The following is a 72,089-nucleotide window of genomic DNA, read 5'->3' as shown; positions in this document are numbered from 1 at the left end:
AGGACAGGGCATGAGAAAGGGACTTGGTTTTGATTCCAGAGTGCTTCCCTTTCTGCTTGCTTCAAGGCTGCCAACGATACACCTGCAATACATACAATGGTGCTCACCTTCTCGACAGTTTGTTGCCACTCTAGCAATTCTGACCATCAGTCCCTCCCCCCTCCCATGTATGTCCGTAGACCAGCTCTCATAGGGGCTGGCATCCAGTGGACTGAGTCCTTGCTCCAACCGGGTCCAAACGGGCAGTGGGGAGGGAGAAGGGGAGAGAGAAAGAGAAAAGCTGAGAGGTGTTCAGGCAGGGAATTGGTGGTCAACAAGAGGTTGGGGTGGGAGCTGATTTGGTCATGAACTTGTGAGTTTGGAATTAGGTGTGTTGAACTAATATGACAGTAAGAACTTCCAGAGTCCTATTGTGAGTAATGCTGCAATCAATGTGGGAGTTCAGATTATCTCTTTTGCAATCTAATCTGAATTCTTTTAGGTATAGACCTGGAAGTGGCAATGCTGGATCATGGTGGTAGTTTTAATTTTTTGAGAGACCTCCAGACTGTTTTCCATACTGACTATACCATTTTGCATTCCCACCAACAGCATACAAGGGCTTTAATTTCTCTACATCTTCACCAACGCTCAACTTTCAGTGGGGCGGGGTGGGAGGTGATAGCCATTCTAACAGGTATGAAGCAGTATTGTGTTTTTGATTTCCATTTCCCTGATAATTAGTGCTAGTGAGTATCTTTTCATAGATCTGTTGGCCATTTGTATGTCCTTGGAAAAATGTCTGTTCACGTCCTTTGCCCAATTTTTGATTAGGTAAGTTGTTTTGTTTTTGTTTTTGTTTTTTTCTCTTGAGTTGTCATAGTTCCTTGTGTATTTTGAATATTACTCCCCTATCAGATAGACGGTTTGCAAATATTTTCTCCCATCCTAAAAATTGCCCTTTCAATCTGTTGCTGTTTGCTTTGCCGTATGGAAGCTTCTAGTCTGATGTAGTCCCGCGTGTTTATTTTGCTTTTGTCACTATGCCTTTGGTGTCGTATTTAAGAAATCAACCTAAATGTCTATCAGTGGATTAAGAGAGAAAGAAAATGTGGTAAATACACACAGTGAAATATGATTCAGCCTTTAAAAAAGGGAAATCTTGCCATATATGACAACACGGATGAGACCAGAAGATATCATGCTAAGTGAAGCAAGCCAGTCGCAGACAAATACTGCGTGATTGCACTTAGATGGGTGCCTAGCATGGCCAGACGCATAGAAGCAGAGAGTAGAATGGTGGTTGCTAGGGGATGATGAGTGCAGGGAGAAATGGGGAATGGCTACTCATGGGGTAAAATTTCTATTATGTAGAAATAACATCTAGAGATCTGATGTACGATATTGTGCCTATAGTTGACAACACTGTATTATGCACTTAAGAGTTTGTTAAGAGAGTAGATCTCATGTTAATTGTTCTTAGCACAAAAAATAAATTAAAAAGAAAAATGGAAACAAACACAAAGGAGTAGGAGGAAGGTTCTGGAGGTGATGGATATGTTTATTACCTGGTTATGGTTGATTTCACAGATATATATGTATGTCAGATTACCTGGGTTGTATACTTTAAATATGTGCCATTTCTTGTATCTCAAGTATACTTCAACAAAGCTAATTATGAAAAAAATGGCCTCCCAGAACCATTCCCTTGGTTCCAGTTTAAAATACTAAAACATAGGGGCGCCTGGGTGGCACGGCGGTTAAGCGTCTGCCTTCGGCTCAGGGCGTGATCCTGGCGTTGTGGGATCGAGTCCCACATCAGGCTCCTCCGTTATGAGCCTGCTTCTTCCTCTCCCACTCCCCCTGCTTGTGTTCCCTCTCTTGCTGGCTGTCTCTATAAATAAAAAATCTCTTAAAAAAAAAAATTATATAAAATACTAAAACACAAAGTTTACCTCTAAAATGATTTAGTGTTTTATATTACGTAATTTAAGTTCAAAATTCCATGGAATACATTAAATATAAATACTTATAATAAAGGGTCCTACTTTAACAAATTAAATTTAATTCTATTGGCTTGGAGGTCTTCAGTCCAAATCATTTTTAACTATACAGTCAAGATGTTACCTGAACAAATTCTCATGTTAAATAGCCTGTAGCATTTTTAAGTGATTATTGCACATTATTTTTTCAAATACTTTTATACACCTAGGGAAATAGACAAGCCATGGCACGTTCCTGGTCATGCTAGCAGTTCATATCCCTAGATTAGAGAGTGGTATTGCTTCTGTTATTTCAACAAATTGTAGAATATATTAAACATATTATCATAGTGACCCAGTTAATGCTGTCTTATGTTAGGGCCCAGAGAATGCTAGGTCACCAACTAAGGGTAAGGTAGAGTGGAAACTGAAGGAAGGTGGAGAATTAGATGAAATCCATTTGATATTGGCTGATAGAGTTCTTCTCAATCTCTCTCTCTCTCTCTCCCTCTCTCTCAGACACACACACACACACACACACACACACACACACACACAGAAGAATCTGCATCATTTGGGGTTTGGAAGACAGCCCTAGGTCTTGTCTGTCAGTGAGCACAGGGCGAGCTGCCCTGAGTGGTCCAGCAGAGGACACGCACATCCCGTGACACCAGATCTTTAAGCTTGGGGGTGGGAGTGGGGAGGGGGGTTGGTGTTATGCTTCCTGTCCACCTCTGCCAGGGCACCCAGATCAGCGGGAGGAAATTATCTTATTGTTTTGACACTGTTAATGAAGGAACAATTCACAGCTCTGCAGTCCGGAGATGGCTGTCAATCATCGTCATACACTCCCAGAACTTCAGTTCAGGATCAAGGTCACACACTGATAGATACAAAGGAGTGAACTGAAAACACACCTGCCTTGCTACCAGTAAGAAACAGCAACAAAAACTGAAAAGAAAAAAAACAAAGCAAAACAAACAAAAAACCCAAACGAACAAATAAATCACTCCAGCATCTATTCTCTTCTGAAAACATCTCCACAAATATGAATTTCCTATCTTTATGAAGTTTTATTTTCATTTCTCTTTTCCTCCCTCTCTCCTGAACCCCCTGACTCGATGGGCTTTTTCGTCATTTGGAGACTCATTTTTTTCCACATAAACAATTAGCAGCTTCACGGAGTTTAGCGAATTAAACCTTCGTATCCATCACAGAAGTTTTGCTCTCAGGTAGCTTGAGACCGAGTCTCCTCTGAAGTCATTCATGCAGCTGGCCCATTCCCCTCCTTCCCACCGTCTGTGCCTCAAGACCCTTATCTCATCGAAATACATCAGCACAAGTAATACCTAGTGATGAGAGAGCGTCTCCCCTCAACATATGGCGGCCCCCTCTTCATCATCCAGGGACGCTTGCTCATTCTGAGCACAGGTTCCTCTTCCTGTTTTCTGTGCGGACAAACTACGTGGTACTACAGCTCTCCTCCTAAGTAAACCACCTATCACCTCAGTAAAATTTCCAAGTGGTGTGAGGTGTCTCCCTGATGTTCCTCACTTGCAACTGGTGTCTACACTTCCTACGGCATGATCCAATACTCTCCTTTCATAGTGTGGCCTTTTCAGCAACGGTATTTGCTCATCCCTTCTTCGAGTTTGGCACTGGGGCCTGAACACGGCTACCCACACAGACCTACACGTTCATACTCAGCATCACAGGTGCAAACCCCAGTGTTAGGGGCCCCACAGGGGTTATGGACTCTTCTGGGTACAAACCCCAGGGGTGTCTTTACAGCTACTCTAGTAGAAACTCCTGGAAAAAATAGAGGATATATCAACAGAGAGAAAACACACAGAACATTATTTCAGAGAGCAAATACTCAATAAGGTAAGGAAAACACCAATGAAAAGTCAAAACAATCACATGCTCTTTCAATATTAAAGTAAACTATTTAGTGAGTGTGTTGACTTTAGAAGAGCAATTCTCCATAGAAACACTGACTCAGACTCAGGAAATGCCCTAGGTTTTTCATAACTTTATTTTTTTCAATGATACAAGCCTGCAGCTGCATCGTGAACTCCCCTGTCCTCTCCTGGGCAGCTGGCAACACTGGCCTCATGCGCCTCCCTCCTGCCCTGCTCCCGGCTTGCCCTGTTCTAGGGTCTTCACACTCTCCCAGGGCAAGTTATCACCCCTTGATGGGTCTCCTTCCTCGTTTATAAAATGGGAATATTACCCAGTGCTCATCACAACACGTGCCCTCCTTAATATCCATCACCCAGCACTGGGTGTTAGACACAACCAATGAATCATTGAACACTACATCAAAAACTAATGATATGCTATATGTTGAACATAGTAAAAAATAAAAAATAAAAAAATGGGAATACACCACCAAACTAAAGGGGTTCTGGTGAGAATTTAATAAGACAATATATTGAAAATATAATGGTAGGTGGGTAATCACAAAGCTAGTGACGGTTCTCCTGTCGCTTTCTTTTTTTTTTTAATTAATTTAATTTAATTTTTTTATTTTAACATTTTTTTAATTATATTATGTTAGTCACCATACAGTACATCCCTGGTTTTTGATGTAAAGTTCCATGATTCATTACTTGCGTATAACATCCAGTGCACCATGCAATACGTGCCCTCCTTAATACCCATCACCGGCCTATCCCAATCCCCCAGCCCCCTCTGAAGCCCTCAGTTTGTTTCTCAGAGTCCATAGTCTCTCATTCTTCACTCCCCTTCTGATTACCCCCCCTTTCTTTATCCCTTTCTTCCCCTACCGATCTTCCTAGTTCTTATGTTTCATAGATGAGAGAAATCCTGTCGCTTTCTTTGCCTTCTTTCTTATCTTCTTCTTCTCTGGCTCACTCTGTAAAACTTATCTTTCACTCCTTCAAGCCTCCCTCCACTTTCCTCCTGCCCTGAATCATTCTCTCCCTCCCTGCTTCTCTCCTTCCTTACAATGAGACACTACTAGCCATTTAAATTTGCATATGGCTGAAATATTTGCTGCCAAATTTGAATTTCTTGAGCCCAAATCTCAAGATCATCATCCCAGCTGCCTGAGTAGAAACCAAGAAGCTGTATGTTTAACAAGCCTCTCTGGAGATGTTGATATAATTGCTCAGCTATTTGCATTTTGAGGGGGGAAACACGGCCTAACATCTACACTATAAAGCATTACACAAAACAGCTTCCCTACTTTGGCTGTACATTGAAATCACTGGTGAGTGTTTAAAAATCCTCTTGTCTAGCAACACACCAGAGCAAATAAATTAGGATCTCTCAGTGAGGGATCCAGGGATAGGTAGTGCTGTAGGGAAAGCCAACATACAGCCAGGTTCCCAACTTTTTATAAGAATCTAATAGACTCGTGATGTGATGAGCACTGGGTATTATATGCAACTGATAAATTATTGAACACTACCTCTGAGACTAATGACATACTCTAAGTTGGCTAATTGAACTTAAATTAAAAAAAAGAAGCTAATAGACTTTAGTGATTCTCATACAAATTTAAAGAGACAAATTATGTAACACTCTCAATAAACAGTAGGGGGGTTTAACACACTCAAATATTATGAAATAAACTGTTGGTTTTTATAATAAACTTTTTATTTTAAGATGGTTTTAGACAAACAGAAAGAGGCAAAGATAGGGGCGCCTGGGTGGCACAGCGGTTAAGCATCTGCCTTCGGCTCAGGGCGTGATCCTGGCGTTGTGGGATCGAGCCCCACGTCAGGCTCCTCCGCTGGGAGCCTGCTTCTTCCTCTCCCACTCCCCCTGCTTGTGTTCCCTCTCTCGCTGGCTGTCTCTATCTCTGCCGAATAAATAAATAAAATCTTAAAAAAAAAAAAGAGGCAAAGATAGTACAGAGGGTTTCTGTATACCCCAACCTAGTTTTGAGTGGTGCTAACATCTTACATTAATTCATCATCACTAATGAACCAGCATTAATAGATTATTCTTAACTGAAGTTATTTCATGCAGATGTTCCAATTTTTTAAATTTTCCTTATTTTTTATCCAATGTCTTTTTGTCTCCCAGGATTCTATCTAGGATTCAATAGTTAGGTATCATGACTCCTTAGGTTTCTTTTGGCTCATGACAGTTTCTCAGACTTTCTTTGCTTTTGGATGACCTTGACAGTTTTGAGGAGTACTGGTCAGGTAGTTTGTAGAATATTCCTCAGTTTGGGCTTATCAGACATTTTCCTCATGGTTAGATAGGGGTTATGGGTTATTAGGACAAAGACCACAGAGGTAAAGTCATCCTTATCACATCTTATCAAGGGGATATAATATCAACATTATTTATGGCTGTTGATGTTGACTTTATTCAACTGATACAGTCTGTCAGATCTACCTTGTGAAATCACTCTCTTTCTAGACTATACTCTTTGGAAGTAAGTCACAATGGGAAACCCATGTCTAAGGAATGGGGAGTTATGCTCCATCTCAAAGAGAGCAGAAGATCAACATGATTTATTTGAAATTTTTCTACATGGGAGATTTTTTTCTCCCATTTACTTACTTATTCAATCATTTCTTTATAGTAATGTGTACTTGTGGATATGTATTTTATATTTTGGGTTATAATTCATTACTTCCTTATTTTGTTGCCCAAATTGTTCTATTGTTCTCGCTTTGGCTGTTAGGGGCTCTTTTGATTGGTTCCTATGCTCCTTTGACAATGAGTTTTTTGTGTTTTTTTTTTCTTTTGAGCACTTCCTTACTTTCTGGAACTACAAGACGCTCCCAGCCCTTTTCTAAGAGGCTAGATCTAACTCACTTTCTTCCTGTACTTTTAGATTGTTCATACAGCTTCCCAGAACAGAACTGATACACCACTGAAAAGATCCCTCAATAGACAAATATGTTTGATGCCAGGAAATGTCAGTGGAGAGAAAGAGGTGAAAAACTATAAAGAGCAAATGTAATAACTCGAAGATCATGGGACCAACAACCCCTGGGACTGGTTTTGTATTGCAGAAACCATTCAATATTTGATGTCTATCTTGATATCCCTGAGCTTTCAAAGGCTAGCATGTTTGACCAGTTCTACTAAGAATGCATTCACAATCACTTACAAAATACAATCATTTACCAAAAAAAAAAAAAAAAACCCAACAAAAAACCCTAAAAAAACCTATTAAAATTTTTTGAAAGGTACCCATTAGAAATTTTAAATGAAAAAATGACTTTGTTTTTTGGAGAATAATATTCCTTATATTTTAACAGCTGACTGAATCCAAAGAAGACATACAGATGGCCAACAGATACATGAAAAGATGGTCAACATCACTAGACGCCAGGGAAATGCAAATTAAAACCACAGTGAGATATCACTTACACCTGTCAGGATGGCTAACATCAAAAACCACAAAAAATAACAAGAAGGAAGGCTCCCGCACTGTTGGTCGAAATGCAAATTGATGCAGCCACTGTGCAAAACAGTGTGGAGGTTCCTCAAAAAAATTAGAATTACATATGATCCAGTAATTCCACCACTGGGTATTTACCCAAAGAAAATGAAAACACAAATTCAAAAAGATATACACCTGTATGTTTAGTGCAGCATTATTTACAATAGCCAAGATATGGGAGCAACCCTAGTGTCCACGGATAGAGGAATAGATAAAGAACATGTGATATACATAACGGAACGTTACTCAGCCACAAAAAAGAATAAAATCTTGCTATCTGGAACAACATGGATAGACCCAGAGGGTATAATGCTAAGTGAAATAAATCAGAGGAAGGCAAATATCATAAGATTTCAATCATATGTGAAATTTAAGAAATAAAACAAATGAAGAAACAAAGGAAAAAAGAGACAAACAAGAAAGCAGACTCTTAAATGCAGAGAACAAACTGGTGGTTGCCAGAGGCGAGGTGGGCACGGGGAGGGGTGAAATCGATAAAGGGAATTAAGAGTACACTCATCATGTTGAGCAGGGAGGAATGTAGAGAATTGTTGAATCACTATATTGTACACCTGAAGCTAATACAACACTGTTTGTTAACTACACTTGAATAAAAACAAAACAAAACAAATCAGTCAATAAAAGCACTGGGTGTTACATGCAACTGATGAATCATCGAACACTACATCTGAAACTAATGATGTGTTGGCTAACTGAATTTAAATAAAAACATAAAAATAAATAAAAACATAGACTTCATAGCCAAAACAAAGTCCAACAGCTTACTGAATATGAATGCCAGAGTTAAAATTTCCTACCAAATAAGAACAATGCCTGGAGGCTGTGACATTTTACATAACCGTTGTTGTCGGTAGACGTGTGTGCCATGTTCCAGTGTCTACTTACATTTCATCTTAATATACATATTTTCAAATTAACCATTAACTGATGGTGAGCTCAGATACTCAGTGTATTGAAGCCAAGCTCAATGTCCTTGAAGACAGAACACAGCCCCCGCGTTCTCATGGTCTCTCTGTATGAATTAAACACACTGCATAAAGCAAACTCCTGGAATGAAGAAATGTAAATATGAACTGGATGTAATGCATTTTAATATATCAATCACAGCCCATAATATGTATTCTGTAATCTATGAAACTATGATGTGCTTATGCAAATTTGTCATATATCCTATTGTTTTAAATGTTCAATATCGAACTCACGAATGTGTTTATAAACTCACTCTACTTCCTTTGTGCATATTATACAAGACTTCTATACTATGAGCACCAAGGTTATTAGCTTAATAATGTGATTAATGTGTAACAGTCAAGAACATTTTTATATTAATAAAGAAAATACCGCTTTTGATTTTTCTTGTTCCTGAATAAATGGACTCGTTTTCTTTTCTGTATTTTAACCTTGGGTAGTTAAAAAGTTGTGGTTTATCTTTTGGGGATCTTGTTGCCTGAAGACAGTATGAGGTAACGATTTTTGGTTTTAACTTGGTGTCGCCTTGTGTCCGCTGTTCTGCAGAGAGGTAAGGAGATGCCACATCTCCGTAGGCTGATGGGCACAGCTTCCTCTTTTCTTTGTTAAATTACCTAACTTGCTCTCATCTTTACCCCATCAGAGAAACTTCTGTCTTCCGTCCTTTGAGGCGGACTTATTCCCTTATTCCTAGCCTGGCGATACTTAATGTCCAGGAGCACAGTGTTATGGTTAGCTGGATGGAAAAGCATTTGGAAGGTCAGAACAAGTAGAGAAAGAGGCAAGAGACAGGGTTGGAGGAACAGTCACAGGGAGGGAGGGAGAAAGAGTGGGAACATTAGAGTTATCCGACATATATTCTTAATAATGAAGCAAAGAGGTCAATGCACTGGTGGATAATGAAGCTCAGATTTCCCAGTGAAAAACACCAAAAGTTTTTTTTACAAAAATCAATCTCTCAAGGCATACAAAATATAAACTACACCCTTAATAACAATCATTACAACTAGAAGTCAATGACAATACTCATTAATAAAACAAATCCTTTCTATTATTAGCATCACAGTGAATTCTCCTTTGCAAAACTGTTATCCAGGAACAGAGAAAAGATTTGCAAATTTTTAGTATTTCTCTTCATGTGTGCCTTTCTCCCCGATCACTCTCACTCTGAGAAACCAAAGGGCAAAGCATCTGCAAGATAAGAACATAATATGAGTCTTGTTTCCAAGAAGGGGGTGAAAAAAAAGAAACAGTGTGTCCTTAGAAGCCTGGGCCATGAGTCTGCAGATTAGATTAAATCTGCTGTGAACTGGGGAATGGTGCAGCTGCTGAGCAGAAGTGACAGTGGAAGTTGTAACAGCATTTACCTTCCAGTAAATTCTCCAACATGGCAGATGCTGACGAGGGACCCAAGTTGAACTGTGAAGAGACAGAATTTGCCATTTAACTGGACCATAAACAGTTATTAGAAAAATGACAACTCGGGGCGCCTGGGTAGCGCAGTCGTTAAAGCGTCTGCCTTCGGCTCAGGGCGTGATCCCGGCGTACCGGGATCGAGTCCCACATCGGGCTCCTCCGCTGTGAGCCTGCTTCTTCCTCTCCCACTCCCCCTGCTGTGTTCCCTCTCTCGCTGGCTGTCTCTCTGTCACATAAATAAATAAATAAAATCTTTAAAAAAAAAAAGAAAAATGACAACTGATAGAAATATTTGATGGAGAAATAGAAAATAATATATGGGAAATGATGACATATACCCATATGTACGGAAGAATAACATCCTCTAGGGTTCGTTTAAGTTTACACACGGTTGTCCACATGCACGTCTAGAATTATGCTGCGTCATCGGGTAGAAAACACATCATGATTGTATGATACTTCTCTACTGGACAGCTGAGGTAGGCATTTTTCCTTTCCTTTTTTCTCATTCATTCATTCATTCATTCACTCATTCATTCATTCACTCATTCATTCATAATTTCAGAAACATGGGTGACAGCACCATCCAAATATGAACTAGGAAACATGACTGATTATTTAAGGTTAGAACTGAAATGAGAAATGGGGCATCCTTGCACATCAAGGATGATTACTTCTCTTTGATTATGAACTATGTGTGAGTGACGATATCTATGCTATTTGGCTTTACGATATAATGATATTCATCGCAAAGCTAAAATTAAACTGGGTTGAAACATAATACGTTTAATCGGAGCAAAAGCCTATTATGGGATAAGTTCGGACTTTGAGATGGCACACTAATGATACGGTATGGACAACAAAGTGTTTTTCAGGGTAGGCAGACTGCGCCAAGTCCTCCATGCAAACGCACAACAGTGGTTGACGCCTTTTGGTGGCAGTGTTTATTTTTTGGTCAGTTAAATGTTGAAGTAGAAACATCTCACACACCTGGAAAATCAAATAGTTTCTTCACCTTATGAAAATTGACTTTGGGATCCAAACTTCTCTAATGAAACGACAGTAAATTTTTAAACGAAGACAACATTTTTAAAAAATTCAGACAATTATGGAGCTCACTGTTGTAAAACTAGTTTAACCTCCCACTTAGGGTCTCATGTTAAAAAAATAACCTAAATAGATTTTGGCTATGAAATGACAGAAATAGAACAACAAACATTCATCCGTTAGAGTGCCAAATTAGTGTGAACCAAGTTAACGTTTCATATGCCTGAAATGGATCATAACAACTGTTACAAAATTACTTCTAGGTGTTGCCCAAGATAATGATCACAGATCCTTACGCGTACGTGCCTCTTGCACAAATTTATGAGAATAAATTCAAGTTTATGAGAATAACCTTAAACAGTTCTTCCCAGTTTCCCTCCTAATATTTCAGATATGCTCAGTTCTAACTTACAGATAAATTACAGTCTTAAAAACTCCAAGACACATACTACTGGAACAAAATGTAACAGGGACTATAAGAGCTTTTTTAAAAATCTAACCTAATATAATCTTCATGTTTTCTGGAATCTAGGCACAGTGACCAGAGCACAAGGTTTGGATGAACTTAAATTTCTCTCTTCACTCCAAACATATGCTTATGAACCAGTTCCTCATCCTCCATAACCCATTTCTTTATTTGCACCAAGTGCTCAATACATAAGAAATGGTGTTATTCTGGGACAGTCAGTTTATTCCCATGTCTTAATTATTTTGGGGAGTCCGAAAAGTTTAAGCATTGCAGGAAAGGAGGGCTTCGTTTATTGTGGTGTCTGTTGTCCCAAAGTTGGGGTGCACCCTGTTAAATCAATTTGTAAAAACACAGAGATATAAGTGATAAACTCAAATATTGAGACTTGGAGGGTACAGAAATTAAAGCAGAGTGTAGAGAAGAGAGGAGACCAAGAAGAAAATATTTTATTAGTTTATAAGAGATAATGAGTAAGCGTAGTACACAGTCAGAGGAACGCATTATACTGATGTATCCAAAAACATACCAGTGTAGTTGTTATTCAAAGAACTTGGAAATATGAGTTTCAGGGGGTGTTTACTGAGGGACAACTGAATGCCCTTTTAGCCTTGTCACCAAACTATCTGCATTAGTCCAGATACAAACTCTATGAAGCCAATATAACTTCCCCCATTTTACAGGCAAGAGCCCAGGACGAAGGAGCTGCTCCGCAGATGTGTCAGACTGCCCTCGAGAGATCGAGTGGGAGGAGAACCTGATCTATGATAGCGAAGGGCACTCCTTTTTGTGATAGTAGGGTTGGAACCCAAGCCCCTTGATGGAATGTACGACCGACTTGTCACCTCATTTCTTCCGTTTCACCATTTTATCAACTCCCTCTCTCCCAGCAACCACTGCACGGTATCACCTGGCTGAGTGTCTACACTGGCGAAGGCACAAACAGTACCTCTTGTGATGCTCGTAGGAGGTGGGTCTCTGCAGAGGTGGTTGTGTCATGGGGGTGGAGCCCCCTGGGTGAGATTAGTGTCCTTTTAAGAGAAGGCATGAGAGTTTGCTCTCTTTCTCTGCTCTTCTTAACCGTGGGAAGATAGACTGAGAAGACAGCTGTCTATGAACCAAGAAGAGGCCTCTCACCAGAACCATGCCGGCACCCTGACCTTGGACGTCCAGCCTCCAGAAACGTGAGAAGCAAGTGTGTGTTGTTTAAGCCCCCCCCCCCCAGTCTATGGTATTCTGTTAGAGTGGTCTGAACTAAGACACTATTCCATGACATCAAGTGCTACCTCTGTGTGGGCATCAAATACCGTCTCCATAGTGCTGACTTCTAAATGTCAATCTCCAGCCTCGACCTCATCGGTGAGTCTGGACTACAGAATCGCGTTGTCCCCTGATGTCTTCACTATGATGTCTAGCAACAACTAGAATGGCCGTGGTCTCAGTGGCGTGAGATCAGAACGAAACAAACATACAGAAAGATTGATTATATCACTTTACATTTGATAAAGTCGTGATTCGGAAAGCAAATCCACGTAACTTGAGGATTCAGTTTGGTGGTGGGGAGGTTGAGAATATGGGCTGAAGCAGCTCAGAGCAGAGGTAAACACAGGCTAATGAGAACTGGGGCTTGTTTGAAAATCCTACAGCTCTCAGGACATCACAAAACCTGAAGGTTCATAGCAACACCCCGAAGTCAATAAGGAAGGAGTGAATTATGTTTGCTCTATTTAATTTAAGCAATTAACCTGGCAATGCTTCCGGCACTGGTAACGCAAAGAGGGTGTGTTTTCACTATATTGAAAATGATCGAAAACACCTTTGTATATAAAAATCAAGACAATAGAAGCACTCTTGCTTTTCACCAACTTTCACTTAGCAACCAATTTATTAATCATGTTTATTAGAAATTGAGTCATATTATCTTCTCCATCAGCTAGAACAGACCAGTATCTTTCTAAATCGATTGCTTACTAAATCCTCTTTTTGGAGGGTCTGGCTGGGTTTCTCAACCATTCCACTCTCAGTGCCTCCCTTTTGCTTTCCTGTGATACCATGATATAAAAGTGGCAAAGAAATGTAGTTTTTCTTAACCCCCCCCCAAACCAAACCTAAGTAAATATTTAGGAGAAAGTTTATAGTAAGATAGTTGGGTGTAGCTTTTGATAGGCTCAGTTAATGCATATTTCTTTGGGAAATATATGAAGGGTATAAACATATTAAATTGAGCCCTCAAATGTTCTCCAAGCACTTAGATGTAGCAGTGGCCTAGCAGAGCATAAAACTGTAACATCTCCCTTTTGAATGCATGCACTAGTCACCAGGAAATCTATAAAATACTTACCTGCTACATACGCACAAAATCCTGCCCATTCCACACTAATCAGAAACACAGTAGGTTCCTGAGGGTGTTACAAGCCTTGGGACACCAGACATCCGTTCTACCAAAGAAGAGGAACTCATACCCGGTTAGTGGAATACAGACTCTGAAGAATTCAAATCAATGACATTACTCAAAGCGACATGCTGGGAAATGACTGTCTCATTATAAAGTGTCTCTGTAGTCTGACAGATGGGCTGCCGTGACTCACCCGGTCAGCTGGACTTCATGGATGGCCCAGGGCTGGCGGCTGAATGTGAAAGAATCTAGCATTCTTGCTTCTCACTGTCAGTGAAAGACAAACGGCTGTTCCTCCTCTCCCTCTGGATGTCCCTGTACCTGGCCTGTCCTCCAATGCAGACCCGTCACCACAGAGAGGACGACCATCCCTTCCATTACAATGCCTGAGACATTTTACATTTGGAGTGAAGGAGGCTTGTGGGGATTTCAGGCAATGACATAACTCTATAAATCAGATTGTGAAGTGACATTCATTTTACTGTATTTGATTAATAAAATAAGATTTTTATTGGAAGTATACGCAGAGCAGAGAACTGGTACATTTATCAATATTTTCCTACTGAAGATTGCTATTTTTATGCCACTAACACAACCATATATAGCGATGCTCCAAACAGCCTCAGAAAAACATTTGACTGGGGCGCCTGGGTAGCGCAGTCGTTAAGCGGCTGCCTTTGGCTCAGGGCATGATCCCAGCGTTCCGGGATCGAGTCCCACATCGGGCTTCTCCGCTGGGAGCCTGCTTCTTCCTCTCCCACTTCCCCTGCTTGTGTTCCCTCTCTCGCTGGCTGTCTCTCTCTGTCACATAAATAAATAAAATCTTTAAAAAAAAAAAAAAAGAAAAACATTTGAACTTAAAAATAGTTAACACTATCTTGAGTATGCTGGAAAACTTCTGTGGAATACAGACTAGGAAGGAAATGAACATTCATCAGGAAAATTTTCTAACTTCAGTGAATCGCCATTGGGACAGCAGTTACGTTGGACGTCTGAAAATACATTTATCACCAAACAGTAATGTTCAAATAGCAATTCTACAGCCTTTAACAATGGAAGAATAGCTCTTTAACTCCTAGAACTTTGACATAAAGTATCTTCAAAATACATGTTATTGTCATATATATATATATATATGTCATATATATGTCACATATATATTTTATATATATATATTTTTTTTTTTTTTTTTTGAGAGAGAGATAGTGAGAGCCAGTGAGCACCCATGCACAAGGAGGAGTGGAGGGGCAGAGGGAGAGAGAGAATCTTAAGCAGGCTCCACACTCAGCATGGAAGCTGGACACAAGACTCGATCTCACAACCCTGAGATCATGACCTGAGCCAAAATCAAGTGTCTGAAACTCATCCGACAAGCCACCCCTTGTCATATTTGTTTTAATACCATAAGTGACTTGCTTAAAATGTGACACAGAAATCCAGTACAAAATTCAGAAATCCCGTAATCTTGACTTCTAATTCTTTGTTCTTTTGCTATACGTACCATTATCTCTAAATACGGAACATTTCTAAGAAAATATCCTTTTAAATGTACTTTTATCTTTTTAATTTTATAAACAAGTTTACTAATAGGAAACTGTCTGCAACGAGTATATTAAACAAAGAGATATTTTTGATAAGTAAATTTGAAGCTGGTGACTTACAGAGGCTCAGGCCAGGAAATTAGAAGAATGGGGAAGTATCTGGGTTTAAAAACAAACTTGCATAGACCGTATGTATCCAGTGATTGTGCCTTGTACCTGATTACTTTATCCTGTTTGTGTTTCTGAACATGTTTACTAAGTTCTTAACTGGAAGAATTAAATGATTGCTTACCAATTTAAGTAGAGAAAACATTTTATATGTAGAAGCATTTAAGAATATCTCCTACATCAGTGGAGAAATTATGGAATAAGACCAGGAACCATGGGAAAATCTAATGTATAAATAAGAGATATATTCAGGTTTCAAAAGAATTCCATAAGCTCCCTCCAGAAATTAAAAATAGAACTACCATATGATCCAGCAATCCCATTTCTGGGTATATATCTGAAGGAAATGAAATAATATCTTGGAAAAATATTTGTACTCCTATGTTCATTGCAACATTATTCATAAAGCCAAGACATGGAAATAACCTAAGTGTCCATGGATGGATGAATGGATAAAGACAATGTGGTATGAATGTGTGCATACATATAGGTGTGTGTATGTGTGTGTGCATGTGTATAAACGGAAGTAATATCATGCAGCCATAAAAAAAGAAGGAAATCTTGCCATTTGCAACAACATAGATAGGCCTTAAGGGCATTCTGCTAAGCAAAATAAGCCAGAAGAGAAAAACGGACATTGTATAATCTCACTTCATGTGGAATCTGAAAAAGCAGAAATCGTAGAAGCAGAGACTAGAATGGTATTTGCCAGGGTGGGGGGTTGGAGAAATGGGAAGATGTCAGTCAAAGGGTACAAACTTCCAGTTGTAAGATGAGTCAGTTCTGGGGATCTAATGTTCAGCATGGTGTCCACCGTCAACAATTCTGTATGCTTGAAAGTTGCCAAGAAAGTAGGTCGCAAATGTTCTCAGGGCATGCGAACATGGAGTTATGCAAGGTGATAGAGGTGCTAACCAGCCATATTATGGTAATCACCTTGCAGTATGCATGTGTATGAAATCATCACGCTGCGTACTTTAAACCTATACGATGGTATATGTCAAATACGTATCAATAAAGCTGAAGGAAAATAAAAGAGTGCTCTACACTTTCCCAGCTACTGAGTCAAATATTTGAAATGAACCCTTGAAAAATCTGTCCCTCTCGGTGTTTGGCATTGTTTATCTATCTTACCTATCAACTGCTTCACAGAGAGGGAGAGGGAGAGAGAGAGAGGAACACCATCCAAAGGTAAAGGACGTCGCAGAGGAACGAAAAGAAGTATCTTTTTCAGTGAAGATTTTTTCGGAATCTTTTTCAGAAAAGATTTTTCATTGAAGAAAAAAAATCTTATACTTATGCAATCATCACTGAAAGATCTTTTTTTTTTTTTAAAGATTTTATTTATTTATTTGACACACAGAGAGAGAGACAGCCAGCGAGAGAGGGAACACAAGCAGGGGGAGCGGGAGAGGAAGAAGCAGGCTCCCAGCAGAGGAGCCTGATGTGGGGCTTGATCCCATAACGCCGGGATCACGCCCTGAGCCGAAGGCAGACGCTTAATGACTGAGCCACCCAGGCGCCCCTGAAAGATCTTTTAAATACTCACACAGATAAAATAGTGATTTTTTGGGTGGTCATTTACATATGGATAACGTCAGAGTTGAAATTCAATCTTTTCCTTGGGCCCTCACGCTTCAGATAGAGGCTCTTAGGAGACAGGAGCCACTTTGATGACCTTCATGTTACATAACTGAGAAGCTAAAGCAGTGACAGAGAAAACATCAAAAAGCCAAATAACATGTAATTCACATGTGGATTTTTATATCTATTTTCATAACCACCAATGTACTTACATTAGAATACAAAATTTCCTTTTTACTTCTTTTTGTTTGTTTGTTTTTGTTTTGAGCTCTATCCTTTCCTGAAAAGACTTAAGGAACCTCTGGCATACTGTGAAATTGGCCAGAATTCTTCATGTCTCCCTGTATCCGTGAACTCTCCAACGTACCTTTCCACACCCTTCCTCAGGAGGTGGACTGTACTTCTCTACCTCTTAAATCAGCTCTGGTCTTACAGCACACTTTGGTGAATGGAACTAGTAGAATGAAGGTGTGTCGGTTCTCGACCCAGGCCTCAAGAGATCTTGTACGCTCTCCTCATTCTCTTGGAAGACACCACTTCCATGTAAACAGCTCTGACTCACTGTTGGATGATAAGAGCACACGTCCCAGTCACCCCTTATTGGCCGACCAACAGCCAACCATCAAGGGTACAAATGAGATCACCTGGCCCAGCCAGTACCTAACCACCATTGTAGCTGAACACAGATGTGTGTCAGCCGGTACAGCAAAGAGCAACAGAACCACCAGAATGAGCCAAGTCTCAATCGTTCATTCACAGAATCATGAGCCAAATCAATGATTGTTCTTGTTTTAAGTGGTTCTTATTATATCTGTGAATGTGTGTGCGTGCGTGTATGTGGTTTGTTACACACAGGCAGCCAATTGTTTCATCAGTTTACAAAGATACATGCAGTGCGACGAGATGGAGTACTGTAAAAATAAGCATTATAAATGAATGCTAACGAAAACCAGCATAAAGAATCTGTATCATAAAAGTTTGGGTCAGTTTTTAATGAGGGAGGTTATCAGCATTACTTTAAAGTGTGACCCAATGTATAGTAACCAAGATTTCTCATCTCCTGAATCACATACAAACAAATCTTGCCTCTTAATACTAGGTTTGCTCTATGTGGTTGTACAAGTACAATGAATCTGAAATTATTTTGTGTATGTTGCAGAGTTGAGCAAATGAGTCAACGATGGTGTTATTACAAGTCAGAGTTCTCACTGTGGAAACAAGAAGGGAAAAATAGTTAAGTATACAGTGGAGAAAACAGGTAAGATCTCGACCAAACGGTCAAAATTCCGATGACCAATGTGAGTGTGGGCACAGCTTTGTGGGCGTACCGTCAGGTCTGCTCCAGCCGGTGATGCACAAACTGAGGCAGGTCCCAAGGCTTATCTGACAAACTCAGGTGGAGAAGAATTTTATAAAATACTTGGCCTGCATTCCAAAGATCAGCCAAGAGACAATAACAATCTGAAAAAGTAAAGGAGTCAAAAGAGAGATGACCAAAGCAATTTATAATTGTAGACTAGATCTGTCCCAGAGAAAAACAGAATATTAAAAAGGATATTTGGGGGGGCAAATGAAGGAATTAGAACATGGGATATAAATTTGATGAAATTAAGTCAATATGACCTTTGTTGAAGTTGATAACTCTACTGCGGTATGGATGAGAATATTTGGTACTTACAAAACACACACTGAAGTAGAGAGAAGGACATGATCTTAAAAACATATTTCCAAATAGTTCGTAAAAGTAAAACACACATAGTAGCATAAATAAATTAATAAAAGATGAGGCAACACAAAAAATGAATGAGATGGTCTTTATAGATCTGTTCCAATTATCCAGCACTACTGACGCCCTAAGACCTCATACTAAAAATCAAACAAACTTTATATAGTAAGATGTGTATAGTGTGCATAACTGAAGTTAATAAAAGAAAATGTTATCTACTCACATAAAATTAACAAATTTCAGTCATTTGAACAGCTATGCTCAGCTTCTCAGAGAATACATTAATATTCTTGGTAACATTTTTTAATACACTGCAACATACAGATCTCTTTGACTTCTTTCTATTCTATATACTCTCTACAGCTCATAGCTTTGTATTTAACAGGTGCAAAAAATATTTTTTGCTAAAGGTGCATCATTGTACTTTTTACCTGCTGTGGTAAAATACTTTCTAGTGATAATTTAATTTTACCTGGTTGAGCAAAGGAGTAAGCAGTGATCGAATCACTGAGGCAGAAACCATTAACCCCCCAACATTGTGGAGTTAATTTGCAAGAGATTATCCCAGAAGGCTTGCCATTATTTGACCTTAATTCTGCAACATACCTATATTTGGGAAGACACTTTATCCGTTGGAACATGAAGTTATTGAGAATTTTAAAGTTTTAATCTCATTAAAAAATGAAGTCAGGGCCCTTTAAAATCATGACTGTCACAAAATATTAATATACTGTCATTTAAAAGTTTTAAGGGATGACACTTTGATGAATAGTTTCCTCCAAACCTTGGGCTCCGTTGCTCTGTAAAACGTTTGCTCGGAGAGAACATGTGCGAGGGTGAGCCCGAAGCTCTGCAGACAGACGTATTCAGTCCAGGGGGTGAACGGGGCCACAAGGCTGTCACTGTGGCACAAGGAGAATCTTGGCTAAGCGATATGAGTGAAGCAGTTGTAAATACTTCTTCAGACGGGGGGACTCCACTGTAGGGGGCACATGTGGTCTGGGTCCTCATGTCCACATTTATAGATCCTGGTCGTACGAGGGCATACATCATGAAAGGGCCAGGGTCTAAGTCTTAGTTTTTGTGTTGTAAAAGTAACAGTCCCTTCTGTTTTGGATACTAGCTGCACTAACAAGAAAAGATTCTGGAATTTTAAAAAATATAACAAAGTACGTCCAACAGGATAACTGAACTCATGAATTGTAGGACTTTCTTTCATCAGTGTTGACCTCCGGTGACTGGTCGGGGCATCTCCGTGCCTGGGAGGCACTGATAAATTGTTTTGACCAAGAGAAGAGGAACCTGTTTGCTCCTCACCAAAGATATTTTAGAAAAAGGCAAATCTGGTGTCGTAGTTTAGGTTAAAGATTTTTTGGATGTCCTGAGTCCACAAACTTTGAGAAAGAGCCATTCAACACGCTTTCATTAAGTGCCCACGATGCGTCAGGTGCCATTACACGTAAACAGCAAGGGGTAGAGTCCCGTACCTCAGATCATTGTGAGTCTATTAAAATGCATAAACTATTATTTATGCCTTGATGGGAAAATAGACACAAATTGGGAGAAGGAAAGGCAAAGTCTTATCTCTTCTCACAGGTGAGTGAAATTATAAATTCTCTGTAACATTAGCCTTTGATATACTGTCTAATGTTAAATTTATAGTCATCTCTATATGATGCTTGGAATTCACCAAGGAAGAGCCATTAGTTTATTTTCTCTTATTAAGCTGAAAAGAATTCTCTGCTACCACATTTCCCCTCTTACTTAGGGAAGAATTTTCTTATAGATGAAACCACTCCTTCAATTTTGTTCATATTCATTTATTGCCTAGATCGATGTAAGAGGCTCTAGTAAATAATCACTTTACAGGTAGATATACTTTATGTCATACATTCTGGTAAGAGAGTGAATTGATTCAATCTTCGGGAAGGACAATTTAGCAACACACGTCAAAAGTTTCATTAATGTTAAGACTTTTTACTCAACAATTGCTCTTCCAGGACTTTATGCCAAAGACATAATTGGAACCAAAATGGTAGACAATTTGTGTTAGAGAGGACAAAATCCTAGAGAAAAAGTGCTGAGGGGTAAGCTGGCACTTTGTTGTAGGCCCCCCTAAACATTTGGAAAATTCTGGCACTGCACCATGAGGAACTAGGTAGACAAAAGCCAAACCCGAGGGGGTAGCTTTCAGTAGGTTTCCAGCGTGCAGGAGGGAGATCAGAGTCGGAGCTGAGCACAGGAGACGGGTTGGTCACTCTGGTACCACCACAGCCTCCAAGTTCGATCTTTCGAGGGGGGGGGGCAGTTTGCAGGAGCAGCAGAGGAGAATCAGGGGTCAACAGAGGTTTCAGAATTTCAACCCGAGTTTGAGTCAGCTCAGACCTACCGGAAGGAAATGATTTTGCTGCACTCTAGCTGTCTGCTGCAGGCTAGGCTGAAACTTCCCTAGAACCAGATGACATCTAGAGCTTTCAAATCGGGCGCCGAGCCAAAAGTTCTGACTTACATATACTTGGGATCCCAGAAGAGAAGGAGACACTGAGACACAAGTGTGATCATCAACCCAAACCCAAATCAATAAGGAAATCACTCTACGGATTTAAGAAGTTGAGTAAATAGAAGCAGCTTAGATGCAAAATGAGCACACCTTGACGAGTCCTAGTGAGAACGCTATGACTGTTCCTACAATCACTAGCGCTCTCCTGCTGCCACCACTGCTGCCGTTACTCCTACTCCTGCGAGGACTGCCGGCACTATTACTCCTCCTCCTGCTACTGCTTCTACTCCTGCTTCTATTACCCTCATAATGACTCATTACAATTACCACTGCTCTCCTGTTACTGACTACTGCCGCTGGGAGTCCCGCTGCTACTGGTACTCCTGTTACCACTCTCCGCACTATTGCTCATAGGACAACTACTGCTGCTGCTACTATTACTACTGGTACTGGTACTCCTGTGATCCCCACGAGTACTATTACTGCAGCCATTACTGTTGTCGCTGCTGCTGTGACCAATATTACTACTCTTGCAAACATGACCATTGCTACTATCTCAACCACTCCCACCGCCACTATTATTACTACTAATTAGTGTAATAATTATGAAAGCAGACAGGTTTTGGTGCTTACTATGTGTCTGACCCTATTTGCTTTACTCATGTTAACTTATGTCATCCTCACAGAAATCCTAGGAAGTAGGGGCCATAAAGTATTATTCCTCTTCTAGAACATAACCAAATACAGAAATATGTTAAATGTTACTATGGCTGATCAATATGCAATTGTGCCCCTGAGGCGCGAGAAAGGCTGCGCACCACGGCCTCTAGCTGAGCCACGTGTCTACTTTTAGCCAATGAGGTGCAGCCCGGAACAGCTGGCTGCCTTGGCTAGTGTGGCCTCAGCCGGTGTAAGATCGCCACGCTTTTGCTCTGCCTCAGTGGCTGTGAAGGTCTCGTGTTCCAGACGATGTGGCCAGAAAATGGTGACGATGAGTGACTCTGGGTTAAAGTCCCTGAGTGACTTTGTGGAACAGAGGCCCCAGCTCAACAGCTTTGCTGTCCGTACTTTCAGCTACAAATCGACCCTTCTGGGGCACCAGCGGGGCACAGTTGGTTAAGCATCTGACTCTCGGTTTTGGTTCAGGTCATGATCTCCAGGTCATGAGATGGAGCCCCGTGACAGGCTCCAAGCTGAGTGCAGAGTCAGCTTCAGATTCTCTCTCCATCTCCCTCTGCCCCTCCTGCTCGTGCTCTCTCTCTCTCTCTAAAATAATAATAAAATAAAACAAAACAAAATAGAAAGTCAACCCTTCTTGGTTAAGCTACTGACACTGGGGAGTCACTTGTTACTCCCATATAGTCCAGCCCCTCCAGACTAACATGAGCTAGCATTGAAACCTGAATTTTTATCATAGGAAGGAAAGCTATAGAGCAGTTTATGAATATAAATACAAGAATCCTTTAAAAACCTTTAAAGTGGAGTCCATAAGACATTAAAAGGGCACTGCATAATGACAAAGTAATGTTAATTCCAGAAGCAAACGTGGTCCAATATTAATAAAGCTGTGAGCGCCAGGCTAGAGTTCACAGTGTGAAAAGCATGTCCTAGAACTCCAGGTCCACTCTTGCATTTGACACACAGTAGAAAGCAAACAAACAAACCGCTAAGCCAAGGATTTAAAGGAAACAAGAATGCCACGCTAGAATCTATGCAGCCTGCCTTCGAAGGCCTTCAGGCACAGAAGGGAAGTGCAGGTCCGAACCGCTGGGCTGCAGAGCTGCACGGAACATTCATCAGAAAGCATCTATTCTCAGCTAGTACATGAACTGAACTGCACACCAAACGCGAATGTAAGAGCACAAATCTGCATCCATCCTAAATGAATAAGACATCGCCATTTCCCTAAACTGAACCAGAAACGACAATGAACACCTCACTTAAAATCAGGCGTCTACACATACCATGTAAGAGTTACATTTATTTATTTGTTACTTATGGGTGGATAACTTTTATATGCCAAATATTATACTAAATTCCGGAGAGGTAAATAGGAATATACAACAGTCCCTCAAAAGAAAATAACACAATAGCCTTGGCTGGGGGATAGAGGCGAAACCAAATAAGCAGAGCAGGATACCCCACGGGGGGTCTGTTGAGGTTACTGTGGAAGCATGGAGGTGCCTGTCAGCTCTCCCCCAGGAGGATGTTAAAAATGGCTTGAAGAAAACATGCCATTTCATGTCTGTTCTTTCCTGTGAAATGAGAGATATCTTTCAGCGTCCTTGTACTGAAATGACAATGAGGCCCCTTTGAACAATCGCCCAAAGAAACTCGAACCTGAATTGACAGCACTGGAAAGATGCGCTGATCTCGTGGATTTTCTTAGTGCCGTTTCATCCTGTGAAGGGCTTGCCTTTTTCCAACAAGAGTAGTTACAGATCACAAAAGTGTAATTAACGTCAAGTTTCTTCATTCGATATGACAAGTGCCAAAGACAAAGCTGGGTAAGAAGTCGGGAATATGGCAAGTTATTGTCCAGCACTTAAAATCTATTTTCTCCTCCCTCCACACAAGGGTATGTTGGTCTTGTCAGCAGGCTGCTGGCTTTTGGTGAGTAGAAGTATCTACAGCATCAACCCAAGCGGCACCGGTTTCCATGTAATATCAGGTTATATGAAGACTCTGAGGACCCCGTGAATTAAGGAATACAATCTATTTTATAAACTATTTGGATAATTTTCAGAACTTCAAGCTTTACATATGGATTTATGTCCTCATCCTAGCAAACATAATACATAGTTGGATAAACTGGTTTCCGAGTAATTTGAGACCCCAGTGGCATGCTGGCTGTTCCTGGACTCAGAGGTTATGGGGAATGGAGGTGTTTGGGTGAGCGATGGAGGTGTTTGCCCTAGAGGTGGGTGTCAAGTCATTAGGGGGTAGAGGTTTAGATCAGCCTGGGTGTGAGGCTTGTCACAACAACTCAGACCAATACAGAAGAGTCCACGAGACAGTGAGCCATCAGCTGAAGACCCCATTTAGATGCTAAAGTTGTGCCTCCTATGTGGCAAATACCAAGTCAATACTTGGTAACTGACTGACTGGATGATGTAACTCAGATGAAAAGCCCTTGGAAATGCATCTCGTGAAACAGAATTTGCCTATAAGCCAGACAATCCAAGAGCAGAACTCTTTGGATTTGACAGCTTCGCTAAGATACATTTTCAAAGCACTAAAATCTCAAACTAGATTGAGAAGACAATTCCCAGATCATTTTTTCAGTTAATTTATGAAGAAAATATTGAGAAGAGTCATGGATTTCGAATGGCTCAAGGAAGCCATAGGGGGCTCAAAATCTTCAGAGAACCCAACACTTACATAATAAATAAGACACAATATCGTGCCATTTTCACTGTAATACATGAAAAACCACTTTAGGCATGGACTCCATGAGTTTTGGAGTGTTCGTTTAACTTTCCTCTTGGTACAAAATACTCAATGGGATGGATATCAGAAGTGGGTAGTACTGTTTTGGGTGATTTAGTTACTTTATTTTAATAGCAGATTTAATGCATTAATAATGTATTTGTGGCAGAAGCATGAGGGGAGAAACATGTTTGCAAATAATGAGTAATTTACAGTGTTGCTGCTGAGAACATTATTACCTCCACTACAAAAATATCCATTTTAAGTGCTGCATATTTTATTAAGACGCTGAAGTGCATCATAAGCTTTATTGGGAAATCCACGGCCATTAAAGAAAATTAATTTCTATGAGTTGTTGATACTTCATAACTATTTAATAGTCCAATCACTATAAACTTTATATCCCGCATATAGATAGGTATAAATATTTTAATAAATCTTATGAATAAATATGCAACTTTAGGAATAAATCAATTTGCTAGGGTTGTAGACATGTTACACCATTCATGGTCCACATGTATTATAAATCATTGGTGATTTACTTTCTTACTGTTGAATATAATCAATAGATTGTTAACAAAAGAGTGTGCAAGTCATACTCATTGACGCTGTAGACTCTCCTTAGTTCTTTACCATTTTTGGCAGCACTGACATTTGAGGGCTGATGTTTCTAAAGAAAGGATGTGGTGGGGAGTGTTTAAAAATACCAAAGGGATGATTTGTTAAACTGCTATATTCCATACAGGTTTACAAACCGAAATCTGGAAAACTATCTGCCTGTAATAAAATGAATTTATTTTTCAGGAACTTTAACATTCCTCAAATCTATCTTTAATTACTCTTTTAAGAACCTTGCAAATAAAATGTGTTTTCCACCTTGTGTTCATTTTCACTATAAATATTTGTCTTTATCTCATGGACTGCGGTGTCCACATGGAGGAATATACTGACGGCAGGGTTCCTTGTGCCGGGGATGTTGACGTGAGGGCAGGAGGGCCGCTGCTCTAGCTGCCATGCTGGTATGTGAGGCATTCTGACTACCGAAGGCTTCAGCCAGAGGCGAAGGTACAGAGGGAAGAGTCAAGTACTTCGGAGCCCTGTCAACTTTGTGGAGCTGTTCTCGAAGCCCCAGACAGCTGACTTCCATGGCCCTTTAGTGTGAGGGAGGGAGTCCTCTTGAGTCCAGACCTCTGGAGTCAGGCTTCGTTACTATGAGCTGAAAAAAATCCTGATGTAGAAAGGTCAGAACATTATATATAGAATTCACATACACTGTGACCGTAACTGAGACGAATTCAGGATATTTTTAGCTAGAGAAAAGAGAAAAATTGGAAGCTAACCAAATAAGTCTTTGTAAGTCACTAGTGAACGTGGCTGTAAGTCACTGAAATCATCAAAGTAAAATATTACCTTGTTGACCATAAAACGTTATGACAAGAAAATCTTAAATAAGTATTCCTAAAAATCATCTTCACTCTGAATTTATAGAGTGTAATGATTGTATAATGCATTTGGTAGTTAGATAGTTTCCCTACATTATTTTGGAAAGCTATAAAATATCTGTTTGAAAAAGCATCACTCATTTATTAGTGAGAATTTAAACTACTACTCTATGAGAAAAATATACAGTGAGAGACTTCTGCATTCACAGCCCCTTGAAAACACCAACTGTATTAGAGAATGATTTTATGGATGTTTATTTTCTTACCCAAATATATAGTCTAATTACCACTCCTGTGAAGACCGTCCAGCAATGAACAGCGTTGGAGTGTGGGAGGGCGGGTGTCTCCACATGTGCCTTGACACACAAATGTAAGGCAAATGGTGTTTTGACATCACCCCAGATTTCAAAAGTATGTAGACTGAAGAAGGTTTTTCCTTCAAGTCCTAGACAGACAAATTATTTATGTCCATTCTTTTTTTTTTTTAAGATTTTTATCTATTTATTTTTAATTTTTTTTATAGAGAGATTGAGAGTGTGAGCTTGGGGGAGGGGCAAAGGGAGAGGGAGAGAGAGAATCTTAGGCAGATTCCCCAACCAGCATGGAGCCAGATGTGGGGCTCGTTATCAGGATCCTGAGATCATGACCTGAGCTGAAATCAAGAGTTGGACACTTAGCCGACTGCGACATCGCAGTAGTCCAAGATTTTTATTTTTAAATAATCTCTACTCCCAATGTGGGGCTGGAACTCACAACCCCGAGGTCAAGAGTCAACATGCTCCACTGACTGAGCCAGCTAGGCGTCCATATTTACGTCCACTCTTAAGCCTCTCTCATTTTGCCACTAAGGTGATTCGGGGGCGGGGGGAGGTAGTTAAAAGGAAGAGCAAACTTTTATGACAGCACACAGAACATGAAATGTCATGAGGGAGTGCCGTGCAACAACCTACAACCCCACTTGAGTATGGAAAGCTGAAGTGCAAAATGCCAGCAACGAGACACTAATTGAAAAATTCATAATCCAACCATTTATTCTAATTTCAGTCATTTTTGCATATTGATCGCATTTTTACTGAAGTAGCAAAATGCCCCAAAACAATAATATTCACAGATAATTTTTTTAAAAAATCTGATTAACAAAATGAGAAAAGGACAAAATTTGAGAAAATGTTATGAAAGGAAACATCTTTATCTGAACATAAAACCTGGGTCAGACATCAGGAGAGTAAGAAATTTAGTTTTTTATAATTCTTCTTGATTGATCCTTCCACATCGACTATTTGCTGGAATCAGTGTTCAATAATTCTTAAATAATATAGCTAATTTAAGGAGAGAATACCGAAAAACCTACAATTCCAAAAATGCGTGAAACGTATTGAACATTTCAATATATTTGTTGATAAGGAAAACAAACAGAAAATAATGGTCTAATTCACCAACGTGTTTGGGTTTCATTTTAAACATCTTCACGGTCGCTCAGTAAATACATTATTTGTATTCAGTATATAATTGAGTGGATCATAGGGTAGCTCAATTTTTAACTTTTTAAGGGACCTCCACACTGTTTTCCAGAGTGGCTGTACCAACTTGCATTCCCACCAACAATGTAAGAGGGTTCCCCTTTCTCCACATCCTCTCCAACATTTGTTGTTTCCTGCCTTGTTAATTTTTGTCATTCTAACTGGCGTAAGGTGGTATCTCAATGTGGTTTTGATTTGAATTTCCCTGATGGCTAATGACGTTGAACATTTCTATTCTTATCTTTCATTCTCAGTTACCTTTACCAAAACAAAGGTAAGTGCTCAGTGCTTCCCAATTTCCATATCAGCTAAGATAGTCCCTGACATCACCATTCACAAATCCTATCTGCGCCACTTCCGTTGGGCACTGTGATCGGCACAACACAGTTACATGCTTGAAAACCCCACATATGAAAAGTGGCTCTGCACAAATGAAAAGACCGCTCTGAACCTTGAACTCTACAGGAATGTGCTTTGTATTATCTCCTGGTTTAATGCACTTTTAAATAGTTTGCCTAAAATCGTTAGGTGCTGCATCTACAAGGTGAGACCTTTGCACAAAGCTTATTTTAGCACAAGAAAACTGTCTGACAATACATGATCTGTCAAATATCTCTGTCAGAGCTATAATTATTGCCTAGCATAGTACGGTGTTTCTGTTCATTGTTCTCCAATTTTAAACAAATTGCAGATAAACCCTGAAGAAGCTATAATTCAGGCAGCTACTAGTGGTTAAACTATTTAGGTAATAACTGAGACGACCTGGAGACATCGAGTAAAACTCTTCTTATGCCTTTAACACAGTGATGCCACTTGGGGGAAACACAGCATATCTATCTTCGTGAACCTTCTTTTCCTGCAGTAAAAATGCACGTGACATTGCCAGAGCAGGGGACTGGGTAATATGAATAGTGTGAATTTCATTAGAGTTTCAATAGCATAAGGGGACATGGCGTAAGGGAAGAACATTGCTGTGATGTGAATGCACAATTAAGATCCTTCTGCAGAGAGAATTCGCATTTTCATTTCAGAAGAAAAGGGCTGATGGAGCACATCTGACAGTAATTTCCACTTCTACTCATTCACAAAAATTAATGTGGCAGGTATTGTTAGGTGCAGGCAATAAAAATAGCCGATTTTAAGAGCCCTGAATAGAGACAGAGAAGTAAACATGCTGCATAAATAATTCACTTCATTCATTCATTCGGAGACTATTCCATGAGATTTATTTAGATGAATAAGATGTATAGCATGCTCCTAGCTTAAGGGACTCCTCAAATGACTTTCCAGACTGCACTTCATAGAAGGTGCTTCAGAAAACGTAAACGTTCATTTTCTTGTTGCTTACTACAAGTTTCCAATAGAAATTCAGGTAGCCACTAATTTTTTTCACAATAGTGAGTGCAAGCCAAGACTCTATTTTTTGCCAAGACAAGGTTATAAAATGCACATATTTGCAAACTGTCACATGAGCTTGTTATGTGTGATAGAGTAAAACTCAAAAGGGTCTCCTCTAGGTTCATACAATAATTGCTTTCCCAGAAAACTTCAGAAAACTCATAGCATTTTAGTAGATGTAGATTTTCTGCAAATTCCCAGCAATGTGACCATTCACTTCAGGACGAGGACCAGTGTGACTGTCAGGAGAGCAAAGTTAATATATTAGTTCAAGCTCTCCTACAATAAAATTAGGGATCATTTTGCCACCAATATTTGTATCCTCGGAAAAACCCTAGCCTGCTTCAAAGGTATTGAAAATAATCAGTCAATAAATAAGAAAATCTAAGGAGCCAACAATATAATTTGTGTTGATAAACTACGATTTCATGTTACACCCCAGACCCAGCATTAATTTTTTTCAACTGTAAAGGTTAATTGAATCTTTTCTGGAAATCATTTATTTGTGAAACTGACTTTTCATCCATATTAATGCTCCTCTTTCCATCATACAGGTAACCATTGAAAGGCAGCGCCTCTCACAGCCTCGTGGGCCATGGGATCTGCCCCTGTCAATGGACAGTGAATGCGGAGGGGACAGGAAGTACCATCTCCATCCTCCCAACTATGAGACCCCACACCCACCAGGATTGCTCACGCACTTCCCTTTGCACTGCTAGGTGAGTATGCATCCTTCTCTGCTGTCTGCCACCCGCTTGCGCATTGCTCAAGTAGAGAGTTCCCTTCCTTGTCTCGGTCCAGGTTAGAGTTTGCCTGCGGGAGAATGCGTGCATGATTTGGCAGGTGGATAGAGGAGAAGCCATTATCCCCAGAGCTGGCTGCAGGCAGCCTCCGGCAGATGCAGGGTTCACTATGACTCCTTGGGGAGCTATCTCCTAGCTGCCACTGACTGCGACAGCCCACAGGAGCTTCTCAGAGATTCCTGAGAACTTCTGCAGCTTCCAGGTGAGTCTGAGAAACACTCACTTCAGCGCATCAGGCTGACTGAGATGCCTATGGGAGCTTCCTTGAGCATGCGCGGAGCGTCCCTGAGCTCCGGAAGTCACCTAAGATGAAATGCATGAACACATTTCTATGGTGAGCTGCTAACATTTAGGTGTACTGGTTATCCCCGGGAGCATTAATCTAATTAAAAGACAACATCATGTTTTTAGAAAATTTCAAAGAAGTTTTAGAAGTAAAATAAAAATATTCACCCTCATAATATTCAACACATCTACTTTCTTTTAATTGTGTCGTTTTTCAATACTCCACATTAGCTGATACATATTTGAATTTGAGTATTTCTCGAAGATATGTACTTAAACAATTTCTCCTAATCGAAATGATTCATATTAAGCCAGGATCTATAATTCACACATACGTAGTTTTAAATTCTTAGCACATACGAGCCCACTTACCGTTCTTATGTTACCATCTCTAAATTTTGACTGTTTATAAGATAAGGCACTATGCTATGTCTTAATACTTATGTGAAATCTCTCTTGAACAATCTTAATTATTTTAAGAGAATTATCTTCTAAATTCACATAAGATTTCTTTGAAATAGAGAAGAACTCACAAAGGGCCTTAGAGGAGGGCAGCAGGGGAGTCAGGTGCATGCCTAGCACCTACCCAGGCAGATGAAAACCACCTCACATAATTTGGCTTTGCCTAGAGACATCCCCAAATGAAGTCAATTTAGATTTAGGAATCTGGGAAGAATAAAATCAGGTGTAAAGTTAGAAGCCACCGTCTTTGTAGAAATTCAAGGAAATGAGAGGCCATCAGGAGCTGAGATTTCAAAGAAAGACTGCAAAGAAGGAAGGAAGGCATCAGATGGAAGCATGAAAGTGTTAAGGATGCCCAGAAAAGAAAGGAGCAAAACCTCGTGTGTGTGCTTGCAGGAGGGGCTGGGGAGCGCTTGATGATAGCCAACAACATAGAAAGTATGTTCTTCACATGCACTGACCCATTTCATCTTCTCACCAGCCTTGGAAGACCAGAACTATCATCTCCTTCAGAGTTTGGTTAATACTTTGTCCATGGCCACACTGAGAGTGACTGGGCCAGACCCTACATCTGTAAGAAGTAGCTCATGATATCATATCAACAATTTTCAAGGTTGGGCCAAGGTGGGAGCGTGGTGGTGATGAAGACCACATGAGGGCACAACTGGGAGAGCCTGGCATGATGAACCACCCATATCAACCCCAATGAGGCCAGAGGGCAGAGAGTTGGAAGAAGAATGACCAAACTGAATGATAAACAGTAAGATCCCATTGCAATTTGATGAGCTTCCATTCCTAATGCCATCCTAATTCACCGCATGTTTCATTCGTACACGGGGTGAGAGCTTGGGAGCACGCATGACAGTGCCGGTGGTGAAAATGTTGAGAAAATAAAGCGGAAGAAGGGGGTGCACGGGGTGCATGACTGCGACAGGCAACTGAGTATTCGCGAGGTGGTGAAATTGGGATAATACGCCTGGTTGACTCCCTTCCTCTCAGCTCATTCAAGAGAATTAATAGTATCAAGATGAGCCGAGTAGCCCATTAAGTCTGTTTTTTTACTAGAATATTCCTCTCAGCAGTGAAACAGAATCACCAGGGAGAAGTGTTTGTAACCATTATACTGCTTACCTAGTTTATTTATTTACCCTAGCTGACTATCTTGGGGTGGAGCTCCAAATTAATAGGGCATTCTAAGTACCATTTTCTAGCAAAGTCAGAAGTGTAAGAGTGATATTATGCATTTAGCTTCATTCCATGTTTGATTAGGAATTAATGCTCCCAGTTTCTCGTAGACAATTGCTCCCTAGCAAGGTGAACATGCTAAGGGTAAGTCACATAATCTGATTTCACTCAGCGGGTTCATGTGTCTCCAGTTCTATTGACTGGAATTCGGTCTTAAAAAGTAAAACAGGGGGCATTTGGTACTTCGTTTTCCATCCTGCTTTGTACTATACCCCATATTTATTTGCTTTCCAAGATCATACCCAAAAAGAAAGTGACCTTTCTGAGTCTGCAGAGTCGAAATGTAGACTTGACGACACAAGAGCTTGACAGGAATAGTCAGAAGAGTTTATTCCATTGGGAAGGGTCAGCGTTGCTCTGGGCCCCTCGGACTGCCTCTGGATGATGAGGCTTATTTCCTGCCTGACTCTGTCTCATCATCAGAGCAGTCAGGAAGACCCCCGGCTCAGGGGCAGGTCAAGATGGAAAGGTGTGCAAGGAGCAGTTCAGTCCCTGGGCCCACCCAGCTCTGGAAAATGCATCATCTACATTTTCAGTTCTGAGGGGTCGGCACTGGTGATGTTATTGTGCTGTGGAGTGACCTCTGTGGGTCCGCACCTCTCCACATCTTCAATTGCCATGAAGAGAAGAGGGTAAGATTCAGGAATTGAAGCTCTCCCTGGCCGTCTGCGTCCTGCACTTCTCATTCCCATCTAGAGCATTCACTCGCCATAGCAGGTGCAGCAGGACGAAGATGAACTCCCATGTCCCCCGACGTGGGCACCCTTTCTAGGATCCAGTTGACCAAAAATCCTACAGCATAATCAGGAAGCTCAAACAAATCCTTAGGGATAGAGTCAACATTCATAGGTCTCTCATCAGGTCTGAAAATTCCCAATCTCCTGGGTCTTTTAATGTCAGGAGGCCCAGACTATCACCTGGTTTTGTTTTTACTACAGAATTGAAGACTTTCATTTTATTAGAATTGAAGGTAGGGAAGTGAACAAATCAAATGTCAAATAAAGTTCCTAAAGATTCTCCAAAGCAAAACTGAAGCTCTACATTTTGGCAACTTGATTTGAAAACAGAGTTTGAATGAACTTTTTCATAGAAAAGTAGTGAAATCGGAATGCTGATAGCTTATCAGAACTTTTACCTTGCTGCCTCAGCCCCTTTTATCTTGGGTATGATGTTCATATGTTTCTTATCTTTTCAGAATTGCTTTTAATATGTTATAGAGGAATATCTGATAAGGAAAGCTTAAATTTAGAAGATGGCACCAGAAAGGCTACAATGAACCTGACTTACTGTAACCTTGCCGAGAGTCCCCCACTTGTGAGCCACAATTCAAAAGCTTAAAATTACTCATTGAATTCCTTTTTAATCATCTGTTATAGTAGCTGTAAGAGAGTCAGCTCTGAGAAATGGTGGCGTACTGCAACATTGTTAATGTCTCTAGGGGACTTAGCTAAAGGTATCCATACTTAGATATAATTAATTATCTGAATAACCTAAATGGGAAGAAAATTTCATTTTCTTCATTTGAGCACAAAAAAAATACTAAGAGAAATAGAGTGAAAGTGGGTCTACATTTCTACTTTTAAAAGCTGATTAATTTTGACCTTTGATTCAATCACGGTGCTTGAACAGATATTCACTGCAGTAACATGATTGTATTTGTAGCAATCCTCTGTGTGTGTGTGGGGGGGGGAGCGTGAATCTTTTTGTGAGGGATATACAGCTGATGTAATTTACTTTTAGTTACTTCAATAATGAGTAAAAAATAGCTAAATTATAAAGTATTTTCAAATATTAGTCTTTAGTAATCTGTCACTTCTACAGATAATTTTACCCATACATAGATTTACGGTTTAAAATAGGTACAAGTACAAGAGATTAATTTGAATCAACTTGAATCTCTCCTCAGTCCCAGAAGTTACCCTTGGCAGTGAATGCTCATTCTCATTCAAAAGGATACAGGTATATTTGTATGTAAAATAGTCCAGTGTAGTCTTTTGGCCTATGCCATCCTCTTGTGGGAGAATTACGAGAAATATCAAAGATACCATACTAGTAAATAATCAAGGTAATTCCAACATGCTCATGCATCAGTTCAAATAACTTGAAGGGAAAAAATAAGTTGTTTAAATGTCTCTGAATTTTTACTAGTTCATGACTGTACTGATCAAACACAAAACAAGCAAACAAAAAAGGAATAGAAATCGAGGCAAAGAAGCATCACTTTTTTTCCCCCCATAAAGCAAGACTTAGAAATGGCCACCACCACTTAGAGGAAAGAGAGGATTTGGGTTGCAGAAACGTTCTAACAGGAAGAGAATTTTGAATACTTTTTAAAAACAGATGAGCACTGATAGTATTTCCTAATGTACTTCTACAGATATTAACCTTTTATGTCAGGTGATATTTCTACATATAGTGAAAGAGAAATATAAAAGAAATAAATGGGTTGATAATTCTTCAATTACAGATGTCCGATGTTGTTTAAGACAACTATTACATATGTCGAAATGCGAACATCATACCACACTTCGGCGTCTAATTGAACTGCTATGTAAAATGTTAAAAGGAAGTTTTGAAACTTTGAACTGACAGGGCCATCAGACATGGGGAAAAGGTCATAGTTCTTGCAGAAATCAGTGAATAATGGCTTCTGCTTTTATCATATTCTTGGTATATCAACTTACGAGTCTTTCTAGTCTCAGATGTTGGCCTTGTTGATGAGAGGTCATGCTGGACCTTTCTACTTCTTTGCGTTGGTTGTCCAGCCATGAGCACAGAGAGACATTACTCTTGTTTATTATCCACTGACTCTTTAGCTGGCTCAGCCTCGGCTCAGAAAATATTTGGTAAACAAGTGAGGCTCTTTATCGAGAATGACTATATTTTCTGCGATTCCTATTAAAGTCTAGTAACCCCTCCAGGGCAGTCGTTAATAACACTATTTTTTTTTTTAAAAAAAGCCCTCAGAAATCATCTTGATAGAGATCTTATTTGCTTTGGTTTTAATCACATTTTGGCTACAGAACACATTAAGTTACTACTCACATATCATCAAGTTTTGTTCTATTGCCTTAGATCGGGGGTAGGCAAACTATGAGTCATGGGCCAAATCTAGCCACACCCGTGGGTTTATGCATTGCCTAAAAGTGCCTTCATGCTGCTCTGAGAGTAGCTGTAACAGACACAGTATGTGACTCCCAAAGCCTAAAATATTTACTATATCGGTCTTTTCATAAAAGGTTTGACAAACCCTTCCTTAGACTACAATGGAATTATAAAGTCGCTATCTATTACTACCACCACCGCTGCCATTTCAAAGCGAGGACAAGGGAGAGTTCCTATTCTTCTTTGTGTTGTTCATAATGTTGGAATATCAATAGATATTTCTGATTTCCTCCCCTACACATATACATATAAGTTAGTTGATCACTGAGTCGTGAGCTACAGGGGTACTGGCTTCATGGTATATGGTGGGGAAATCATGACAGACAATCAGGAGTGAACATATATAACTAGAGTTAGTAAGAGAGAGTGAATGAAGGTAAAAACACAGAAAAATAGAATATGTCAGTATTTTAAAGCCTTTGATTTTTTTCCAGGCCAAACTACTTTCAAGTGTCCTAACTTTTTACTTAGACTTTTTGGAATAAACATTTGATTTTTTTGGATGCATTTAACAATAGCTTATGAGTCAATATCAGAAAAATAATTTGAGATTTTAACTAATTCTCTGAAAACAGCATTTTTTGCCCTTTTTACAATTGTATTTATTACCCAACTTCTTTAGATTCACAGTATGTTTGAAATTTGTGATGTAAGTTAATTTTTCTTTAATAATATAGTTTCCACTGGATAAGATTAAAAGTGATTTAATGGTGCAAGTTCAACAAAGTTATGTATTGGGATGTGGAAGAATTTAATAATTTTTAAAACTTTCAAGATAATAGAGAAGAAAATTAGGACTCAAGGAATGGTGTTTTGCTTTAAAGGTAAAAAGTAGGGTAGTTCTATTTTTAATTTTTTGAGGAACTAGGTAGTTACTCAAAGAATACAAAAATACTAATGCAAAGGGCTACATACACCCCCAATGTTTATAGCAGCATTATCTACGATAGCCGAACTATGGAAACAGCCCAAGTGTCTATAGACTGATGAATGGATAAAGAAGTGTGGTATATATATAATGGAATATTACTTGGTCATTACAAAGAATGGCATCTTGCCGTTTGCAACAACGTGGCTGGAGCTAGAGAGTGCTATGCAAAGCAAAATAAGTCAGCTAGAGAAAGACACATGATTTCACTCATAAGTGTAGGTGGAATTTAAGAAACAAAAGTGATGAACATAGTGGGGAGAAAAGAGAGAGACAAACCATAAAACAGACTCTTTTTTTTTTTTAAAGATTTTATTTATTTATTTTGACAGAGAGAGACAGCTAGAGAGGGAACACAAGCAGGGGGAGTGGGAGAGGAAGAAGCAGGCTCCCAGCCGTGGAGCTTGATGTGGGGCTTGATCCCAGAACGCAGGGATCACGCCCTGAGCCGAAGGCAGATGCTTACCGACTGTGCCACCCAGGCACCCGCATAAAACAGACTCTTAACTATAGACAACACACTGAGGGTTGCTGGAGGGCAGGTGGGTTGGGGGATGAGTTAAATGGGTGATGGGGATTAAGGGGGGCACTTGTGATGAGCACTGGGTGTTGCATGGGAGTGTTGAATCACTAAATTGTGCACATGAAACTAATATTACACTATACATTAACTGCATTTAAATAAAACCTTTAAAAAAAGAATAAAAAGATTTAGATTAGAGTTTTTAAAAGATTTTATTTATTTATTTGAGATAGAGAGAAAGCACGAGTGGGGGCGAGGGGCAGAGGGAGAGGGAGAAGCAGATGCTCCGTTGAGCAGAGAGCCAGACACCAGGCTCAGTCCCAGGGCCCTGAGATCATGGCCTAGGCTGAAGGCGGTCGCTGAGCGTCTGAGCCACCCAGGTGCCCCTGCTTGGATTGGATTTTTAAGAATTCAACTTCTTACTGATTACAAGTGATGTATTCAGTAAAACAATGCATTAAGTTAGAAGATAAAGGAATTTAAAAAGATATGTTTGTTAAATATAAATAAATCAGAGGCAGTTATGATAAAATTCTATAGCATTTAATGTTAAATAAATGGATATATTAAAAAGTAATATTAATTGAAATACTGAATAAAACAAGATTATTGTATTAAAATAATAAAAGTAAAAAGTAATTTCCCAGAGAAAAAAAGATAAAGAATAAGTTTTTTAAAACATCTATGCAATTTGTTTTTTGAGGGACAAGGGATGCTCTTTTTAGGGAGAAAGTCATTTTGCCATAAAATGAAGCACTTGACATGATATATAAAAATTTGCAAAGATCTCTCTGTTCCTCTCATTTGCATCCTCAGTTCCGCCGAGAAGAGTTTATTGCCTGAGTCTGGAAGAAGGGTTCTTCTCGAGCTGCATCTCGTAGAAAAGTTTCACATCACTTAGCCATTCATCATAGTCTTGGTGTTGAGTTTTCTGCCTCTAATTGGTTCTGACCAATTCATCATTTTACTAAATGACCACCGCAATTTGTTTCACTCTAATTACCATACCTATGGCTGTAATACTTTGGGAAAAGTAATTTATTATATGTATATTAGAAAGCACACAAGAAAGTCTGAGAAAGACATTCAAGTCTGAAGAGAGGGGCCAGTTGCAAAGGTCTTAAGTCGACTTTGTCTAAGCTCTCCTGCGGAAGCAAGAGTAATGTATGTACAGGCCCAAATAAATCAGCTGTTCAAGTCCTGCCATATATATGTTAATTTCCCTTTCCATCTATGAAAACCCAAAATTTATTTTGAAAAGCCTGAAATGAATATAGGCTATCAAAGGATACCACATGTTCCCACTGCCTTTGGACATTTCTTTCAGTAATTCCTTTTGATTTCTCATTGCTTAGTTTTTTTCTCTACCTGAATAAAAACCATATGTCATTTTGTTTTTGTTTAACAAAGCAAAATTTCTAATTACCACGGCACAGGAAGGCAGTTTCATTCCATAGTTCCAATCTCCTTGAGTTGCTTATGTAGACAGATGTCTACTCATACCTTCTTCTGGTTTTAATTTTAGTTTTACAGTGTTAATAAGAATCTGAGCTTATTTTGATGTACTTCTTAAATACTGCCGGAGTCATTTGACAAAATCTTGTGAGTGTTATTCATCTATCAGGGCAAGAGTGGTTTTTCTTCCAAGATCTTGAAATAATGGAATATTCCATCTTGCTAAAAAGTGGGAGTAGCATGTAAGGTGTGTGAGATCTCTGCTAGGTTTCAGTAGGAAGGAAGGAATGACCCGAGTAAAACGTGTCTCTGCAGAAGGCACTTATCTTGTCACTTCTGTAGATTGAAAGCTGTGTCATCCTTAAATTGGCCTCTAGTAAATCCACCTGGCTCCGTGTGTCTGCTGTCTGAGATGCTCAGATGAAAACTATGCCTGTTCATCTAGTTAGTGGCGAGCCTGGGCTATGTTGCCTGTGCCTCTTTGGGGTAGACCAGTGGAGTGCTGGTTACAGGCACCTTCCTTCTGCTGAGGCCCTTCGATCAACAGGAACATCAGCAACAAAGGTCTACGTGGTAGAGAGAAAGAGGAAACCCAGGAACTTTGCATACCCCATGTGAGGAGTCAGATTTCTCGCACCTCTGCTGAGACCCCCTTCTGGGGAGAATGAGCAGGAAACCTAGAGGGCACGTCACAGCATCACTGACTCAGCCCTTCCCTGCCTCAGCGCCCATGAAGCTGCTGGCACCTTTTGTCTGGGGGCTTTTTCAAAAGTAAAATGACCCCCACATCTCACTGACCCACCTGAATGGGGACTGATGTGGGGGAAATGAATCACGGGGAGTGAGCACTTTCTCTGGTTTTAGGCACTTGCTTTACCACGCCAGGAAGTGATGAAAGGCTTGCCTCATTAATTTTGGGCTTCCTGCTGGAATCAGCTACGCCCACACCTGACAGCTTTGTTCTCTTTCTACCAGCTCTGCTGAACCACTGATACCACGTTTGCAACCCACTCTCTTCCCCGGCTTCTCTTCCCTCCTGCTTCTTGCTGCATATTTTATTTTATTTTATTTTTTTAAAGATTTTATTTATTTATTTGACAGAGATAGAGACAGCCAGCGAAAGAGGGAACACAAGCAGGGGGAGTGGGAGAGGAAGAAGCAGGCTCATAGCGGAGGAGCCTGATATGGGGCTCGATCCCATAACGCCAGGATCACGCCCTGAGCCGAAGGCAGACGCTTAACCGCTGTGCCACTCAGGTGCCCCCTTGCTGCATATTTTAAATTCATTTCCTATATAATGTGTTTATCATTTATCCATCTATGGACACTTGTTTCCACATCTGAACCTGGAGGACGTTCAGCTAAGTGAAATAAGCCAGACACAGAAAGACAAATACTACATGATTCCACTTATAGGTGGAATATAAAAAAGTTTAATTCATAAAAGCCGAGATAAAATGATGGCTGCCAAGGGCTAAGGGTGGGGGAAATGGGGAGACGTTGGCCAAAAGGGAACAAAGATTTGGTTATGAGGGATGGATAAGTTACAGAGATTGTATGTACAGCATGGTGACTATAGTTCGTACCGTATTGCCTACCTGAAATTTGCTAACAGATTAGATCTTCAGTGCGTGTATTTATACCACAAGTGTTTCTTACAGCTTAATTCGATTGGCGCCCTTTGTGGTGGGGGGAGTCTGGCTGTCATACACGTTAGAGCTACCACTGCATCAGGGAAATTTCTTACTCGAACAGAGAAAGGAAGCAAATGAAAACAAAAGATAATTCACCTTATTTAAAATAGGGATGGGGGGAGCCTGGGTGTCTCAGTCAGCTAAGCATCTGACTCTGGATTTCAGCTCAGTCATGATCTCAGGGTCCTGAGATTGAGCCCCGACTTCAGCTCCATGCTCAGCATGGACTCTGCTTGAGATTCTTTCTCTCCCTCTGCCCCTCCCTCTGCTCACGTGCTGTCTCTCACATAAATACATAAAATCTTTAAAAAAATAATAAATAAAATAGGGATGGGGATCCCTATTATTTTTGGGTTACAAAAATCTGAGAGAGAATTATCAAGGAAAAAAGTGGTAGATGAGAGAAAAGACAAAAGATAAAAGGACACTGAGGGCTACAAGATCATAACTGATTAAAACTTCGTGGCTTCTAGAATAAAACAGGAGAAAATTGACTTTATCTCAGAAGAAGCAAGGATTTCTTAGATGCAGTACTACAAGCATGATCCGTAAAATAATACTGATAATTGGACTTCATCAAATTAGGAGGAAATATTTGCAAATCATTTATCTGATAAAGAATTCATAGCCAGGATATATAAAGCACTGATACAATTCAATAATTTAAAAAATAGTCATGTTAGAAAATGAGTAAAAGATTTGAAAAAAAAATTCACCAAAGAAGATATGAGAATAACTGATAAGCACATGAAAATATGTTCACCATCATTCGTCACTTGGGAAATGCAAATTAAAATCACAGTAAAATACCATTATGTCCACACTAGAGAGGCCATAATAAAAAAGATGGAATATACCAAGTGCTAACAAGGTCTTATACAAACTAGATCTATCATTGGTTGCTGGTAGGAATGTAAAATGGCACTCTGGAAAACAGTTTGGCAGATTTTCAGAAGATTAAACATACATTTATCAGATGACCTAACAATCCCATTCCAGGAATTACTCGAAAGAAATCAAAACCTATGTTCATACAGTGATTTGCAGGTGAAAGTTGATAGCAGCATTATTCATGACAGCCAAAAACATGCCCACGCATCAGTGAATGGAGGAACAAATAGAAAAAACAAAACCCATATATGGAAATACTGCTCATTAATAAACTAGACTAAACTCCTGAAATGTGGAGGGGCCTCAAGATTATGCTAAGGGAAAGAAGTCAGACACAAAGACTATCTACTGTCTGATCCTATTAATATGAAATTTCTAGAAACAGCACAATTATGGAGACAGTCACCAGATTCATGGTTGTGTGGGGCGGGGGTTAGCGGTAGATTAACTGAAAAATGGATGCAAGAAATCTTCTAAAACGGAGCTGCGCTGAAGATTGCATGACTCTCAGAATTTTCTGAAAATCATTGAATGAAACATTTGCAGTGGGTAGAATTTTGGCATGTAAATTACAACTCAGGAAAGTGGTTTAAAACCATAGCTCAGACAGTGTAATTCAGGAGAATTAATTGCATGATAGCGGGGATCTGTCTTCATCACCTTTGGGTCCTCAAAGCACCGTCATCGTAGGGAAATGTCTGGCATTGGCATTACCATTAAGCTTGTGCTCAGATTACTTCATTTATCCAGTGATTCAGTCAACTGGTGTTTTCGAGCTGCTCAGTACCAGGAATGTGACAGTGGACCAGAGATAAGTTCATTTGTTCATTCATTCATTCACTTATTTGTTTGTAAATCTGAAATAATGCAAATATTCCTCTTCCTGTTACGTTGTATTTCCTTCCCGTATATATGTGGAGAATTATGAATGACAAAAATGGCATCCTGAGAGAAGCAGGGTGTTAAAAACATGTTCCGTGGGGATTTGGGTAGCATTCTAGGTGTGGGCTGGCACTCAGCTCTCCTGTAGAAAGCACCCCAGTGCTGTGCAGACAAATGGGAGAGTTGGGAAATGGACTTTTCACCCCAAGTTGTCCTTGGCCCAGCCCAGGTTATACCCCAGGACCACTGAGTGCAATGGAGTGGATCATGTGGGAGGTCACCCGGCCTTGCAGAGGGTAAGAAGTGCCACCGTTTACCAAGAACTGTCAACCTAGGTGTTGTCATAGAGCAGAATTCTTCTCCCTTGAGACCGGGGTCACCCTTCTACAAGGTGTGGAGATGGGTGGCCTCTGGTGGTTTTCTGAGGACTAGGGAACTCTGGAGTGTGACTATCAATCCAGAACTGAGTTATGCGAACTTTAGATTTTACTAACAATTGGCCCTCAGATGACAATGAGAGTCTTTGTACTTGAGCCAGAGAAAAGCGTGCGCCATCCTAACCATAAAGTCCAATTCTGACCAGGCACTGTTAAATGATCTCCACCGTATATGGACTGGCAGGAAGGGATGCATTTACACATACAGTGAAATCCATAAAAAAGCAGATTCTCATGCAAGGAAACATGCAGCCATCTCTGTCCTCTTTTCATCCCTGGGGTCAGAAGTGGTCTTGCTCTTGATTGCAGGGAACTTGGGAAGGAGGTGACTGCCCCCGACCTTGCGGCTTTCTTCAGGTCAGAACAAGTTCCACGCACGCTGTGTGTTTTACTGTTTTTTCTTTTGAGCTTTTGGTGAGGATATATACTAGCAGAACAGTTTCTTTTTCTTCTAATCTCACAAAAATACAATCTGCATTTTTATATGATTGAATTTTGCTGGGCTCACTTAATGAGTGATGGTAGATGCCTTTACTTGCTCCTTAGGGTAGGGATATGCTCTTCTAAGTCAGGCCATTTTTAATGAGTTTAAGAATGATCAAGTAAGTCATTCATTCATTTGAATATTCTAATTAGCTGGTAGGTGTAAACTCCATGTCCCTGAACTTCCATCCTGTAAATGCTCCATAACAAAGACATTTATTCCACTAAGAAGTTTCTGCACGAACATAATAATGTTGGGTTGATGCCTTAGGGCGATGATCATTTTCTCCCCAGAACAATAAACCAAGTCCTGACTATGACTTGTGCTTATATTTACTAAGGACATGGAGCCATTTTCCAAATGCTTAAATTTTTGGAATGCTTTTAGAAAGCGAAAGTATCAATGAACTGCCATTATGAATATATTTATGAAAGCCATTAAAATGTACATCACAACATAGTGTGCGATGTGGCCACTTGAGAGGGTAGTAAATGTACTTCCTTTGGTCAGGAATTTGCTCATTATCTGAGCAAACATTTATTGAACATCGACTTTGCGCAGTGACTACCTCTGAGTACTTTTACACGTGTATTGTGTTGTTCAGCTAGTCTTACAGCAACCTTACCAGGAGGCGCCATCATTTTCTCTGTCTTTTAGATGAAGAGCCAATGCTCAGAGAAGAAAAATCATGGGCCCAAGGGCATATAATGAAGTTGTATTACAGCAGATCCGAGGCCAGTGTCTTAACCATTCCAAGAAACCAGTTCTCAGTAATTATGAATTTTTGTCCGCCCAGTTTTTAAGCTTTATTTCTTTTTTTTTAATGATTTTTTATTATATTATGTTAGTCACCATACAGTACATCCCTGGTTTTTGATGTAAAGTTCGATGATTCATTAGTTGCGTATAACACCCAGTGCACCAGGCAATACGTGCCCTCCTTACTACCCATCACCAGCCTATCCCATTCCCCCACCCCCCTCCCCTCTGAAGTCCTCAGTTTGTTTCTCAGAGTCCATAGTCTCTCATGCCTCATTCCCCCTTCTGATTACCCCCCCTTGATTTCTCTCATCTATGGAACATAAGAACTAGGATGATCAGTAGGGGAAGAAAGGGATTAAGCTTTATTTCTAAATTTCAAATTCAGGAAAGTTTTATTGTCCAGAACCAGCCCCAGTTCCACATGTTGAATGGCGCATGGGTTTTGAATTTTAGAGTTTTTTCAAGATTTCTCTACAATACGTTTTCAGTAGCTCTTACTTACTTTTACTCTTGATTCTGAGAATATTCCATCTCGGGGGGCATTTCACGGTGGGCAACACACGCATCCCCTTTTCCCGTGATAGTGCCTCCCTCTGTTGTACTGAATGACTCCAGGACCCTGTAGCTCAGTGAGAGCTACTGACTTGAGAAAAGAGCCCATCTGTTCCTCCGAAAATTCCCATTTAAAGCAGATAGGCTACTTTAATTCATACTCAGTGTGCTCTAAATTGCTGGCTTTCATTTTAATTATCTTCCAACATTTCTAGATATATATTCTTCATGCTGAAACAAATTTGGGTGATTGCAAATGATTTTTTAAAAATCTGTGTGACAGATTGTTAAAGTCTGGGCATATGGAAAGCTGTAAACAAAACTCAAACCATGTAAGTAAAGGCTCCACGGGCTTCCTTCAGCTAAATGTAAATTTTCTTCAAATGACCCTGTGACTCATTATAAGCATATGTGTGGAAACTCTAGTGTAATAAATGTATAAACCTCGATATTGTGGTTCTGAGAACTAGAACCAGAAAACATCTGACCATAGACAAATGGCAAATTATTCAGAGTTACCAGTGTTATGCCTTACTATTGGGATTTCCCATAGGGAGTGTAAGAAGCAGTACTTCTTGCAGGATTTTTAATTTAAATTAAAAAAAATAATTAAGTTTCTTTCCATTATACCCACTTCTGAAGAAGGCAAATCTTGTGTATTTAATGATTACAAATACTTTCCTTTGCTGTAATTTTGTCTTCAGCTAGGATGGATGAGGATGCCCCCGGGTCTAAATTCCATGGTTTGTGAAAGTCCAAAGCTTCCTAAATTCCCCCAAACTCTTAGGCACCCCCATTATGATGGCCAACACTGACTGTGTTCTTGCTTTGTGGCCATCTCTGACCCTCACCATGGTGACTCAAACTTGAAACTTAAAACTCTTCTGAACTGAGCAAAAAGATGCTATTTGAACAGAAAGCTTTAGCATAAAAGCAGGCTTTAATGCAGATTTGATGGGTCCCATATAGGAAATATCTATGCCATCTAGCCACAGAAAAACACAAGTTCCATCTTAGATATTTGAGCTTGCAAAGTACCATTCTGGCCACCCCGCCGCTGGGCAACATCTTGGTCCCCACTATCAGGAGAGTTCCCCCACTACCACTACCTGCCCTCAGGGCTTCTGCCGGAAGCTTCAAATGCTTGTCTCTCTTTCATCCTTTAAATCACCAATTTGAAAAAAATAAATAAATAAATAAATAAATAAATCACCAATTTGTTTATATGAACTCAAGGTCTTCAACAGAAAAAAAACAAAAAAACAAAAATCAAAACCCTTTTTAAATATGCTCAACTTCAAGGACAATTGAGATAATAGATTTTTATTCACTTTCTGATTACTTTCAGATGTCTAATCAGCAAGATGACACAATAATTTATACATTCATGCGTCCAATTACAGAGCTGTAGAAGGGAGAGAGACACATCCACAATTATAGTCGAAGACTTGAACATCTATCCCCCCAAATTTGATAGACCAGGTAGACAGAACAGCAGCAAGGACAGAGAAGATGTAAAGCAAAACTCTCAACAAACTTGATCTGATTGACATTTCTAGAACATTACATGCAACGTTAGAATACACAGTCTTAGTGAGCACAGAATACTTAACAAAATAAATCATGTTGTGAGCCAATATCAAGGATCAATAAATTTGTAAGGATTTCAATGGTACACAGCATGCTTTATGACTCAAATGCAATTAAATTGTAAAATACTAATAGAAAGGTATCTGAAAAACATCCCCAAACATTTGGAAACTAAATAGCACATTTCTGAATAACCCATTGGGCAAAAAGGAATTAAAAGGGAAATTAAAAATTATTTTGTACTGAAAGAAAATGAAAACACAATATACAGAATCTGTGAGATACAACTAAAGCAGCATATATAGGGAATTTTATACTAATAAACTCTTTATTGAAAGAAAGGCCTAAAATCTACAACCTCAGCTTTTACCTTAAGAAAGTGGAAAAATATCAAATCAAAGAAATCAAACTTAAGTAAGCAGAAAAAAATAATAAAGATAAAGAGCAAAAATGATGAAATAGATAACAGAAAAACAAAGAGATTCTCTATGAGATTAAAATCTGATCCTTCAATAATATCAATAAAATTAATAAACTACACAGTTTGGGGAAAAATAGAAGATGGAAAATTATCAAAATACTCATTCAAAAAAGGGATATCACTACAAAATCTTTAAATATTAAAAGAATAATAAGGGAATAATATGATTAATTTTGTTACAATAAATATGTTAGCTTATCGGCACCTCGGTGGCTCAGTCGGTTAAGCATCTGCCTTTGGCTCAGGTCATGATCCCAGGCTCCCGGGTTAGCAGGGAATCTGCTTCTCTCTCTCCTTCTGCCCCTCCCCCCAGCTCATGTTCTCTCTCAAATAAATAAACGAAAGCTTTAAAAATTTTTGTTAGCTTAGATAAAATTGAACAATTACTGAAGATAAATAACCAAATATATTCAAGAAGAAAAAAAAAATGAGTGAAACTTTATCAAAGGAGTTGAATTGGTAGTTAAAATTCTTCCCATAAAGTAAACCCCGAGGTCCAGATGGGTTCAATAAAAATTCTATGAAGCATCTAATGAAGATATAATACTAAATCTACGCAAACTGTTCTAGAAAATTGAAAAGGAGGGAATACTTCTCAACTCATTCTATAATGCTGAATACTCTGATATCAAAACCAGAAAAAGAAATCACATGAAAAGAAAACTATCAACCAATATCCCTTTTACACAGAGGCAAATATTCTAAAAATTTTAATAAGTCAAATATATACATATAAGTATATATGTATATACATATATATCTACACACACATACATACATATATATATATATACATATATATGAAGCTTCTAAAATATCTAATTAATCTCTGACATTCTACAGATAAAGAAGCTGAACTTCAAAGAGCTGAGTGAGCTGCTGATTGTAAGGACCCATTAGTTGAAAAGCCAATGGCTCATCCAATGGTGCCGCTTTCTAATGGCAGGTGAGCCTTGTCTATCCTGCCCCCTGTAGATGGATTGGCTACCTTTGCTCATAAGTCATCGTCCCTACTTCTCAAATAACAGCCACTAGACTTGTTCCAACGTTTTTCTATCTTGCCTTTATCAGACCATGTGAGTCCACTGGGACTCCTGAATTTCTGCTATTACCTCATCCTTCTACATGAGTTCATTTCTTGACAGTTTTCTATATCTTATCTTAGTTTTATTCCTTGTATATTGTGGGGGGCCCTTGAGGGGGTATAGATAAATGCTGGTGACTACAGTTCCACTTCCACGAAGTACTTATAGTTAGAAATTTTAGTATGGGCTAGACCCTGGGCTAGGTCTTCAGCAAACTCCTGTCACTAATGCAGAATGACATTAAGAAATAAAATGTAATAATAATAAAGTTCACCGGAAGAAAAGGTTACTAAAGTTATTTGCTTTATGCTTGAAAAATAATGACTATCTAGATAAATAATTTTTTAGATACTAATGTCCAAACGCTATTTGGTAGGGGTGGGGGGGGTAATTTCTATGGCACAATGCAAATTGATAAAACTGAATATTTCCAAATTAGAGTTTCATACATGTTTGTAGTCTCAAGTGTGTTTTCATGATTTGGCTTTTGTGTTGGGGTTAGAGCTTTTAATTAACTAACAATAATTTTACACATAGCAAAGACAGTTAAAAGATGTTTTGAACCTCATATATTCCATAATATTTTTGAGATGAGAAAAATCCGTTTGGAAAGTAAATACTGCAGGAATTGGTGTAGTGCAGTGGAAACAGCTTTGAAAGGTCACTGTATTATACTTCTTCACGCTCCACAGACATTCTTGGAATGTTAAACTAACCCGTTAGCTTTCCTTGTCAAAGCAATTGAATGTAAGTGAATATATTGCATTTATATTTTATTTTTATTCATAGATTTGTGGGTACATACACAGAATATACATTATGTGGCTATAAAATGGATGATCTAAAATGAATGATCTTTATATATGCCTCGATAAAAAGATACTGGCAAATGTTACTGCATTAAGAAGATTTATCTAGTTGCATCATGTCAAAGAAATATGAGACATTGTCAAGAAGGTGGGACTGTATTCTTGGAATAGAGGGCTTTGAATTCATTAAAAGTATGAAAATATCTTTTTGCTTCTTTTAGTGGGAGAAAATAAAGAGGCCATCTGATGGACGTCTCCGCTGGAAGGCCTCCTGGTGAGCTATGGAAGATGTCCTTCTGACAAATTTGTAGTTCTTTTGTCTTCCGTCAGAATGGAGGGAGATGGACGTGTTTTCCCATCCCTTCACTAGAATTCCCATTCCTTAGTATCCTAGTGCAAATCCTTCAATTTGGAAAACTTCCTCTAGATTATCCTTTATTTCCTTTCATTTTGTTAGTACTTTAAGATTCATTTTTTGGCAAATTAAATTCAATATTTTATTTAGCACTTAATAATATCTACTCTCATTTCCTATTATAATGAAAGGATGCTCTTTTTTGTCTCTAAACCAACCCTTGCTTGTGAGCTCAGTAGGAAGCTCATTTTTCCTTAGTCAGGGACTAGATCTCTTGTCTGTCTTTCCTAAGTCTTATATTGTTAACCTTTGTCTCCAGAGTCCTCCAGTAAAGAATGTAAGCATGCTCAAGCCTGTGCCATCTTAAAAAAGAGCAACATGAAAATCAACACCTTCTTTTGGTTTCATACCTGCTTGAAATTGTGGTTTTGTTCTCAACGTCATAGCTAAAATCTTGACTTAGCTATGCTCGTTGTCTTTATTTTTCCTATTTGATTAATCCTTTAACCCACTGGTCCTCTTGGAAGTCCATTTAAGGGTGCCTCACCAAGGCTAACAAGAGCCTAATCAAAGTGGCTGCAGTTTTTTCCTTCTTCATTGTTGTGAACACCCAGCAGCCCTTGATGCTCATCGCTGAGCACTTGCCTGTCTGGATAATGAGTGGAGGGTAAACGTAGAAGGCAGGATCCAGGATTTGCTTACGAAATTGGTCTCAGACGATCCTTAAGGGCTATATCTCGTCTCAATCATTATCTGAAAAGGAAAAGACGTAATTATTTTTAAAATGTAAACAAAAGTTATATTTTATTGGAATTAAACATGTTCAAAGCACAGAAAAAATTAGTAACTTCACACTTAGCTTCTAAAATAGAAATTATTTTGATGTTCACATAGGTACTCCGTTATCGATTAGAAATTCGTTTAAGTAGATATGGGAGAAAGAGTGGGCAAAAGGGACCTGTGGTGTCAATGGATTAATTAGGTTCTTGAGAATGTATTTTACTATACATTCTATGTATAGTATAGATTCTATGACTGCAAAACAAATAAACACTTACTGGCATATAGCTATCATCTTTGATGCTTACAGGCTCTGTGAATCAGGAATTTGGACAAGGAGGAGAGGATAAGGTCATCTCTGCTAAATTTGCAGTAAATATGGCAGCCTTGAATCCTGAGGCTGGAAGGAGCTGAAGAGGATTGATGCCTAGACAATCAGCTGGGAACTGCTGAACCTGGGGCATCTATCCCATGTGTCCTCCTCATGAGCCCTCTCAGGCATGGCAGCTTTCAGGCAGACAGGGTGCTTCCCGTAGGCTTAGGCCCATATCTAAAGAGGGAGAGAGGACCACACAAAAGCAGCATCATTTTTTCTACTTACCCTCAGAAAAAAATGCAATTTTATTTTTTGCTTTATTTTTTTCATGGCAAGTGTCCACAATCAAGGGAAGAGAAATTAGACTCTGCCCTTTGTGGAAGGAGCTTCAGAGACTCTACAGCCATGTTTACACTTGATCTTAGCCAAAAGGCCGAGAAGCGATCTACAGACATGTTTAAAACTATCACAGTGAAAGAGCCACTGACACTTCTAAGACAGCAGCCTTCCTAGGAAGAAGAACAATGAGCAGGGTGATGAAGAAAGAAACACCAGATGTTACATGTTCAGACCATTGTTGCTCAGGAAGACCAGACTCGATATCAAGGATATTCTCCAGAAGAATCTCATGGTGATGATGGTAATGGGAGTGGGGCAGTGACCCAGGATTTCCAGGTGTCCTCTGTTTCTGTAGTTCAATATTGACACATCAGTTCCAGATAGAATTTTTTCAGATACAATTAATGGTTGCCATAAAAATTTTATAATTTTTTGAACAGTCCCTGAGTATATTGGTACGTACCAAAGTATTGAATTCCAACAAAGCAAGAAGTGTTATCTTATGCTCTTGTTAAATGTCAGAAAAATACATTTTTACTTCACTTATGTGCATGGATAGAGACAGAAGCACTAATTAAAGGAACTCAGCGATAGCTTTGAATTTAGCATGCTTCCCTTTGAGCTGTCATCATGGAAAGGTCATTTTTTTCTAATACCAAAAAACTCCCAAATTCCAATGAAAATTAAAAATGAAAACTATTAACTCCTGTAACAAAAAAGAATATCCATGGTTTATCCAGTGTTCACAGATCTTAATGGCACAACGACCTGGAAAAGTTCTAATGGATACCATAACCACAACAACAGAACTACAACAACCAAGACTAACTCCATCAAAAAAAAAAGGGTAATATGTCATTCATGTCTGTAAGTAATGGTTTTCTTAACTGTAAGAATAAATACTGCCCAGACATAACTAATACAAATGTAGAGCCAGCCAACTCATAGCTGTTAATATTGTGAATATTGACTTGATATACTTACTATAGGAGAGAATTCAGTGTTCAAATAATGCATAAAAATTAAACTATTTCAAATAATGTTGGTGAAAAATTATGAAGCAAATATATATAAAATTATATACTGAATTAATTCCAATAGGCTTGCTTCTTCTTACATGTTTTTTTTTTTTTTTTTTTTGGCGGGAGGGGGACAAAAAGTCAATAATGGTAGGCAAGCAGAATAAAATCAATTCTGGAAAATAAAGTCATATAAGATTCTAAACATCCAGGAAAGTAAAAAGTGGTATTAATGGCTGAAGTTGAAAACATGATGATATTTCATGCAGTTTTAGTTTTTTATGAACACTGGGCTAAAAAGTACAATAGTAGCATGTACAGTGAATTATACATACTGACACATTTCCAGAAAAAAGTGAGGATTGATGACGTGAATAAATGTTTTAAAAAAATCATGGGAAACAGCATTGTTAGAGTGGTGTTTCAAGAATATAGAAGCACATTGGTTTATTTTGTGTAAAAGATTTGCTCAAATAAATGGTTCATATTATTCTGTAAATGGATTTAGTAAACTTCTTTTCCGAGTGATAGGAGGTGCCACTAACTGGATCGATTAGGCGATCGTGAACATGTAGAGCCAGATCTTGCTTAGCTGGTTCATAGGTTGTTGTTAGAACTTATGTCATGTAGGCTCTTAATGCCCCTTCGTAAAGCCAGCTCTCTCTGTTTTATTTAAATATTGAAATGCAATGTGTTTCCATCCATAGCCTCTGACTCTAGCAAACTACAAAACATCTAGACTTAGGGTTCTTGTTTGGAAAGACTGTGGTCATCCTTCTTGACTAATACCTTCCCTTTCAGCTCTGAGACTGCAGATAAATCCATAAATAGATTTCTAAGTAAATTCAAGAACAGAAAAATCCATAATGGGTTTCCATGGGAAGACACACATGTTGAAATTTTATTTACAGATTAGAAAAGGAAAATATCACGATCTCTGCTTAAGGGCAAAAACGCGAACCAAGCCTTTTAATAACACACATTAGACTCTGAACACCCCTTGCTAAAATTGTCCTCCCTGGCAAATGTTGTACTGGCCATTCGGCCTAGAAACAGCTATGCCAAAGAACTCAGGTGGTTATCCACTTAACAGCTTGTTCTGCCCACTGGTTTCATTCATGCCTTTAGTCCTTCCAAATTTCTGCACCTTTGACAATTTGGCAATAGAGCTTGGAACTTGTATATATTTCTTGTTTCTCAGGTTTATCAAGAGACAATGGCCATACTACTGATTATCAGGGAAGCACAACTCAAAACCACGAAGAGATGACATTTCACACCTGTATTTGGTGCTAGTCTCAGCTTATTGACAACCCATGTAGTCAATGGACTGTCCCTTATGGTTCTTATGACCGCAAGATGCCTCAGCAATCACCGACAAGAAACTTTGGGGAAAATAAGTAATACACCTTAGTTTTCAGGGTATGGAGATACACAGCCCATCTTGGGCCACACAGGGAGAGAGAGCACAGACCTGGGGCTCTGTTTTCACCGGGGACAAGGGTAGGGGCCTAGGGATTTGCAGGCTGGCTCTTTATTGGTGAATTTAAAACATAGAAGCAGGAATTAAAGAGCAGGAAGAGAAGAAAACAAGAGTCACAAATGGTCAGTTATCAAAATCAACTAAAATCTCTAAAACAAAGGAACCTCAGAGCAGGGAGGCAACCTGGCTCTTTATCTAGCGTGGCCGGCGGAGTGCTTAGTCAAGGTAGTCCTCTTTGAAGTGGATGCCTCAGTGATCAGAGCATAAATCAAGCACTTGGATTACAAAACAGAACACCCAGCTGTCAGACCGGGAGCGTACTACAACCTGTTAGGAAGGGCTATTATAAAAAGAAAAGTGTTGGCGAGGATGTGCAGACATTGGAGCCCTTATACATAGTGGTGAGAATGTAAAATGGTGCAGCTGCTATAGAAAACAGTAGAAAGATTCCTCGAAAAAACTAAAAAGAAAAAATAGAGCTACTGTGTGATCCAGCAATTCCACTTCTGAGTATTTATCCGCAAAGAAGAATTTGAAAAACACAGCACAATTTAGAATGCGATCAATCCCTTTTTGGAGAACCTATTCGGAAGATGAACTGGCAGAAAATTAAAGATGTGTACATAGAGCTGTTTATTGCAGCCTTATTCATGATAGCAAAAACTATGAAAAGTAGGTCCAGGTGTGGCATCAACAATGGTGTATTCTCCCAGCGCCGAACTCCGAAGGCATGAAAATGACCGAGAAAACAGCTCTCCATCCTGCGAAGCCATCAGGTGTGCAAAGAAAGGTGAACAAAGTGTCTGCGGGGTGGTGCCACATATCTAATAGGAAAGTGTGAATAGAGTAGATACATTTTAAGCTTTGTCTCAACCATATTAATGAAAGTAAGGGCTGCATCACTCTGAAAGCCTTGAAACACTGCGACTCGACCAGGCAATTCTCATTGGACTTCCAAGATAAGCCGAGGTTAAGAAATGCCTCAAACACAGCTTTTAAGGAGTTATCTAATTGAATAATGTGAATTCACTTAATAAGGTAAATTTTACCAGAAAAAAAAACTTTTAGAAAACTGATAGCAATTTTTGTAGCAGATCTGGAAATGAATTAACATGCATTCTTTCATTGATTCGACCAAATAATATATTTGAGTGAATGTTCCTGTTGATAGAAAATTGTTATTAAAGAGAGTAACTACTGGGGATGGAAGGATGTTCACAGAATGAACCGTGTCCTCAATGAATAATCAAGAACATTAGCACATATATGAACTGTAAGAACATAGGATGTCATGTGGTATACCCAGTAATAAAATATAGATAAAGAGAGATAAGAGCAAGCGAGTTTTGACTCCACTCAGTCTAAAAGAAACAGTACTGTGTCAAAGTCTTATTTGGGTAATTTGCAAATTTGTTCTGAAAAGATAGATGTTCTTTAGACAATGTAGATATCCGCATGAATTTTGATCTCTAATAACAATGTCATGACCAAAAGTAATAAATTTTTCCTGCATAAAAAAGGTTTTATTACTTTCAGTTAGGCTTAGATGTCACCCATATACCTAATTGTAATAGTTTAGTTTAGTTTTTTTTTCTTTTACTTATTACTCCTTACATTTTATTTTTTTATTTTTTATTTTTTTAGATTTTATTTATTCATTTGACAGAGACAGCCAGCGAGAGAGGGAACACAAGCAGGGGGAGTGGGAGAGGAAGAAGCAGGCTCCCAGCGGAGCAGGGAGCCCGATGCAGGGCTCGATCCCAGGACCCCGGGATCACGCCCTGAGCTGAAGGCAGATGCTTAATGACTGAGCCACCCAGGCGCCCCTACTCCTTACATTTTAATAAGCCAGTTGCAGGTATAATCCTACTGCTTTATTCAGTAACCTAAAGGACAATTTAGTCTCAAAATATGTATTTTAGTTGTCTATTTTATCAGATAAATCATATTTTGGAAATCCAATGATTTACATGCCTATATGCACCTGATCCTCAGAAATTTCCCAAAAGGGGAAGGGAGTTTCGTTTGGTAAAAAATATACAGCATGGTAGAATTCTGTATGTTTCCATATATCCAATATATGTTACATATTTTTAAAATTCTACGTAGTACACTAAAAGTCAAGCTAACCAAAGCAAATTGCTCTCAGCGGACACTCCCTGTCCTCAAATTCTTCATGCTTATGGACTTGTGAGCTGGCAAATGCATGTTGTAGCAGGCTGTTGAACATTTTTCTTAAATTATATTTTTTTTGATATAGCACCAATTCAGAGCATAGGGAAATATTACAAAATTACAAAATATCACCTTTGCCCTGTTCCATCTTAATAATACAATTACATAATATGTTAGCAATGTATATATATATATATACATATATGTGTATATATATATATATACATATGAGTATTATTAGATAATACTTTATTATAAGTATTTTAAAAATATGTATAGGTTCTTGCGTGATAGCTCCATTTCATTTAAAAGCTATCTCACCACTTTCTGTCTGGGACTAAGGTCACTGACCCTGAATTTCATCTCCAATGCTATAACTTCCTATAAACATGCTGTTAATCTGCTCAAGAGTCGTGTTGCCATAGTATAACTAAATATGGATTGTCTTATGGATAACTCAGGAGCTATTCCAAGTACAAGCCAGTTTCCAGGTAGCAGCCTCAGAGGGCTCATAGCAGAGTCCAGTTCATAGGCGTGGTTGGGTGTGTGGTGTTTAGGTGTGTTCCGTATCCATGGGAAGCGAACGGTAATAACATTCAGATGTCGCTGATTGCATTGTTCAAGTGGCTCCAGCATTATTGCCCTTCCGACATCCTCTGGTGCCAGGTGACCCTGTCACTCTTTGCAGCAAGAGGTCGAGTTATGTCTCCTTCGCTTGAGTCTGAGTGGGCTTCTGTCTCCTGGGACCATCAGAGTACCATGGATGGAATCAACACTGTGAATTTTGAGGCTAGGTTAGAAAAAGTCATGGGACCTCTACTTGGTGTCATTGGGAAGCTCTTTCCTGGGGCCCCACCTCAACATATGCTTTCTCAGAGTCCATTTATTATGTTGAGAGAAGCCCAAGTCATGGGAAAAGGGTGCATTTGTGTTTGTTTGTTTGTTTTTAAATAAACCCTACACCTAATATGGGACTTAAACTTACAACCCTGAGACCAAGGGTCACATGCTCTACTGACTGAGCCAGTCAGGTGCTCCGGAGAGGCATTTGTATACTCAGAGAAACATCCTCAGTTGTGCTAGCCTTCAGGTCATGCTAGTCCAAGGTGTCAGAACCGTGGGTGGAGACATTCTTGGAAGGGAGTTTTCTCCCCAGGTTTTCCTTTCCCAGCCATGAGAGTCTTCTCAGCTGTGCCCCAAGCCCGTAGAGAGCCCGGACAGAGATTGCCATCCGTTCTGTGGACTTCCTGAATCTCTGGGCCATGGAATCCCTGAGAATAGCAAAATAGTACTTCTGGGCAACAAACTTTGGAGAAGTTTGTTATACAGGAAAGATGATGAGGCGAACAAGCAAAACTAATTGGACCTAATTTTTATTATCGTAAATTACTGTGGAGAAATCAGCTGGGGTACGTTATCACACCATTGTAATGCAGACATGTTTGTCTGTTATTTAGTTTTGGTAGACGTGAGGCTCACATTGAACTATGCGATTTCAAACAGTACATATCATTTTGTTTTCTTCTCATTTGTGTGGTCTGAACTTGAATTTATGACGATTAACGCTTTGACTTCGAGCATCGTGTTCAAGTACTGAAGTCTTGGTCGTGCTTAGTCTTCACTTCAGATACTCACGCTCAAGGCACACAGAGCCCCTGAGTTAAAAGTTACAAACCAGGCAACTGAGAGTCACCAAGAAGCAGGGGGAACTTTTTTTCCAAAGCGAAAGCTAAGAAACAGGCAGCAGCAACAGCAAACAACAACAACAACAACAAAACAAATATGAAACTTTAAAAAAAAAAGTTAAAGACCATTATGATCTTCAAGTTTATTCATGATTTAGAAAATGTATTCTTCAAGCGAAAACTAAAAATAATTTAAAATTTTATACAATAAGACATTGATATAAATGTGCAGACTGTTTTCCTGTTTTAAACGTAATGAGTTTTAATGATAATTAAGTTTTAATTACAGCTTCATTATGTCCATGTGTCTTGGATATAATGTATCAATTAAACACTCAGTTTCAAAATTTAAAATCACTAGACAAAAATTTTGACTACACAGTCTCAAACTCCTGTTGGCTTATCCATAGTGATCTTGCCAAAAGCATCCTCATTTTGCTGTAAAATTATGTCGCACAGTGAAAAACCGTACACACTACAGCCAAACGATCAGCTGTCCAGGAGACTTGGGTAGAAATAATTGCTATCATTATATTCTCAAACTTGTTGATTTGGCAACAGCAACAACAACAAAAAATAGAATAAATATTCTCACTCAAGGCAATAAGGTTGAAAAGAATGATTCATAAGTTGAAAAATAAAAGTGGCATTCCACATAATCGAAAAACATTATTCCGTATTTGGGAAAGAATGATAAATGAGCATATGCTTATTCAGTGGAAGTTAGAACAAAAGAGGATTCATGAGTACTTCTGACTACGAAAGCAGCAGTAGGACCTTTTGCCAAGTGCATTATCTCTGGCCAAGAGCTAGAGGTTGGCCCCAAAGCAGCAATCTGTGGTCAGCGTAGACCACAGTGGATGGCACCAACTTAAAGGTTTGGTATTGCAAGTGGATTTATAGACAAAAAACTATTATAGAATGGTTGTAGAGATATTTGACTATCAATAGAACAAAAAGGAAATCTCACTTCTGGAACACAGAAGCTTTATGGCCAGATAACAGTGTGGCTTAACCCCTCCAAGCTATGCTTCTTACCCCTAGAAAGAGTAATTTAAAAACAATATCAAAAGAACCCAGTGACCATTCATTGTAACAACTACTATACCATTAATGTATGTTAAAAAAAAATTGGTAATAAGAATGGGAGCTATGAGCATCCCTCTGGCTCTAGCTGTGGATTGAAGAGAATCTAGCTATCAACCACGTATCAGTGACAGATCCTAGGTCATTCTGATAATACCACCAAGTTTGGTCACAGACACCGTACCTTCTTTTAAGAGAGCTGAGGAAAATGAGAAAAAACAATTTTCTCAGAAGGGGAAGACCAACAAAAAGATAAAAATCTCTGAAAATAAACTCTCAGAGAGGACAGACTCTTTCTCAGAGCTGCTTGGCATCTCTACTCAAACACACGCCACTCTGCAAAGATCAGAAGATTGAAGGGAAGGAGTAAAACCAGAGATGAAATTAGTCATAAACGAAAACAGTAAAGTTATATTCTTTCTGCATCATACATCTTTTAAATTCTTGCCCCTCTCTTGCTCTGCTCTGCAATGCACCCATACAATTGATCAGGGCTGGATAAACATGCAAGAACCCCTGGCTGGTGTCCCCTCTAATTCGTGATCACCAACATCAGCTGGGCCCTCAGTGCTACCTGCTGATCTTACTACACATCCTTTGCCACTTACTTTCCCACACTCCCAGGTGACCATTTCATACCTTATGCCCTCTTCTCGAATGTCCCACTTCTCCATTTCCACATGGACTCAGCAGATGACTGTGACTCTTGATGGATTAAAAAAAAAGAACTTTTAGATACCTACCAGCAATTGCAGCCATCAACCACCATCTGTACCCACATGCTCCAACCTCCTATTGGAAATATAAACCCTGCAACTCCTATCTAAGAGATACCTCCACTGGTACATTGTCCTTATCCTCTCCCACCCATGCCAGGGCAGAACTTGATCAGTCTCCTCTTTCCCCTTTCTTATATCAAAGTTTCTGTTTCTACTGGACCATTCACATTATTACACAAACATGGTGTTCTGTCTCCCATCTTAAAACATGTTCTCTTTACTCTGCTTCCCCACCAGCATTTGCCCCTTTCCTTGCTCCCCATTATAACAAAATTCCTCCAAATAATTTCCCACACATGCTATCTTGGATTCTTATGCTCTTATTGTCTTTTAAACACCCTCCAAGTAAGGTTTCCCTGACCACTCCAACAGGACTGTTCTCCCAAATCAGCAATAAACTCTATCTTCTGAAATCCAAGGATCAATTCTCAGTCCTCGCACTATTCAGCAGCTTTTGATATAGTTGATCGCTCCTTCATCTTTAATGCTCTTGGCTTTGAGGACATCACAACCTTAGTTTCCTTGTTCAGTATCTCTTGATGCTTTTGCCTTTTCTCCTTGATGTTTAATTTGGAGCAACTCCAGGCTCCAAGACTTGAGTTCTTTTTGCTTTCCTATCAATAGACCCTCCCTAGATTTCCTCTACTCTCCTGACTTTAAATACCATCTTTATACTAGATTACACCCCCCTCGAACTCCCAAAATCATATTACTGGGTCCCTGTTCAACATCTCCACTGAAATATCTTATATACATTTTAACCTTAATGTGTACAAAATGAAATTCAATTACACCCCGTATCTCCTCTGACTTCCCAACTTCTGTTGGTGATAACTCCATCTCTCCACTTGCTCCGGAGAAAAAGTCTGATACTCCTCTTTGACCCCTCTCTTCCTATAGCACTCCACATCTGATCTGTCAGGATATATTCTTTGGCAGATCTATCTTCAAAACACATCTTGGATACGACCACTACTCAGCACCTTTCCTATCATTCAAGGTCAAGCCACCATCACCTCAAACATGAATTACTGAAATAGTTCATATGACAATAACAGCAGTGTTTGTTTCCAACTGCTCGAGTCTACTGTCCACATAGCAGCCAGAGTGATCCTCCAAGGACTTAAATGACATCATATAGTCCTCTGCTCAAAGCCCTCCAAATGTCTTTGAGTTTTGCTTAAATCAAGAACAAAATTCCTGGCTACAAGATACTATTTAGTCTGCTTATCTTCAGTACTCTCTCACCTAATTTTTTTCTACTCTTTGAAATCTACACATATATACTCCCTTTAAGAAATGATAGTGATTTTGAATATTACCAAAGAATTATCATATGATGGTTTCACTCTAAATTTCTGCTAAATAGATTACCACTGTAGGTTAGAGTATCAATTAAGTAAAGAAAATTAAATCCAATTTACACCCTTTTTTTCCTGGATTTTATAGAGTGACTTGCCTATTTTTTTTTTTTGTAGCCTTTGAAATGCATGGCATTCTAAGATACTGCGATTAAAATGGTCAGGTTGTCCTCCTCAAAGCTGTACGGTAGAATTATGAGCCCGCTGCACTTGTTCAGGAAGCTCCAGTTTCTTTCATGGTTATCAGAGGTCTTACATACAGCTAGAAAAATCTCTCTCACTATAAGATTTTTTTAAGATTTTACTTTTAAGTAATCTCTACACCCAACGTGGGGCTCAAACTCACAACCCCGAGATCAAGAGTCGCATGTCCCCACCAACCGAACCGGTCAGGCGCCCCTATAAGTTTGGATTTTTTAAAAATATTTTATTCATCATTCTACAGATATTTGCCATTCAAATCCTTGTTTCCTACAGCATACTTGACATTGTGGAATCTCATACATGTTTCATAGGGCAATTTTTTTTTGAAAAGAACAATTTTGGACCAATAAATTAAAATATACCAGAAATGACCTAGAACATAGGCAGCAAATACTTAGTTCTTAGCGGTTTTCAGATCCTCCCACATTCTTATTTCTAAGTGTTAAGCAAATCCCACTCTGATCCTGAATGGAATGACAGAATCCTACTCCACCACATTCAAGACCCTTCAGCCAACCGACTGGATCAAGGGGGCTCTGGAGAAACTAGTTGGTAAGCCTCAGTCCAGTGCTTTAGCTGGAAGGTCGGTGGCATGAGGGTACTTTGCTAACACTAATCACAGACTGCAATTTAATTCAATAATAATAACACAAGTACTCCGTGTATATTAAAGAAGACTGAGTGGGTCCTATGAACAGCACTATTTTTTGAATATTGTAACATTTCTGAATGTCAACAACTGTCAGATTTTACTCTACTTTCAAAATACGAAACCTTCTCTCAGACACTTAGTTTATGAGCTCAATGGTTTTTTTAAGCCCCTCATATTTACCCGTATTCACCTACATTTAACTCCGCGAGGAAAACTCACATGCTGCGTAATCACAAACGTTAAGTTCAATTTTACCAACCCACACAGTTTTCTTTCACCAGGAGATTGAATAAAAGTTTCAGCCTTTTAAGTTTACTTAACAAAATTCTAAATTTTTTAATTCTTTTCTTACTTCCATTTTTCATATCTGTGTGGCTAAAAATGCCACACACTGTCTTTTCTGGTATATTTCTATTTATTGGTCCAAAATTGTACCTTCTTGTTCTTTTTAAATTAAAACTATATTACTTTACCTCATGAAATGCGTATGAGATCACACAAGTGAAAACATCAACTCATTCATGCCCTTATTTTTTTATCACTCTCAATATATTATAGATTTATTCCGATTCAACCACAGAAATAAATTATTCTACATATTTTGGCATCCTTCTCTGAACAACAAAAAATATAAAAACATTGTAGATGGCTTCATCCGAACCAAATACAAGTCATTTACCTTATTTATCTGACTATTGACGGTAACCTCACAATATTTGCCTGGATATATCTGTATTGAAAAAGGAATGAAAACAACATCTTGTCTATATTACACACATTTTGCTTCATAGATTTATTTTTGTTTATAATTTATGCTGAAAATCACTGACATGTTTCTTTTTCCTGGGTATTAATGAATGTTTACGATAAAGAGGGTGAACATAAGTATTCAGTCTTCAGTAATGACTAAGTGCCTAATCCAGGACAGTAACTACCCTGGCATGAGCGGGTCGGGATGCGCAAGATGTGGGCCAGCTGGTCTACCTAAGAAGAAGGCTGCATGTGTGTGTCTTACAAGAAAGATGCCATGCTAGCAGTGGTTACATGACACACAGAAAATGGTCAATTCTGCCTGGGGCTAGTGAGACACGAGGAAGTCTCCATAGAGGAGGAAGCTCTTAGAGATTTGGGAATTCAGTTGCGGCTGCACAGGAAAGATATTCCTGTGAGGGGGAGGATTTTTCACAGAGACCTGAAGCGATGCAACTGTCTGGCATATTCAGGGGACAAGGAGCAGTTCGACATGACTGATACCAATAAGTGGGTCATAGGGATGAGCTCAGACTCCATGAGCAATAAAGTTAGAGATATGGGACCTCCTGAGATATGTCAGAAGACTGTCATGCAGGGAGCTTTGGGAGGGCTCTGAAGGGAACATGCCATGACTATATTGGTGCCTTCCAAGAATTATTTTGGAAAAAAATGAAAAACTGGCTATACGCAGACTAGAGCCAGAGGGTCGCAGATGGAGATTCCTACAACCACACCAGGGAGAACATTAGGACCAAGCTGAGATAATAGGCAGGCAGTAGTAAAGAGAGAAATGAGCAACGTTTAAGAAGTAGAGTCATCTACAGAGTTATTTTGAGGATGGAAAGACAGGAGTCAGGGAGGCAAGTAATGATGGTCTCCAAAAATAGAAACATAGGAGGTAAAATAAAGATTTTTGTTTTAAAACTCATGTTACTTTCCTATGGTAGCCATTTAAGTTACACATGATGACAAAGGAAGAGAAAAAAAGAATAACATGTAGCTGGTTTTCCTTTCAGTCCTTCCTTATTTGTCAATAAGCCCAAAGCAGAGAATGGTGGTAAAACGTACACACGCGAAGTGAAAACATTAATAAAAAGCAGGTGATTTGGTGTGTGTAGTGTTTCTACTCTCGTAAGAACAAAACATGCATGTGTGTATGAGCTCTATAATGTGAGTTGTACGAGGTTGGTGATTTTACAAGTGAATTAAGTGCTTTTATATTAGCATTTAGCGCTGCTATTACCTAATATGAAAATGAATGGTAAGATTCCTCCTAACAGTTTATAATATTTCTTTTCATTACTTAGAATGATATTAAATACAAAAAGCAGGGGTGCCTGGGTGACTCAGTTGGTTAAGCATCTGCCTTTTGGCTCAGGTTGTGAGGTCCTGGGATCCAGCTCAAAGCTGGGATCCCTGCTCAGCAGGGAGTCCACTTCTCCCCCTCCCTCCGCCCTTCTCCTCCCTTGGGCACATGTGCACGTGCTCTCTCTCTCTCTCAAATAAATAAAATCTTTTTAAAAATTAAAAAAATAAATAAATACAAAAAGCACCATAACAAAGACACTGAAGAAAAAAGCCTACATTTTAATACTTGGCATATTTTTTCTCTGCTTTTTGAACAAGAAGCCTGCATTTTTATCTTGTACTTGGTCCTACTGATGACATAGGCAGCCAAATATATTTTTTATACACTTTCTCTGAAATGCCAGAACTCAGATAGTAGATAGGTGTTGAATATAATACATATCTTGAGTCAAAATAAGACCTAATTTCACTGTTGCACATTCTTTATTCTAATACATAATTTCTAAAAGCACTCAATATATTTTTTTAATTAGACTGGTACCTTATAATTGATATATTATTTGTAGTGTATTTCTCCCAACAAAGGGTTGATTAAATTAATGGCAGATCCTAAAATCAGTCTTACACATGAGAAGATCCACAATATTGCCTAAATTACTTCCCTCAATTAGACAAAGCAGTTGAGACCATTATAAATATGTGATTTCTCTGTGCATCAGGTATAAAGCTCCTAACCAGCTCATTCCCCAGCCTTCCCCCATCCCACCATAGCACTGATGTGGTAAGCAGAATTAAAGAAGAATCAGAGAGGAATAAAATCCTGTTCCAATTAACTGGAGCACTACTTTGAGATGGAGGAAGAATGCAGTGTGTACCATGGAAAGGGGGAGCCCCAACCTGGAAAGCCATGTGGGATTCATAGAGAGTGCTTCCCGTTCATCCAGGTAATGCATTAAGGCCAAATTTCCCTTCAAAACTCTTTTCCCTAATGACCAACATAACCAATTCAAAATTGGGATATAAGGTGGTCAAATCTTGTTTTAGCAGTTGTGTAATATCCTGTTATTGGTTATACCATCATTGCTAGGAAAAACACACAAGTCATGAAATTATTTGGCCTTATGCCCATCCCTGCACCAGTCATGAATACTTGTCGTTAAAGAGGGATTACTTTGTTCAAAAGTAAAAGCAGGCTGCTGAGAATGACCAGAGAATATAGCTAAATATCTGAAAATAATGCAGAAGAAACCACACAACAGTAAGCAGTCAGAAAATCGTCTAATACCGACACATGGTTTTGAAGTCTGATAACCTGTGAGTTTCTAGATCACAAACAGTAGAGTAATTTAGAAAAAAAAGGGTTGTGTATGAAAAGGACATGCAAAGAATTAATTCTGGCCAATGTGATACAAGCAGCAGCAACCCATGTTTCTTCTGAGCTTAAACATTTAAGACCTACTGAGTGACACTCTCTCTTCCTTCAAAGCCATAGGTTGAGGATAAGTAGCATTACAAGATGGAGAATGCCTGGACCATTGGGTCAACAAATGCCCTGGGGTGTTGTTCTGACCAATGGTGAGACTTTATCGTGCTAAGCCGTGAGGTTCTGGATTCAGTATCATGGCAAAGTCTGTTCAAATTTGTCCTTGACACCTCCCCCCTCAGGGAGTGCCCTCTTGCTACTTCCTGTCATCCCCTCTGACACCCTGGCCCCTCACACTGCTCTCTGGTGAGTCACGTGAGACCCCTTTTGGGTTTTTAGAAGACAGTATCTCTCTGCTCCCTTAGTTCCCTGCCACAAAATCTCAGATGGTATCACTACAGAAATGTGAACATTATTTCCCATTTGACCAGTATGTGCATTCTTCCTAAGCATGAGTGAGCCCTTCACCCCAAATCGTGCCTCTTAATGCAAGAGAATGCAAAGGAGTGGCTAATAAGAGCCTCCATTTAGTAAAAGAGGAGAATGGGGCCAGTGACTTTCATCCTACCCCCAAAACCAGTCTTGCTGTTCAGTTGACTGCAGGAATCCTTGTATTTTGGGAACACAGAGATTTGGATTGGTTAAGGCAGCCAGATGGTAGGAAAATGTATGAGAATGAATATGCCCCGTTCAACCAAGAGAGACTCTGGAGGAATAATGTGCCTTTGACTGACATTAATTAATCTGCTTGAGGAGGCTCGTATACATTGTAACAACTTTGCTTAATTTAAGAAAAAAAATCCCGGATCATATATATATAAGTGTAACATATATAATATGTCATATATGTTACACATAGAAACATCTCGCCTCCTTGATTCAACTACTTAAATATGAGTAGATTTTTGTTTTGAATATCAAAAACTTCCAACACGGGGAATGAAAAATTACCTTATATTCCATTTTATGGGGAGATGAAATCCTACTGTTTCCTGTCAATTAGAAGCAATTATTATGGGGTGTAGAGCCATGAAGTGACTCTGTCAGGTGACTAGGGCTGACAGCAAAAGGCTCCTTATTCATATGCAAAATTTCGCAATAATGATGCTGACATTCCATGCAAAAAAATGCATAAAAAAGCCAGAATGTGAAAAGAATTGAAATGAACAATTTTCCTAATAATTAGGCAACAACAATTGCATCACCTTATCTGCTAATTATTTACGATTAGTTTTCCCATACACTATCATTAAATACTCTCATTTCTCTCAAACTTGGCCAACTAACGTATCAAAACAAAAGTTCATAGATACTGCAGGAGAAAAATAAAGAACAGAATGGGCCAGTTTCTAGAAAATAAAAATAATTGATTGGACACTATGGTGTCTCTGAAGGCTCAGAAGGAATGTGCGGATTCTGTTGTTTTATCTGCCATAGGCTAAGGTGTTTGTATGGAAGGGTCTTTAACACCAATTGAAGAAATGTTCTTATCTCAAGAGAAATCAGTGAACTCACACTAATGAAGAGGAGGACTTTGCAACCTGGTTGCCATATGAAAGGACGCCAGCATGTGAGCCTGACAGGTGGTGCTCCAGGTGACTGAAATGCCAAACGCAGACATGTTGGCTGCTTCCCAGCTCATGGACCCTCGTGTGGCTGTACCAACACAAACACAGAAAATGAACCGTGCAGAAGACCCTCAAATTCCCTGGGCCGATTTAATACTGCAGCTTTGTGACAAATGAAGGCATGCATTTGAGAGAGAACAAATTATTGCAAAATCTTCCAGAAAAAGAAAATGGCGTGGAAAACAAAATGTATAATCTAGTGGTATTTAATTATATGGGATGACTGCTTTAGGACCTGTGATAAATAAAGAATTAGATACAGTTTTGTCAATTCTAACATGAAAATTCCCTGTAAATTCTCCTCATGGAAGAAATCATAGATTATTCAAATTATTTTTTTCAGAAGTGTTGTGTACACTGTGGTCATAAAATAATCTGTAAAGCTTTTTAACTACTTTTCCTTGGAAACCCTCATTCCCTGGATAATTTCCTGAGAGGATAAATATAACATTTATAATCTCTCTTCTTTTAAGTCAGTACTGAAAATACTCAAAATAGTAGTTTCTAATTATAAAATTGTTTGATTTCTATTTATAACTGATTTTTGCTGTTTCATCAAATATAAGAATTTTTTTTTTTTTTTTTTGCTACTGTAATACTTCAGTAACTAAATATCAGAAAATCCCAATGACATTACCAAGCTCTGGAATAAACTTTTAAAAACCTCATTTGCAGGGGCCCCTGGGTGGCTCAGTTGGTTGCGCATCTAATTCTTGGCTTGGGCTCGGGTCATGATCTCAGGGTCTGGAGATCTAGCCGTGCGTTGGGTTCTCATTCAGTGCATGCTTGTATTCAGAGTCTGCTTGAGATTCTCTCTCCCCCTCTGCCTCTGCCCCTCCCTCCCACCCTCTCTCTAAAATAAATACGTCGTTCAAAAAATAACTTTATTTGCAATAGTTTAAGACTCATACTCTTTTTTTGCAAAAAGAGTACAGAGTTCCTGCATACCCTTACTCTACCAAAGCATCTCCTGTATAACCATAGTGCATTGTCAAAACCATAAGGATGAGGTGGGTATTACACAGTTAAAAACTATGTAGACCTTCCTGAGATTTTACCAGTTTTTTTTTAACATGCCCTTAGGGTTATTTTGGGGGAGAGGGAGAGGATGGATAGCTCTAATATTTTAGCACATGTATGTATTTGAGTCATGGTCACCAAAATCGAGAGAGAGAGAGAGACCTAGTGTATCACCTCAAAGAAACTTCCCTGTATTATCCCTTAATGGCCATCAGCTTCCTACGGCTCTAATCCCTGGCAGCCACTGCCCTGTCATCCATCTCGGTAATTTTGTCACTTTAAAAGTGATACATCAACAGAATCACACAGCATATGAGCCATTGCTAGTGGCTTTTCCCCCCGCTTGGCGCAACTCGCTTGATATTCGTCCAAGTCGCTGCATCAGTATTGATGTGGTTGAGCATTCCTCTTTGCCCAAAAAGTTGACATCTGTTTTCAAGCCCGCATAAAATTCAAGCTAGGAGGAACCAGGTCTTGATTCCATAGAGGAGAATTATATACACACAGGATGATATGGATTTAGGGAAATCAGTCTTTGCTTGGAGAGCAAGCAGGGAGAGAGGGAATGGTTGAGAATCACGCAGCACCCTCCAGTCAGGTCAAAGGTCTGGGTCTTCATCCTCAGGTAGGTGGAAACGGTTTAAGCAGGCGAACATCATTATCAGGTTGGCGTATTAGGATCCCTGTCACGCAGAGGAGAATAGTTGGGAGGGAGATCAGGGAAATCAGGAATGGGAGAGAAGCCACCGCTGGCAGGTAGGTAGCGTGTATCCTCCCTGACAGAGCTCTCTGTCATGATGAGTATCCAGCATCCTTCTGGTCTTGGAAGACTGTGTGGTTAGTGATGTTTCCCATGTGTTCACGCATTTGCTGTCTGTTTGTCATTCCTGAACGAGGAAAGCCCGTCCTCTCAGATTGCCATGGTTTCAGTGGAGTTCTGGTCAATCAATGTTGATAAGATGAAGGAATAAATATGTTAAGATCTCCTGTCCTTGAGTTCTTGAGGACATGAAAAATATGAAATTCTTTAGTTGTGTGTTATGGCAATTCGGAACAATTTCTTTAAAAAAAAAAAGATTTTATTTATTTATTTTTGCAAGAGAGAGAACAAGAGTGCACGAGCCGGGAGGAGAGGCAGAAGGAGAAGCAGACTCCTTGCTGAGCAGGGAGTCTGGTGCAGGACTTAATCCCAGGACGCTGAGATCATGACCTGAGCCAAAGGCAAACACTTAACCAACTGAGCCACCCAGGTGCCTGGAACAATTTCTATTACACAGCAGGAAAAGCTTATATGAATAGAAGAACACTTTAGGATAAATTTAGTGTCTAAGCTCTTAACTATTAAACTCAGTTGCCACCTGTTTTTGTTTTGTTTTGTTTTTAATTTTCATATTGAACCCTTATGAAAATTTGATCGGAGCCAACGGCCATCTTCAGTGGAAAATGCTTACACACCCATGGCTTTGTGCCAAACTGAACTTAGATTCCGTGATGGCCATTCATGAACACTCTGCGGTTTTCCATGGACTCAAAGTTGAGAATCTCCATATCATAGAGCTGGAACTATTCTAAGGAGGTTTTTAGGCCGACTTGCTCATTATAAACACCTTACATTTTTTCTTCTTTCCTCACAAGATACTTTTAATTCTTAAAATCTTTAGAGAATAGGTTTATACACTGAGAGAAATGGAACAGAGATTGATGAACCCATCTATATTTTCTCAATGTACAATACAGAGAGACTGCGGAAGACTACAGACGTCAAATGCAAGCAGCAAAAATCACCATGAAGACGAAGAAGTTGATTCTCCATTGTGGGACCATTTCAGAATAAAAGCCCCACACAGGGCGATAGCCTCATTTGGGAAGATGCTTAACACATACAAATAAATTTGTATTCTAAGTCTACTTTTAAAGAGATTTAAATAAAGTTATTAATAAAGTGTACTTTAGTTCCTATAAGTATGTTTAAATTTCATAATTTTTGCATTTTATAACAGTATTTTGAACTACAATAATGTGTTCATTGTTTAGAACTGACCAGGGCTTATGGACAGAAAGAGAGAAGTGTGAGGAAAATATTATTTAAGACTAAGCTAAGTGACTCTCTTTGCTTTAAACATTACACAGAGCAGTCAGGTTCGCCAGGGTGCAGGAGACAGGAGGATATCGCCCTCCAGGGAATCTTTAACGATGTCTGGAGACACTTAGTGGTCGCACTGGGGGCAAAGGGGTACTGCTATCATCTACTGGGTAGAAGCCATGGCGAACCATCTACAAGGTGACTCCTACAAAGACATATTTGACCCAAAATGCCAATAATGCCAAAACCCCGACCTAGAGTGACATAATATCCCTCTGGCCCCATTTAGGATTCAGGTTATCTACACAATCAGCAGCTGTAGCACTCTGTTCAAGCTGTCATAACAAAAGACCGTGGACCGGGTGGCTTCCACGATGGATACTTATGCTCTCACAGTTCTGGGAGCCAGAGGCCCCCTATCGGGGTGGCAGCATGGGTGGTTTCTGGTGAGAACTTCTTTCCAGATGGTGCCTTCAAGGTGTGTCTTCACATGGTAGAGAGGGAGAGCAAGAGGTCTAGTGTCTCTTCGTACACAGGAGCACTAATCTTATCGTGAGGGTCCTAACCTCATGACCTCCTCTAAACCTAACTACTTCCTGAAAGCCTCATCTCCAGATACCATCACAAAATTAAATATAGGAATTGGGAGTCATGGGGGTAGACTATTCAGTCCACAGCAGTGATTAAATGTATATAAATATATATAATACATATAATAATATATATAATAAATGTATATAGTATATATTTAAATCAGTAATGGGGCACCTGGGCAGCTCAGTTGGTTAAGCATCTGCCTTCAGCTCAGGTCATGATCCCGGGGTCCTGGGATCGAGTCCCACATCAGGCTTCCTGCTCAGCGGGAAGTTTGCTTCTCTCTCTCCCTTTGCTCCTCCCCCTGCTCGTGCTCTCGCATGTTCTCTCTCTCTCTCTCTCAAAAAGAAAAAATATATATTTAAATCAGTAATAATGATGCAGTCAAGAAAATCTAGAATACCTTGAAAATAATAAATTAATAGTGAATATCTAATACGTTCAAGCATAAGTATGAGAACTACATAACCCTCAGTAAGACTACGTTAGATTTTCAGACCTTGAATAATGAAGATAACAGACAGGTTAATTAATCTGTGAAGAATGTCTTGAAGTTTGTTAAAACAAAGATCCTGAGAAATACAGGTTATCGATCCCGGATTTTCTATATAATCTAAGAGATTTTAAAGTGAGCCATAAACTTGAATTTTTTAAATACATTTATAAGTATTTCCAATAGGGTCGTCTTGGCTACCAGGCTATGGATGCATATAGCAGAGAAGCTTTCTTTTACGAATCCAGCTACTGCTTCGAAATTCAGCTCTAAGATTTCTATAACTAATTTGGTATAGGATTGATATTCCCTTCCTCCTATATGTACGTATCACTATTTGATTTTCCTGTACCACTAACATTAAAATTTTATAAGCCACCGAACAGGTAAATTGAAAAGGGAAAGAGAACTTTCTCCAGAAAGTGTTAAATAGTAATTGCATTAGGGGAACATATAAATTTTCAAGATGTTTCCCGAAAAATTTCTTCTCTGAATATCTTTCTGTATCAGTTCATAGCCTTTTGATCTGAGCTAGCTCAAGTGAAACAGAAATGAGTAGCGTGTGGGATAACACGCTATTATGACACAGAACAGTATGTATCTGCTTTGACAGGAAGCTAATTGCTTCAACTTTGCTTGCTTAACCTCCTAAAAAAATATTACCCTTGTGTTGCATTTTTAAAGCAGTACTTTACTCTGAACTTTCCCTCTGCTACTATCCTACTCCCCTCCCATGCCCTGAACAAAACCACACGAAAGAGTAGTCTACACTACCTTCAAGTCATTACGGCCTGGATTCTCCCCTCCCCCCAGTGATTCCATTCTAATTAAGCCACTCTTGTGTCACTTAACCTCCTGGACACTTTCCCTTTTACAGACTCAGCTACTTGGCCCCTTCTTTCCTCTCTTCCATTGGAACCTTTGTCACTAGCCTTCCATGGTTTCTCAAGTTACAGCCCCCACCTCCTCATCCTGGGCTTCTCCCTTAGCAATAAATGTTACAATCCCACAGGTTCTTCAGTGCCTACACACTCTGGAATCTCAGGAAACCCTCTTGTTTCCATCATCACCTGAATGCAGAGATTTCTCAAACATACCGTCAACCCAGTATCCCAAAGAGCAGACACACACACACACACACACACACACACACACACACACACACACGTGACTAACATCTGTCTCCGTTCAGATGTAAACTGCTTAGCATTTGACTCACCATTTCCCCTCTTGACTGCTACCACTACCCACTTACCGATCAGAAACTCTGATTTTCCTCCTACCGGACAATAAATGGCACCGCTATTTCATTTGCCCAGGACAGAGACCAAGGCACTCTTTCATCACTGGGCTCTCAGGTTCTACCATATGGCACAACTCCATCAAGAGCCTTTCTTGTAGAGGTAATGGCAATGACACCTCCAATTTTCTCAGTGCACAACCTGCACAGCTGTATGGGCTATGCAGAAATTCTTCTCTCATTGTCAAAGCTCAATCACCAAATATGGTTAGCTCTACTGCTGGAACATCTCTTGCATCTACCCATTTTTCCCATCCAGTTCCTAGTAAGACCTATAATTGTTTTTCCTGGACTATGGATCCAGTTCTGACTGACCTTCTGGTTCCAGTTCTGCCTTTCTAAAATCTGCAGCCACAGGGAATTGATGGATGCAATGATGGTACTTAAGCTCTTTAATGGCCTCTCATCACTGCAGATTATGTACAAACCAGCTGGCTCTCAAGTTTTCCAGATCTTGCCCCTCCTCCCTCCTAGTCACCACTCTTTCCTCCAGGGGATGAATTTGCCGGCCTCCTTCATTTGTCCCAGAGACACCATGTTCTCTCTCACCTTTGCCTCAATCCTCCATCTGGAACAGTGTTTCCCACTTGTATCCTTCACCCTTGGTTCAGGTCTCAGCTTAAATATCCCTTTATTAGGGTCCCTTCCTCCGACCCCAGACAGGCTGAGTCAGCTCTACTTACGTCCCTCAGTTCCCTGTGCTTCTCCCATTATGACAGGATTGAGTGTTACAGTGATTACCGATTTCAATGTCTGTCACCCGGGAACATGGGAGGTACTCTGCACTAGCATCCAACACAGCACTCGGCACATAGTAGCCACTTAACAAATCACTACTCCTGAGTGATTATGTTCTATTATTTCCTTAGAATCTCAAATATAGGTGAAAAATGCAGAAATTAAAACTTGTAAACGTAAGTGGGAATGAAGCACGAGAGACTATGGACTCTGGGAAACAAACTGAGGGCTTCAGATGGCAGGTGGGTGGGGGAATGGGATAGACCGGTGATGGGTATTAAGGAGGGCACGTATTGCATGGTGCACTGGGTGTTATACGCAAACAATGAATCATGGAACACTACATCAAAAACTAAGGATGGTGACTAACGTAACATAATAAAAATTAAAAAAAAAAAAGAAATAAAAACTAGAAAGATTTTAGAATGTTGTCATTTCTAAAATATTCTCAAAAACATAGGGTGGCTTTTGCTAGGAAAATTCTAGAATAACATTTAAAACTCGAAAATAGCTTACTTTTAAAAAAGTTAACATTTTCCACCTACAAACTCAAGTCTGCCCTAATAGAAGTGTTTTTGCTCATGTAGAGAACCCAGTGACAGCTTTTCTGAGAAAGATAAAGTGGTATCTTTTTTATTTCAAAATGTGTTTCCCATTGAAATCTGTGAGATTAAATTTCCCTGAGGGAGGAAAATCTAGATTAATAAGTGAAAAGACTCATCATTTACAAACGTTGTGAATTTTCACATTTTCCTGTAGGCTGTAGACACCTGACGTTATGGTGACGCATATGGCATCTTAGCTCAAGGTTGTTTGGTTTGGTTTTCCTGTCCAGGGGGGATTGCTCATCTTTTCTGACACTTTCTCTTTCTTCCTTCATAAACCACGCTCAGAATCTATAAACGAACAAATATAAAATTGCATGCTTGCTGAATACTGGATTTTAAAAGGGACATAACGCACCT

This window comes from Ursus arctos, unplaced genomic scaffold, assembly GCF_023065955.2.
Source record: "Ursus arctos isolate Adak ecotype North America unplaced genomic scaffold, UrsArc2.0 scaffold_15, whole genome shotgun sequence".
Taxonomy (NCBI): domain Eukaryota; kingdom Metazoa; phylum Chordata; class Mammalia; order Carnivora; family Ursidae; genus Ursus; species Ursus arctos.
Note: the sequence above shows the minus strand (reverse complement) of the source record.